We start from the raw sequence: 72,089 nt of genomic DNA on the forward strand, positions 1-72,089 counted from the left end.
GTCTCCTGGGCAGGAAAGCAGTGCTTTTTTCATCCGAGTAATTTATACAGTCTATTTAGCAATAGCCCCTTAGAATTTCACTTCCTGATGAAAGTAAACTCCAATCTGGGAAATGGTCCCCTGCCGCAGCTCCACAGTTCAATTAGCCCCATCCCCCTCTCTCCCTCAAGTTTAGACACCCTCATCATCCCTTCAACTCTAACAGCTTATCTCCTTAACCTGAACCCGACTCCAAATCCTGACACTAACTGCTGACCCACACCATGCTCCTGAGTCCCCCAACCTACCATCAATATCACATTTTCACACTGTAGACACACACGGTGTAAAAATGCCCACAGTGCTAAAATTTTGTTTCATTAAAAAAAAAAAAAAAAAAACTGCAGGAGAAAGAAATCCAGAGGCCACTGTTGAAAACTTTAAAGACTTGGTTATTTAAAATCCTCTAGGCCAGGACTCAGTTTGCAATACTTTAATACAACAAATAAACTAATGTGAATACTGCTTTTTCTTAAAAGAGGCTTTTCCTCACATTTTTGAAATTTTAAAATCAACAAAGTTTTAAAGTAGCCTTCCTAACCCTCTGATTTTAATGTTGTAACCTCCTGGTTTGAAGAAGAAATATAATGGTCTACAATTCAGTTCTCTTAAGTCCCATGCCAGTTTTGGCAGACACTGTTAGTTGGTTCCCCCCGCTGTTCTCACTCTCTTACCTTTCCTCAGTCTTGGTTCAAGTATCTACTCTCCTTCACAGGGCCATGTGTTTGGGGAATCAGCCCCCAAGCGATCGTTCTTGATTGGAATGGACCCACAGTGGCGGTACCATTTCCTCTGGATGCGGACTTGTTGCAGAATTATGGTCAACAAAATGGTGAGAGGAAGTCTTCTGAGTGGCACACAAGAACATGACTTCAGAAGTGTTTCCTGGCTTGTTTGTTTGTTTGTTTGTTTGTTTTGGTGACCAAAGAAGGTCAAGGAATCTTTCTCTGGATATTGTGTTTGGATGTGACACTTGGAACTATGGCATCCATCTTACAATCATGAGAGGAATTAACCTGAGGACCTCCTTGAAACGGGAAAGATGGCAAAACAGATACTGGAAAAACCTGATCCTTAAAGGTATCATTGAGTCTGTGAATTAACCAACCTTGGAAAGGTCTTTTTGGTCAGTGAAATAAAATGCTTCCTACTTTTGAAATTTCTTTGAGTTTACTTTTGTTCTACCTGCCATCAAAGGCAGTCGAAATGATACAGCAGTTTTAGAATGGAAATCTTATTCTGCCTTCCACTCATCTGTGCTTACAGATTACAGAATTAAGGATATATGTTAGTTTTCATTCAAGAATGTTTGAAATACATTATTTGAATTTTCATTTAGATAATTTCGTTTTTATTCAATAGGAGCAAGAAGAACTCGAGGTCCATAAAAAGAGGCATGATTAATAACCCTGCCTGATGTTGGACTATCTCCACAAAGCAGGCCGGGGAAATTCCCTCTGGATAGTTCAGGTTTTATCTATTCCTTTCTCAGTAACTCACTATCAAAGACAGAATTCTTGATTAAAAAATAAAAATGGATTCTGCCTTTAACAAGATCAGAGGCACTAGCTAAAAATGATGCCAGGAACATCCAAAGCAAATGAACACTATTTAGATGTATGGTTCACCAGAAAAATAGGAATAAAGAAGAGTTCGGCATGTTTATTCCCAACTTTTAAAAAACTCGTAATGGAAAATAAAACCATTAAAGTAAGATCAAATTTAGAGGCTGCAGAACGCCATCTTTTTTTCATCTCAGCTTAGAACACTAAATAAAAAATGACAATTACATTTGCCTGTGCTTATCTCAGAGACAGCCAAGTAATGTGACTGGATGCAAGCTTATTCACTCTCATGAATGTAAATCTAAGATTTAGAGATATTGTACTGTCTTGGGCATTTGTCTCCTCTTACGGTGGTAGTCTATTCAATTTAACCGACTCATACCTAATATCTGCTGCAGTCAAGTCTAGGTACTAAGATTTTGAGAGGCAGCGTGGAGGATAGAAATGAGACAGGGACAAACAAGGCAACTGATGGGTGAGAAAAATAGTTCAAAGTTGTCTGCAATTGAATCAGAATGTTAGTTTGTGATGCTCTTTAATGCTGTCTCTAAACAAGACATCAAAGGGCAAAGAGAAAAGAGAACAAGTGGTTGTCTTCAGCAGGGCAAGGAAGAAAAATTTCCGAGAAAAGGTAACATTTGAACCTGGGGAAAATATGCAGGGTTCTAATATGTAAAACCTGGGGTGGGGTCTTTTCTTGCATGAAGAAACAGGTGAAAGCCTATAATTGGGAAAAATATTCACCAGTGAGAAATATTTTTTAAGTTTATTTATTTTTTGAGAGAGAGAGAGAGAAAAAGAGAACAAGCAGGGGAGGGGCAGAGAGAGAGGGAGGGAGAGAGAGTCTTGAGCAGGCACAGACCCCAATGCAGGGCTCAAACTCACAAACCACAAGATCATGAGCTGAACTGAAACCAAGAGTCAGATGTTTGACTGAGCCACCCAGGCGCCCCTCCAACAAGAAATATTTTAAAACCCAACACCCAATCTGTACTCCAAACCAGAAACTCTCCCTACAGAGTTCTCCCTAGGGATCAAGGCAACAGGATTTTATAAAACCCTAGGTGACTGCAAAGTACAACCAAGACCAAGAGTCTTCAGAATATAAAAACCTCCCTGATCGATTCTCTACTGTCTTCTCAGCACTCATCACCTAGTACTCACTGTGCTCTGCACAGATGGGCTTGCTTTCTGCTCCACACTAAGCTTTTATGTCCCTTCCTCACAGCTTCACATGCCCTACTCCTTGGGCCTAGAATGTTTTCCCTCCCCAACACTCCTTCCCCGGCTCATTCTACTAGTCTATACTTTTGTGAATGTATTCTTAACTCCTGAATCAAATTTAGATCCTGCTGTCAAGTACCCATAGTTTCCCATTCAGTACCTTCTTAGTTCTTATCACATGTTATAATTATAAATATATCTGTGTGATCATTGGTTCAAATCTTTCTTGCGCATAACTCTAAGAACTGTGAGAGTGGGGAGTAGGTGAGTTTCATTCACTCTTTTGTCAACAATTTCTAAAACCATGTCTAGGGGGTAGTCAGTGTTGAAGTAAAATTTATGGTGTGAGATAATACATTAATGAACCCATGAAAAAATGAACTGGATATTTTAGGGCACATGAGGAGACACGCAAACTATTAACCATGGAATGATGTAGACGTTTGGTCAGAACTTCCCTCCTCCCCTGGGAAGATACATTACTCAGCCCCTTCTTCACTCTCCCTTGCTTTTTCTTCTTCACAGCAGTTATCACCATTGACATATTTATATCTTTTGCATATCATCTATCTCTTTGTATTAGAATTTTTAAGCCTGTAAGAAAAGACCTTGCCTTGTTGTTTACTGCTGCATCTCCGGTATCCCAGAACAGTGCCTAGCACATACTAGGTGTTCAATAAATATTCATTAAATAAATTATGTGGTGCGTGTGTGTCTGAACAAGTGAGGGAGAGTATGTTAGAGTGAACAATCACTCAGGTTTGTCTGGAACTGATGTGAGACTTTCGCAACTAAACCCTGGAGAGTCCAGGCAAAGTAGAATGAGCTGGTCACCTTTGACTGGATGTTGGTATGGGTTGGGAGATTAGACTGGGAAAAAAGGAAGGGTCCAGAATAAATCCAGGGTATGCAGAACGTAGAAGGTCTTGGACTCGCATGTGTATACGTGTTTTGTGGGAGGATATTGATTAGACTATGAGAATACACACGATGCATTAGATTAGATGAGTAGACGGAGGAGACAGGTTCTTTTGAGGAAATTCTTTCAACGGCCCAGGAAATGGTAATGAGAATCCAGGCAAGAAAAAGGGGGTAGAAGGCAGAGGAGATACACCAGGAAATGAAATAAGCAATGGCTGAAGGTCACGGCTGAAGGAGGGAAAATTCTTTGATGAGTGACTTCTGCCTTCTGCGATTGGGCTGGGGAGGACAACGAGATCTAGTAACTTTGCAGATACACTGTAATGCTCAGCTCTGGGAGGTTTGGTGATTTATCTGAGTCGTGAAAAACTGGAAGTGTCACACTGGCAGTGTTCAAGAGTGACTCAGGTACCTGAGCAGGGCTAGGTTGAGATTTCCTTAGAGGCAATTACTGATCTATCTCTTGGCAATACACAGGATGCTGAGAAAGATATGCCTACTGAGTGTGTGGGCTTTTTTCCCTCTATGTTGCTGATTTATTCAAGGCAATTTCCCATTGCCAGCTCTACAACAAATGAAATTCATTTTATACTTTTTTTTTTTGGAAACAAGAAATGCAGATTATGTGATTGATAACATTCAAAGAAAGTACTGACAATTGCCCTATCCAACAAGGTTACCTGGTTACTTGAATACTTTCAAATATCCTCTTCTTATGCAGTACAACTTCAAAAAAGCAGAATCCACCGATCCTAAAAATTGCTTCAGGTTGCCTTTACCTCTCACCAATAGGTTTCCTCTCGATGTTGTATTTCTGTAAGAAAAATGAAATTTCTCTTTAAGAAAACACTACTATGTAATCAAAGAGTTGTGTACATATTATATACATGTATCATTATACACACACATACAGTGTGTATACATTTGTGTGTAAATATGTATGCATGTACACCTGAAAAGAGAAATGAAGAAATGTCATATTTGGGTTTCCAAAATATGTTAGATTACATTAATGGCTCCAATTCCTTTTTCCTCTTTGATCCCAGGCCATTTTCCATGTGACTTTGTAGTTCCCTCTGTGAAAGACTTGAAGTCTATTCCCCCACCTTTGATTTCACATTAGATGATAGGATTTGCCTTTGGCTAGTAGAACGATAGCACAATTTATGTGTGCAAAGTTTAAAAGTGTGAAAATTATAAAAGCTCTTTTATAACTGGCCTTACTCTCTGGCACTTCTGCCACTATCATGAGAAAACATGCCCAGATTAGCCTATTGACCTCAGGAGGGGAATGACCGACAAATGAAAAATGATTTCATCTTTTGGATGAAAGATGGAGATGAGCTATCCCAGCAAAATCACAGAAGTGAACCTACAGCCTACCTATCCACAGACATGTGGGAAATAAATTCTTATTATTATATGTCACTAAGACATTGGTGGTTGATCATTACGGTGCATACTGTTGTAACAGGTGACCACTCAAGGAAACTAAATACAGTGGTTTTAAGAGTGAGCTATTAATTTGTACCAACCAAATAACTATGCCTAACTCTAGATATTTAAAATTCATATGAAAGAAAAGAATAAGCAGTAGTTTACTTTTATTTTCATGTATCAACTATATTTTATAGAAACACAAGTAAGTTCCTAAATGTATTTCTTGACAGCTTAGAGTATTACAACGCATGACAAATTCAATTTATTTGGAGGAAAACATTATAGAAAAGGTTTTTGTGAAGGATTTTATTTTTAAAAAAATAGGATGTTTGATAACAAAATGCCTAAGAGCCAGTTCCCTCTACATAATTAATTTGATTACCAGGTATGTGTCAACAAAACCCCTTATTTCTGTGTCAGGAGTTTCCTTTTACTCCTTCCCCTTTACTCCTTTCTCAGCTGATCTCAATCAAGTATGAGTCCCAACAGGGTTGTAAATCCCCACTTCAATTACTAAAGTATGGTATGTGTCAACAAGACCCCATAGTGGCAAGGATAGTGATGGCTGAAGGAAAAGACCAAGTGGTAAAAAAAATAAAGAGAAACCTCCACGTGATTACCCTGTCAGTTCTTCTCATAAATCAGGACTCCTAAGTCTCCCCATTCGTTTCAACTTCATATTCTTTACCTTATTTCACTCTTCCTTCTCTAACCCCTGTTGCTCCTATTTTGGCCCCTTATTTTTCTTCACCTCGTGCTTCTTTAGTCCTTATCTGTGTCAGGGAAACTATCGTCTGAGGCTTACAACTGGGGAGAAGATGAGTGTGCTCTCCTGTAGTGGATACTGATGCATTTTTAAAATGGCACTCAAATTTACTTTCCCATAGATAACCACAGATTCCTAACTATTATCCAGATACTAATTAGCTATTTTCTCATTAAGTCAGAAATCCAAAAGGTATAAAAGTAACACTTTCAGATATGTAGGTATAAAAGTAACACACTCAGATATGTTGTTTCCGATATGCTATGAAAATGGTGCCCAGAATATTGCAAAGTCAAAGGCTAAGAAATGAAAAGAAATAATAGCTCTTTGTGAAAATCCAGGTGACTCACATTCCTAGCACAGACAGGGAGGTGCCCAGAGGTTCAATATGTACCCCAGCCCCAAGTGTACATGAAACTTCTTGATCATACTTGAAGGTTGAACAAAATTAAATGTTGAGATTTTTTGTGTGTGAGGACAATCTTTACCCCTCTTAGCAGACACCATTCAGCGATTACTAGACTGGTTAGGGTTGTAAGCTATATAATACAGACAACAGGAAATATATCGGCTTCTATTTAAATATAAGTGTTATAAGAGAATGTTAAATGAAATCTAAAAAGGGACAAAATATTCTTCTGTTACAAATTCTTACATCCCTACACATCCTATTAGAGATCAGGCAAAACACCAAGTTCAAAAAATTCATCGGTTCCAATTAAATTTGCATTAGTGACATCCACATTTATCAAAGTGAATTCTTCTTACTACAGCTATCATCTCCTACTCTCTTCTTCCTCATTATATTAAGCTGAATATCAGTATGCAGCCAATATGCCCTGTCTACTGTCAAATGTGCATTTCAATGAAAGCCTTACAAACTATGAGAAATAGACAAAAGAAACCACTTTTGTAGGTCCATGACATATCCATCCTTGTATAATCCCCTATTCTCAGACTTAACTGGGATCTAAAATATGGGTTGGAATTCAAGATTACATAACCGGTTAGTCCACATGTAAGATTTAGGAGTTTCCAATTTTAAGTTGGTTTTTGTGAAAAACTGTTCTTCTTTCTTACTGTGACCTCTATTGATAGGCCAATCCAAAATCAAATCTCCTTATGCATGAGGAAAGCTACAAATACATGTTTTGATGCCAGAGAAAATCAGAGACCTTGAGTTCCCTAAGTTCAAAAGTCATTTGAGGGGGCTTTTGTCATTAATCTCTCTGGTGAGTCACATTTTCCAAGACCTTTCAGACACGGGAAACTCCTAACATAGGGAGTCCCCATATGCCACTCTTGAAGAGAGCTCTAAAATGTTCCTCCATGAATTGTGGAGACTGTCATGCTTCCTAGAATAGCTCCACATTCCTAGGTAGCTGATTTGCCTGGTACTTCTCCCTTGGCGCTACTTCTTAGGAACAGCTCCTGGGAGAGCACTCACTGAGATGGCAGTTGCAGTCACCATGTTGGGACTGCCTTCCAAGCAACTCTTCAAAATCCTGTATCGTTGCAGTTGGAAGTCTTGGGTGATACCATACAGTATCATCACATCATTTACTCTTGGCTTCTCTCCTCTCTTTCTCTGATTTTTGATGTGGCAAAGGTCCATTTTCTCAAGCTCAGGATGGGATGAAGACTTCAGGTATACTTGGCAAAGGTTAGAATTCCTAGAGACTAAAATTATATTCCCTTATTCATCTGGGTAAAAATACAAACTTGGGTAGATGGGGAACATGGATGCCACTTCCACTGTCCTAAGGGACCCAGATCCCTTAGGTTACATCTCTGATGTAACCACCAGAATCCTATAGTCATCAAGACAGAAAGGTAACCAGATTGATCCTCAGCTATACTGACAGTTTTTGGGAAAAGGCTGAATTGCATGTTACTTTTCAAATGTTATGAAAATTTTAAAGCCTGAGGCTTTTAAAAAAAAAATTCTTCAGTTTAAGTCCAGATCTTTGCAACCCCATACCAAATCTGACTTTAGAATATTAATCTGAGTTGGCAGGGAAATAGGGAAGTAGGGAGGGGGATTTATCACCTCGGGGAAGAATGAATATTATGTGTACAAAGTTTGATGCATAAGGCACTGCATACGGATAAGGAATTTTTAATAAGTTCTGAAGCTGATCGTAAGATCAAAAACCATCATACTACTTTAGTTGCCTTATCACCCTGCCCTTTCAAGCATTTACCTATCACCCTTAATGCTGTCAATTTTCATTTGAGATGGGATAGGTGTTAGCAATGGGACTGAAGTTTAAACTTAGTTGCCATGATCTTCAATATTAAGTTTCCTTATTTTGCAGTACTCTCAACCCAAACCTACTTAATTTAGACAGATTGTGATCCAAGAGACCCTGTGTTCCACCTGGGTAATATTATTTATATCTCTAAATAATCAAAATGTTCCTGGCTTTAAGGAGAACAAGAGATGGCTCTATGTAATTGAGGTCAAATAAACTCTAAAATTAAAAACAGAAGGCAATAGGAACCTCACTACATATTGGAGGTGCACTGTGTCCCTAGGGAGAAAGATTCAATATTGTTTAGATGTCAGTTATCCACAAATTGATCTATAGAAAAAGAGTGAAACAGAAGAATTCATTCTCCAGGCAAGACTATATTGCAGGCAATAATGTTGAAGGATCCTGGTTTACTTTGATATATCATCAAGGTGATTCAGTAGGGCACTATGCTCTCACAATCATACGTCACCAACAGGCATCTTAGAATTTGTGTTCAAAACTCGAGATCCCCATGCAGTAGATTACATCATTAGCTCCAAAGCTTCACTCTTCCTGGGATCCAAAACCCATGCCATGTGACTTTGCAGTTCCTTTCCCGCAGGTGTATGAGTCAGCAGAGCAGATCCATGAGAATAAATGATTGCTGTTCTAAACCCGTGAACTTCAGGATGGTGTGTTATGCAACACCATTACAGCTCTGTTTAGCTAACTGATATACCCCCACAGAGAATGCCTACATAGGACAACTTCTGCTTATATTAAAAGGAGTGGGTTTCTTTTAAACACATTTGTGTCTAACATTGTGAACAAAGATGTTATGTGGAATAAAAGACAAATTCCTGTCCTTGATGGACCTTTAATCTGCAGGTAAACATCTTTCCTAACCTAATCAATACCTACACCGAGGAGGCAGTTTTCTGTGCTAGTTCATTGTGATGGCTCATGAATACTGCTGTCTGGTTGTTTCAAATATTTCAATTAGTTATCCACTTTACTGTACTTCTGCCCCGAGGCTTAAAGCTAACAGCATAATTTAAAGAGAACGAAAAAAAGACACTAAAACATTACTCTTGCTGAAGCAATGATGGAGATCATCATAACCGTGTCAAGGACATTTCTGTCTGGTAGTGTGAATTCTAACCATACAGCCTCAAGGCAGTTGGAACAACCCTGGAGAGGAAAGCAATTCTCATGCAATGTTTATCAGTGAGCACTTTTCTTTCACAAACTTTCTCTGCCAATGTCCTGTGTCTAAAAAAGTAGCTCTTTTTTCAAAAGCATCACTTGCCCTCTATAACTTACATAACCAAAGTTGAGGAGGTTTTTAAATACCCAAAATACTGGGGAGCCTGGGTGGCTCAGTCAGTTAAGTGGCCGACTTTGGCTCAGGTCATGATCTCACGGCTCAAGGGTTCAAGCCACGTGTCGGGCACTGTGCTGACAGCTCAGAGCCTGGAGCCTGCTTCAGAATCTGTGTCTCCCTCTCTCTCTGCCCCTCCCCTGCTCATGCTCTGTCTCTCTCTCAAAAATAAATTTAAAAACATTTAAAAAATTGCTTTCATAAGTTCCCAAGATATTTTTTCTTCAGAATTCAAAACTTGTGAGGCCAATGAATTGGTCAATAACCTGGGCAACATTAATTTGTTGAAGTGTAATTAACATAAAACAAAGAGATCCTAACTATTCAGTTTGATGAGTTTTTACCATTGCATACGTCCATATCATGAACATTTGAAACAAAATATACAATGTTTCTATTATCCCAGAAAATCCTCCTCTGTCCCTTTAAAGACCATCATCCCATGATTTCAATCAACATAGCTTACTTTTGCCTGCTCTTGGACTTCATATAAATGAAATAATAGAGTGCGTGTTCTTTTGTCTCTGGCTTTATTTTGCTCAACTTAATGTTTTTGTTTTAGATTCATCCATGTTTTTGTCTTTCAGTAATTTCCTCCTTTTATACTGCTGAACCAGTATGCCATTATAGAAATTTACTATAATATGCTTATCCATTCTCCTGGAGAGATGTACTTGAGTTCTTCCAGACTCTATCATGAAAAAGCTGCTATTAACGTTCTTTTTTCAAATCATTCTGTGCATATAATTTTCATTGTGTGTGTATGTGTGTGCACATACATAGATATCTAAAAGTCAAATTTTGATTGAGAATGTGTTGAATTTATAAATTTAGAGAGAAAAGACATTTCAAAACTATTCATTCTCTAAGCCTATTTTTTGTTCCACTTTCATTTCTCTCAACCTGTGCAAGACATACATGTCTAATCACTAAATATAACCTGCAATTTTATTGTTTATGACCTTGTGGATTTTTTAAAATTTAATTTTCCAAATGTTTATTTATAGTACATAAAAATACAATGGCTATATATAATGAGCTTATATACTGTTTCTTTACTAAATTAACATATCAGTTCTATGAATTCTCTTGAAGATTCTGTAGTGTTTTCCTATGTATACAATTTCATCATCTGTAAACAATGACAGTTTTTCTTTATTTTTAATTATTATGCCTTGTGATTTCTTTTTATCATCTCATTATGGTGGGTAAGATGTCTAACACAATGCTAAATAGAAATAGGGAAAGCAGATACCCATGCTTTGCTCCCTATCCGAGGGAGAAAATATTTCATCTTTCATCATTAAGTGTTATGCTACTTGTGGGCTTTTCATAGCTGCCCTTTATCAGGTTAAGGACATTTCCTTCTATTTCTAGTTACCAGAGGGTGTTTTAATCATAAATGTCTATTGAATTTTATCATGTTTTTTGGCATCTTTTTTCTGATGATTATATGGGCTGTCTCCTTTATTTGGCAATATGGTGCCTATACTGATTTATTTCTAAATGTCAAACCAACTATGCACTCTTAGGATCAGAACAATGAATATTATTAGGCATAAGAAGGACATTAGCTATTAACAAAGAAGGCAATCCATCCAGAATTATGAATTCCAAACTGGCATGTACCTAACAACAGAACCTTAAAATTATCAACCAACCTGAATTGATATTTTTAAAACTCTCCACCCCAAAACAGTAAAATATACATTCTATTTGTGTTATTATTTTGTATATTTAATGCATTTTACTTTTTTCTATCAAGAACAAGAAAACATGAATCCAATGATAGATTTTGTCTCATATATTTTATGTGAATAATGAACATTTTATGGAACCAATCTGAAAATTAAAAATATACCTAAGCAAGCTAAAGATTATATGAAATCTCCCTGTATTATTTTGTACAACTCATGCATATACACAGCTATTCCAAAATTGAGAGTTCAGTTAGAAAGCTTAGAAAACTCTACACCATTCTAAAGTGGCTAGAGCATGTCATATTGCAACCACCAGTGTATTAACTTCTCCACATCTTTGCCAGCATTTGGTGCTGTGACATTTTTCTGTAATTTTAGCCATTCTGCAAGGTGTGTAATGATATATTATTGTGGTTTAATTTACATTTCTCTAGTGACTAAAGATGTTGAACATCTCTTCCTGTCCTTTATTTGCTATCGACATTATATTCTTCACTGAAATGTCTCATCATGTCTTTCGCTCATATTCTGACCAAACTGTTTGCTTTTTAACCATTGAGTTCTAAGTTCTTTATATATTCTAGGTACTAGACCTTTTTCAGAAAAGTGATTGGCAAATGTTCTCTCCAACTCCAAAGCTTATCTTTTAATCATATTAACAGGGTCTTTCACAAACCAAAAGTTTTTAGTTTTAATTAAGTACAACTTACTGATCTAATTGTCCTTTCATGGATCATACCTTTGGTATCAAATCTAAAAATGCTTTGCCTAGTCTTAAATCCTAAAGGTTTTCTATGATTTCTTCTCCTAGAAGTTTTATAGTTTTATATTTTATATTAGGTCTATGATTCATTTTTTGTTAAGTTTTGTTTAAGACTTAGATCCTCCCCCTCCCGCCCCCCACTCATGGAAGCCCAATTTAGTTGGGTATATTTGTGTTGGTTTATTTATGGATTCTCTATTTTGTTCCATTAATTATGTGACCTATAGCCTTGATCACTGTACTTACATATAGTAAGTTTCAAAATAGGCTGATTTCTCCCAAGTTTTTTTTTTTTTTCTGAGTGGTCTTAGATATTCTAGTACTTTTACCTTTCCATATACATTTTAGAATCTTCCTGGGATTTTGATAGGAATTGCCTTAAACCTGTATATCAATTTGGGGAGAATGGACTTCTTTGCTATTCTGAGCCTTCCAATCTCTGGATATGGTATGTCTCTCCTTTTATTTACATCCTTGAGTTCTTTCACAAACAATGTGTTGGCGTAAGCATACGAGTCCTGGATAGGTTTTATTCAGTTTTCAACTAAGTATTTCTTTTTTTTTTTTTTGAGCACTCACAAATGGGATTCTATTTTTTAATTTCAAGGTTTAAATGTTCATTTCTAGTATAAAGAAATGGGATTGATTTTTCTGTGTTTATCTTGTATCTCATGAACTTGTTGAACTCATTTATTAGTTCTAGGAAGATTCTCTTTTAGTAACTTTAGATATAGACAATCATATCATCTGCAAATATAGTTTTATTTCTTCATTTCTTATCTCTATGCCTTTTATTTCACTTCTTGTCTTGTTGCACTAGCCAGAACTTCCATCACCCTGTTGAATAAGAGTGGGGAGAATGGACATCCTTGCTTTTTTACCAATGCTTAACAGGAAAGCATTTAATATTTTGCCATTAAGTATGTTAGCTGTCAGTTTTTACTACATACTCTACCAAGTTGAGAAAGCACTCCTCTATTCCTAGTTTGCTAAGAGCGTTTATCATAAATGAGCAATGATTTTTGTCAAATGCTTCTTCTGCACTGACTTATATAATTGTCATTTTTCTTTAGCCTGAATTTCATTAGTTCATTTTTTTAAATAGATTTTAAGTCTATTAAATCTATTTGAGCCCCACCCAAAGTGGGGCTCAAACTCACAAACCCAAGATCAAGAGTCACATGCTCTAGTGACTGAGCCAGCCAGGCACCTCTACACTGATTTAAAAAAAAAATGTTTATTTATTTTGAGAGAGACACAGGGGATGCGGAGAGAGAGGGAGGACACGTGTAGGGTAAGGGCAGAGAGAGGGAAACAGGGAGAAAAAGAGACAGAGAGGCGGCGGGGGGCAGGGAGCAGAGAATCCTCAGTGGGCTCCATGCTGACAGCAGGGAGCCTGATGTAGGGCTTCAACTCACAAACCATGAGATCATGACCTGAGCCAAAGTCGGATGTTTAACTGACTGAGCCACCCAGGCACCCCCTTCTTTTCTGATATACACATTTAGTACTAGAAGATTCCCCCTGAGCATTGCTTTTGCTGTGTCCCACAAATTTTCAAGTGCTGCATTTTCATTTGTGTTCGGTTTATCCATTTTTTACCACCCATGATAGATACTTTGACCTATGGATAATTTAGAAGTGTGCTGCTCAGTTTTCATGTATTTAGAGACTTTCCTGTTATCTTTCTGTTATTCTTTTTTAATGGCACTGTGGTCAAAGAACACATGATTTCAATTCTTTTAAATTTCCTGATGTTTGTTTTGTGGTCCCAAATATAATCTATAGAGATATATGCTCCATGAAGACTTGAAAAGAATATATATATTTTGCCATTGTGTTCAGTTTTATATAAATGTCAATCAGATCCTGTTTGTTTCTGGTATTATTGAACTCTTTTATATCCTTGTTGATTTTATGTGTAGTCATTTTACACATTTTTGAGAAAAAGAAGTCTCCAATTATAAATGTGTTTTGTTTCTTTCTCCTTTCAGTTCTATCACTTACTGCTTCAAATGTATACTAATTTCCTATATTTTCTTATAACTCTGCATGTCAGAACTCCAAAATCTGTCTTCCTGGTCTGATCAAGATGTCAGCAGGATTGAGTTCCTTCAAGGCTCTAAAAGATGATCCATTTCCTTGCCCTTTCCAGCTTCTAGAGGCTTCCCTGATTACTTGGCTTGTGGTCTCCGTCAGCAATCACATCACTCTGACTGCTGGCTCCAGTATGACATCTCTGTATCTAACTTTGACTCTTCTGCCACCATTTTTCCCTTATAAGGATCCACTGTGATTACATTGAGCCCACCCGGAAAACCAGAATAATCTCATTTAAAAGTTCCTAATTTCTCAATGTTTATACTAGCACTATCAACAATAGCCAAATTATGGAAAGAGCCCAAATGTCCATTGACTGATGAAAGGATAAAGAAGATGTGTATGTGTATATACACACATACATACACACACACACACACACATACATACAATGGAGTATCACTCAGTGATCAAAAAGAATGAAATCTTACCATTTGCAACAACCTGCATGGAACTAGAATGTATTACGCTAAGCGAAAAAGATGAGTATCATACGATTTCACTCATATGCGGAATTTAAGAAAAAAACAGATGAACACAGGGGGACGGAAGGAAAAATAAGATCAAAACAAAGAGGGAGACAAACCATAAGAGACTCTTAAAGGCAGAGAACAAACTGAGAGTTGCTGGAGGAGAGGTAGGCGATGGAATGGGCTAAATGGGTAATAGGTATTAAGGAGGCCACTTGTTGGGATGAGCATTGGGTATTATAGGTAAGTGATGAATCACTGGGTTCTATTCCTGAAACCATTACTACACTATACATTAAATAACTTGGACTTAAATTAAATAAATAAATACTCCTGGAGAAGAGAATGATAAGAAAAACAGTTCTTAATTTAACTGCCTTTGTAAAGTCCTTTTGGCCACATAAGGTAAGATGTTACCAGGTTATAGGCACTAGGACTTGGACCTCTTTGGGGGGCAATTATTCTGTCTATACAGTCCACCTTTTGACAAAGATACATGCCCATCCCACACAAAATACATTCACCCTAGCCCAAGGTCCCCAAAAGTATCAACCCATTACAGCATCAACTTAACTCCAAACTGTCCTCTAAGTCTTGCCAGCTTAAAGGTCCAAATTCTCAACATCTAAATCATCGAAATTAGTTATGGGTGAGACTGTGATTATAATTCACCCTGTGATATTTTTTATCTGCACCCATTAGCGTTTCCAGGTTACCACCTTTTCAGCTTCAACTGTGGGATGTATAAGGCAAAAAGAGAACCCGAAGTACCCACCACCCTGCCTTTCATCAGGTCCTGAGGTCCCTAGCAGATCTGCCTTCTTACTTCATTCTTCTAGAGTCTTCCTATGTTTATTTATACATACAAGCTGGAGTTTTTTAGTTGAATTTAGTAGGAATAATAGGACAAGTAGATCTACTCCATATACTTGGAATTTTAAGTCCAGAAAGCATATTCATAAAAGTTACCCAAGATACTTTACATAGAACTATCTATTCTCGTGATTTTCCTGTCAAAGTCTATATAGCTATTTTTCTTCCCAACAAGGAGTTCTGGTTTGTTCCATTAGTCATCAGTATCTAAGTATATATTAAATTTTTGATCGATAGGATAAAAAACACTTTATCTCATCATAAGTACACTTCAGAGCATTTTGAAAAGGTAGATGGCAGGGAAATCATATTTAATTCATCCAGGTCTTTAATTTAAAGCATCTTGGTTAAGGGAGATCAAATTAATTTTTGAGAAATTTCTGTTATCTTTTGAATTTATCTAGAATTTATTCTGCAGATTAAGTTTTTAAAAATTATGGCCAATGCCAACTTACAGCTCCTCTAATCATTCATCATTAAATGAAAAAATGTAATAAAAATAGAATTACTGATAAAAGTAAGTGTCCCAATTTAGAGAGAAATGCCTTTTTTTCTTTTTTTTTAAGGTTTGGCACAAGTTAGGCACATAGGCTAGAGGAATAACCCTTATTTGGGCTCACATTCTAAGAACGGATGCGTGAGTCACAAAATTTAGCCAATTAGAGTATACTGGGCACAAATTATTCTTCTAGTTCTTTAGATACCGAGCATGTGCCAATTATTACAGAATATATTAAGGCTCAGGCATAGTGTCCTGTTGTGTGTCAAAAAGCAGTGAGAGAATTTATGAAAAACACATTTTAAATGTTAAAATTACAGATAAATATATTACCTAAAGCATTTTCCTTTAATTGTTTCGTTTTATTTTGAACAAGTCTTTAAACCTGCATAAATGTTGCATGAGTAATAAAATGAATTCCCAGATACTCTTCACCTAGACTCAGTGTTAACACTTTGCCACATCTGCTCTCCTCATACATGATAACAAATATTATATCTCATATTCAAAAGAATACGTTTATAGATTGTGCTATTATGGTACAATAAATTTGATTATTGTTATTTAGTAGTTGTGCCGAGTTATAGAATTCAGTCATTTGTCAGCACCATGATGCTTTACCCGTTAGTACTTTCCCACACATAGCCTTAAGAAACAGCAGTACTAGCATCAAATTCAGGACTTTAATACTAATGCAATATTGTCATCTAATATATTGTGCATATGTACAGAGTCAAACTTTGCCATTTGTACTAATGACGTTCTTTATATCATTATTCCCTCATGGTACTGGACATTGTCCTAGATCACCACCACATTTAGGTGTCATGTCTCTGCAGTCTCTTTTTATATAAAAAAGTTCCCCAGTACTACAGAATAGAACATAGACCAATTATTTTGTTGAACGACCCTCAATTTATGTTTACCTAATGCCGTGTCATGTGGAGATCCAGGTTATGCATTTATGTCAGGGACATTACACATATTTTGTCTTGTTTCCAGTGCTTCATATCAGGAGCTGCTTGAGGTCTGTTTTTCTCATTATTAGTGATGCTAACTTTGATTACTTGGAATGCATGTACCCCTCAAGTCTTTTCACTGTAAATTTCCTTTGTAATTAATGAGAAATTGGGGGGAAGATATTATTAGCCCAGGCAAATATGCCGTTACCCAAACTTTTAGCTAACAGCATTAACATCCATTGATGATCTTATCTGAAATGACCATCGTCTGTGTCAATTCCTCTATATTTATTAAGTTGGCATTTGTGTGTGTGTGTCTTAGTACGGACTAATGAACTCTCATTTTAAACAACAGGTTATATTTAATTTCTGTCATTCATTTTATGACTCATTTTTCCTAAATTTGGCTTAGCCTCAGCTCCTTCAGGCTGGCTTGTACATTTTGTTGAAATGTCATTATGTTTTTTTAAGTGCTTCCTTAATTTATGGCACAAGAAGATGGCCCAGATGCATCTTGCATTTTCCTTCCTCCAGCCCTGGAACCAGCCATTTCCCTTTTTAACATGGAATGGTACTTAGAAACGAGTATATCAATACTAATTACCACATTGGAATTTCTCACTCAATTCAGCGCCATGTATTTTTTTGCCTTGCCTTCTCCCAATTCATGTTATATTTCTTTCATTCTAAAAATGAGAGATATTGGCTTCCTGAAACATCAATATTTTATTTTTTCATTACTGAAATACATATAAAATTGTTTCAGAATTGCTATACCCCTGTCACTATGGAAAACAAATTTACATCAAAGAGTTCAAGATTTCTTTCCAGTTCTTTTTTGTATTTAGATTGAAGGCATATCATCAAAGTACTGTGTTCCAAATTATTTTGGTTAGTTTTATTTTCCTTCACTGTAACTTATGTTATTCACATTAAAAACAGTTATATTTATTTGTTTCAATTTACTTTTAGTGTTTAATCTATCCTTGTTTTTTTTTTTGTTTTTTTTTTGTTTTTTTTTTAAATGTTTATTTATTTTTGGGACAGAGAGAGACAGAGCATGAACGGGGGAGGGGCAGAGAGAGAGGGAGACACAGAATCGGAAACAGGCTCCAGGCTCTGAGCCATCAGCCCAGAGCCTGACGCGGGGCTCGAACTCACGGACCGCAAGATCGTGACCTGGCTGAAGTCGGACGCTTAACCGACTGCGCCACCCAGGCGCCCCTATCCTTGTTGATTCAATTTTATTTTCCAATATGTAATACATTAACAAACTCCCAAAAGTAAAAGCTGTACAAAAATATACTCAGAAAGCTGTCACTCCCTCTTGTATCCATTCCACCCTGATATTACCCACCCTCATAAATAACTAATCTCATGAGGTTTTGTTCCACATTCCCGTGATTCTTCTTGCAAAAATAAGCAGATACATTCTTACCCTCACCTCTATCTTACACGAAGGTATCATGTACTAAATGCTTTTTTGAACGTCAGGTTTTTTTCATGTAACAACATATCCTGAAAACCACACCATATCAATTCCTGGAGATATTCCTCATTCTTTTCTACAACCCCGTAATATTCCATTGTGTAGATGTACTATAAATAGTTTATTCAGTCATCTCCTGTGGATGGGAATTTAGTTGTTTCCAATATTTTACAATGGCAAATAATGCTGGGATCAATAACTTAATATATATTTATTTTTGTAGCGTTAGAGGTGTAAAATACTTTAAAATTTGGTTTACTTACAAGGTCTATAAGAGAAATATATCTTGGGTTGCTACTATTACAATTTTAAGAATTCCAAACCAAATAACCACGACAGTAACACTGCTCACGCATCTGCAATCCTAAATCTATCCAAAAATAGACAAGGAGGGGGCACCTGGGTGGTTCAGTCAGTTAAGCGTCCAACTCTTGGTTTCCGCTCAGGTCAGGCTCTCTGCTGTCAGCGTGAAGCCTGTTTCGGATCCTCTGTGTCCCTCTATGTCCCTTCCCCACTCATGTGCATGCTTGCATGCTCTCTCAGAAAAGAAATAAACATTATAAAAAAACACAGACAAGGAGGAGTGAGGTATACGGAGACCAAAATATCAGCTTTATCACTAATGAGTCTGAAGTGAAGAAGCTGCTTGTGACAGAGGGTTTTGGTGCCTCAGGCCAAACCTCTTTGCCTCTAACTTCAGCTGCACCTCTTTTAAGTACCCTTTGTATCTTAACATCCCACCTCAATTACCCACGGTGTCTGCAAAGCCATTACTTACTTACTCAGCAATCCAGTACAGCAGCCAGGAGGTGTGAAAGTCCCTAGGGGTAAACCCTCAATGAACTAAGACAGGAATTGGTGGATAAAGGCTGCATGCTAGAGGGACAATTCTAAGTATACTCTACACAGTTTCTCAGAGGGCCACCGAAGAGATTGAACACATCATTTAACCAGTTCAATAACACGTTTCTTATTGATTTTTCTTCCTCCACTGTCCCATTATACTCATTCCTTCACTCCTGTTCCTGGAGTCCACTCCCAAATACGTTACCTGCACCCGAGTCCTTGTCTGAGACTCTGCTTTGGAAGAGAAACTGAATTAAGACACTTGCTTGGACACACAGTAATTAAATGCAATACCAATGTTAGACTGATTTACGGGCCCAAGCAGGCCGTGCAGACCACTGTGATACCTATGATGCGGATTCCTATCCCAGTAAAATGTTTGGCATGGATGAGAACACAATGAGCGAAGCGCCTCACTTAGCCTAAAAGACACAAGACTGCTTTGCTCACGCACTGTTGTTTTCCCCCAATTCTGCCATCACAGAGTTTTTATCATAATGGATACTGTACTTTGTCAAATGATTTTTCTGCATCTATTGAAATGATCATATGGTTCTTATCCTTTCTCTTACTGATGTGATATATCACATTGATTGATTTGTAAATACTGAACCACGCTTGCAACCCAGGAATAAATCCCAGTTGATCACAGTGAACGATGTCCAACAGACACATGGAAAGATGCTCATCATCACTCATCATCAGGAAAATGCAAATCAAAACTACAATGAGATATCGCCTGGCAGCAGAGTGGCTAAAATCAACAACACAAGAAACAACAGGCGTTGGTGAGGATAGAGATTAAAAATAACACTCATGCACTGCTGGTGGGAATACAAACTGGTACAGCCACTGTGGAAGATAGTATGGAGGTTCTTCAAAAAGGTAAAAATAAAACTACTTTGTGGTCCATCAATCACGCTACGGGGTATTTATTTACCAAAGAATACAAGAACACTAATTCAAAGGGATACATGCACCCCTATGTTTATAGCAGCATTATTTATAATAGCCAAGATATGGAAGCAGCCTGAGTGACCATCAGTTAATGAATGGATAAAGAAATGTAATATACATACAATGGAATATTATTCAGTCATAAGAATGAAAAAAAAGAAAGTTTGCCATTTGCAATGACATGGGTGGAGCTAGAGAGTATAATCCTAAATGAAGTCAATCAGAGAAAGACAAATACCATATGATTTCACTCACTCATATGTGGAACTTAAGAAACAAAACAAAGGAACAAAGGGGAAAAATAGAGACAGATCAAGAAACAAACTTTTTTTTAATGTTTACCTATTTTTGAGACACAGAGAGAGACAGAGCATGAGCAGGGGAAGGGCAGAGGGAGATACACACACAGAATGTGAAGCAGGCTCCAGGCTTTGAGCTGTCAGCACAGAGCCTGACGCGGGGCTTGAACTCACAAGCTGTGAGATCATGACCCGAGCTGAAGTTGGACACTTAACCAAATGAGCCACCCAGGAGCCCCGACAAACTGTGAATTATAGAGAACAAATTGATGGTTACCATAGAGGTGGGAGGGGCAGGATGGGTTAAATAGGTGATGGGGATTAAGGAGGGCACTTGTAATGAGCACCGGGTGATACATGGAATTGCTGAATCACTATATCATACACCTGAAACAAATATAATGCTGTGTGCTAACTGTACTGGAATTGAAATAAAAACTTAAAAAAGACCTGACAAACATGAACAAAATACTTAATGGTCTTAATTAATATAACTGAAGAAATCCTAAAAGGGTACTTGCAAATTGAATCCAGCAACACGTTAACAAACACAATCACATGTGATATGCTTTCTTAAAATAATGTAATGTGGTTCAGTATTAGAAAGGCTATGGATTATATCATTATGCCATAGAAAAATTATGGTTATTCAGTCGGAGGTTGAAGGGGCAATTGATGAAATTCCCATTCATGTTTTGAAAATTCAGAAAGCCGGAAGGTTATAAACATGATGGCTCACAGATTTCTCATTTATACAGATTTATGTATTTATGTTTATCTATACATATTTTAATATATATTTTATGTCATGTATCTTTCATATATATTTCTTATGCTAAGTGGTAAAGCAATAAATGCCTTCCCTCTAGAGTCAAGAATATGAGAAATATGATCATTTTTATTACCTTTATTTAACACTACTTAAGTTTTAAGACCAGATATGGGTTATAAATCCAGAAAAAGAACAGACAACATCATCATTTTTTGAAAAATAGAACACTACCAGTCTTAGAAGTACAACAAAAATTGAATGAAACATATTTAAATTATGAAAACAGCGATAAGAGACTGAGTTACATAATAAGTATACAAACTGCAAGCATGGCAGAAAAAAAACTAGTTAGAAGGTATAATGGAAAATCTATTGTCTTCAGATTTAAACAATAAAATATAAAGTGTCTAAGAGTAAACTAGATAAAATGAGCAGGACCTATGAGCAGAAAACTATAAAACTTGACTAAATACCATAACGAACACTTACATACATTGAAGAGAGACACCATGTTGTCGGTTACGAAGACTAAATATTTTAAAATTGCCAACTCTCTCCGAAGTATTTTCTAAATCAAATCTAACAGCAAGAAGCTAGGCATTTTTAGTTCAAATTTTGCAGAATGTTCGCTTAGATCAATCAGGAAGCAAGAATAAATAAGAAATATTTTTAAAGCAAGACTTGTGTAATCAGATACCACAGTGTGTTAAGTAGAGTAGTTAAACTCAGTGGTACTATTTTGGGAAAAGACAAATGAAACAACAAGGTAAAAATTCTAAGGGAAATGTGTATTTAATAACTCATGACGTTAATGTAAACCGAACCAATAAAGAAACAAAAGGCACTCTAATAAATAACGCTGAGGAAGCACTAATACGGCAAAATAGGTTGATCTCTACTTAACTGCAAGATAAATTACAAGCAAATGAATGATCTGCGATTTTGAATACAACCTTATAATTTCTAGAAAACTAGCATATTTCTCAGATCCAGTGGATCTTTTGCAGCTAAAGACAAAGAGAGAAACCAGTTTTTCTTTAAACATAAATACTTTTTTTTAGCTCCAGGACATTTTATTGTATTTTTATTTTAAAAGGACAGAGAACTAGAGATCAGCAGAAATGCTGTTAAAACTGCTGTTTGCTTAAAGTCGTTCATATTAATAAACAAGAGATTAAGTCTCTGAGTTGAATTTGACAAAATGAAATCACTGCCTTCTGATTTAACTTTCAGGGGTAAGACAGCAAAACCCAAGCAACAGACTTTCTTTTTCTGTCCATCAACACAAATAACAGTATCAATACAAATGATAGTATAAAGAAATAGACACATAGTTATGTCTCAGGTCTCACAACATGAGATACTATATTTAACTCCTAAAGTAAATTCCCATTTTTTTCCTGGGATAGCAGATTAAGAGAAATGTTAACTCCCCCAACTTCAGGTAATTTAGTAACTGATTTTGATTTGCCACCAGATCCAGATACTATGGTGTGAAAAACTAAAACACCCAAATGTTTTCCATGTCATTTAGCAAAGATAGGAGGAAGGAGAATCCTCTGCCAAAACTCACCTGCTACTCCACCTTGACCCCTTTTCTGATTATTCCCTCAGTTCCAGTGTTTCTAAATTGTCAATCCACCCCACTGAGCCTCACCCCAACTTTTAACTCCTTTTGCAACAAGAGACTAGTTTCCTTTGTCAACTAATTCCTAATTTTCCAGGAAACTCTTATTTTTCTGATCTCACATTAATCATAAACCATTTTAAATGGAAGAAATTGCTATAATGCTTAAAATAATTCAAGTCAAACTGAAAACTAGATTCCTTTGGTGTTATGGAAGATACGTTTCAAGCGTTCTGCAAATATATGGGAAAGTAGCAGGAGAACTTACCCTGCCTGGATTCCTAACTACTTGGTATAGTATTATAATCTTGCTTTGATTACTAGCTAGGATAAAAAGGGAAAGAAGCAAAGGCCAAAAAGCATGCATTTTTTGGAAAGAAAATGGCACTTGAAGATTTCTCGGGAGTTCGCCAAGGCATTTCTATATTCATAAGGATTGTCAAACTTAGTACATCACAGTTATTTAAAAGGAAAAGATTGGGACTCCTGATTACCACTGAGTTTGGCAGAAACGCATGTGTATATTCCTCCCTCATAACCACACAGTCCTTTTTTTTTTTTTTAATTTTTTTTAACGTTATTTATTTTTGAGACAGAGAGAGACAGAGCATGAACGGGGGAGGGTCAGAGAGAGGGAGACACAGAATCTGAAACAGGCTCCAGGCTCTGAGCTGTCAGCACAGAGCCCGACGCGGGGCTCGAACTCACGGACCGCGAGATCATGACCTGAGCCGAAGTCGGCCGCTTAACCGACTGAGCCACCCAGGCGCCCCAACACAGTCCTTTTATTAAGGACAGGGAATGTGACCACAGAGCAGAATTAATGAAACAATTTATAAAGACTCTCCGACCAAAAAGAGATGATCACAATCCAGCTTTACTAGATTACAAAAGACTCCCTTTACTCACACATTACTTTCCATACCTCTGACACATCTGAAAAATACTTGTCTGTAACTTACTAGATGGTAGGGAATGAGCCCTTTTAGATACATTACAATTATCTGTAGAAGGATTTGGTATCTTTCTCCTGTTAACATTAACTGAATGTTTCAACTGGATCTTAAGAGATGGCTGTCAGTTTTCATTTTCTGAGCCTCTCCGAGATTTTAAATGCTCTCTATCAGTCTGTTTTTTGAACTTCTGGTCTTTGGAATACTTCCTCTGCCCACTTCGCAATTTGTCTGGAAGTGAAGATACAGGACGTAGCTGATATTCATCTGGGGACCCTTTTTGCCGGTTGGGTTTCATTTGTTCTTTGTCTATTTTTTGCTGAAGCTGATATGCAAAAAACCAGTCCTGCTCTTCCTGTTTATTTCTCTCAGAAGGCAAGCATTCCAAATCTATGACATTCTCGGTAACGTTGATTTCTGTTTCCTCTGGAGCTGAGGAAGCTTTGGGGAACATTTTCTTTCTTTTTGCAGAAATGCATGGATCCGTGACTGCTTCAAACAAAGATTCCTGGTTTTTTCCTTCGGAAATATCTTCACTGATCAGTAGGCAATCGTCTTCATTTTCTGTGTCAACTTTGTTGCTTTCAATTATCTGTGTCATACCTGATACAGTGCATGCACTCTCTGTTTCTCCAAAGCAGGGAACTCTGGCTTCAGGTCCCTTGTTATTTAGGACACGTAATTCTTTATCACGATTGCTTCGTGTCATTTTAATTTTTTGTTGAAGGCACCATTCTCTACCGTTGTCATGCAACTGAGGTACAGGTGACTCTACTGAAGACTGTGCAGCCTGTTCTTGAATGTCCATGGATAGTTGTGGAAAAACTGTTGGCATATCTTCTTCACTTACTGTATCTTGCCACACAGGGCTTTTTACCACAGTATTGTCAGTTTCCTTGGTCATGGAGATATTCCTGCTTTCTTGGGCAACTTCAGACCGTGATGTTGACCCAAAATGAAATTTAGGTGAGAAGTATGTCTGAATATCTCCAGTGATGGTGTTTCTCTTCTTACTTTTCTTTGGAGACTTGGCTGTGACCGTACCAGGTTTTGTGGAATTCAAAGGAGAAGCCAAGTCCTTTCTGTCACAGTAATTAAGATTAAAGCTTAGCTTTCTTGCTAGTTCTTCATCACTTTTCAGTTGTTCCTCCAGCTCTCTTTGCCTTTTTCGTGACTGCCGTCTTTCCTCCTCTTCTTCTTCTGCCAATAATCTCTGTATGTATTCTTTACTCAATTTTTCTTCATTTTCTTCAATGGCTCGTCGCTCTGCCTCCATCTTGCGTACCTCCTCTTCATATTCTTTTCTCAATTCCCCGGGCTTACTTAATAAGCGAACTGGCTTAAAGTCATCAACCATCTCCTCTGATTTCTGCCCAGACATTCTAAGCCTGCATTCTTCTGGATAGTGTTTTTGAATTATCTGCCACAGTTCCAGGTTGACAAGAGAATTTCTTCGGGCATGGTACCGGGTCCACGAAGAGATCCGGCGGCGACAGAAAGGACAGCATAAACTTGCCTTTTCGATAGTTGACTGGAAACATTGATTACAGATTGTGTGGTTACAAGGCAGAGTTACGGGCTCGATTAAGATTTCCACACAGATGAGGCACTGGCATTCCGACAAGGAAGGGATGGCGTTTTGGGGCGCGGCCATTTTAATACGCTAAAAAGTCACATTCGGCATCAATACCAGCTGAGGAGGCTTCCTTATCTCAGCGTGGCCAGGTCCAAGACTGCCCACGCACAAAGCTTCGGGACCCCAACTCCATAAAAAACACTGTTTTCCCCCCGGGGGGCCAGAGCACGGCTCCCGTTTGACCGTTAGCGTGCGGCCAACACGCAGAGGAGCATGGGATGACGCAAGCGTCCGGCCTCTGTGCGCCTGAGCCCACGCCCCCCTTTCTTGCGTCAGCCGTGAAGCCTAATGTTTGCGACAGTGCCATAGCAACCCAACGAGGGCTAGTGACCAAAAAACATTTAGCTTCATAATATTAGTTTTTTAAATTTAGAAGAAAAAATGAACAAAAATAACAAAATGGATGCCAGGGAAATCTTTGAAAAATGACAAGGGATAAATATTTTCACATATAAATAATTCTTAAAATGATAAATATCCCCCAATTGAAAAAAAAAGGGCACATAACATTAATGGTCAATCAACAAAGGAAAAACTATAATGGCCAATTAAAAAAAATGTTTTTCCATCTCACTAATACTTGAGTCAATTAAGCTATTTTATCTTCATTCATTCATTCATTCATTCATTCAAAATACATTCATCTGGGGGGCCTGGGGGGCTCAGTCGGTTAAACATTCGACTGGTATTTTCAGCTCAGGTCATGATCTCACAGCTCGTGGGTTCAAGCCCTGCCTCAGGCTCTGTGCTGACAGCACCGACCCTGCTTGGGATTCATTCTCTCTTTCTTTCTCTCTCTCTCTCTCACTCTCTCTGACCCTCTCCAATTTACATGCTCTCTGTCTCTCTCAAAATAAGTAAATAAACTAAAAAAAACCCACAAAATACATTAATCTAGGACCCATTTTATGCCAAGTACTTTTGTGGGTCACTAAGAACAGAGAACTGTATGAGACATTACCCCTGACTTTATGAAAAAGAGACAGGGGTGCCTGGGTGGCTGAGCCGGTCAGGCATCTGACTCTTGGTTTTGGCTCAGGTCATAATTTCATGGTTTGTGGCATCGAGCCTCACGTTGGGCTCTGTGATGATAGCATGAAGCCTACTTGGGATTCTCTCTCTCCTTCTCTCTCTGCACCTCCTCATGCTCTCTCTCTCTCTCAAAACAAGGAAACTTTGAAAAAAACAGAAAAACAGAAACTAATCAAATAAGAAAACAACAGCATGACTTCAGATATTGATAAATACATAACAAATACCAAGTATGCTAAATTTATAGAGAGCCGCTGGGAATACTATTAGCATGCAAGAAAAATAGATATGATCTTTTCAAAGACTAATTTGGCAATCTGTATTAATAGTTTTGAAATTTTTATACCTTTTTAAAACCTTTTACCTGGAAATAATTTAAGAACCCCAAGAACTGAAAAACATAGTAAAGTATTCCTATGATAGTTTCTCCTACCTTTCCCCAATGATAACATCTTACATAGTCATACTAAAATATCAAAACCAGGAAATTGACATTGGTATAATACTATTAACTCAATTATAGGCCTTATTTAAATATCTTTAGTTTTTACATGTATTCATCTGTGTTTTTGGTGCGTAGTACTATGAAAGTTTTTCACCTGTATAGATTCACGTAACCACTACCACAATCAGGATACAGAAATGTTCCATCACCACAAAAACTCCCCAATCATATCCCCCTTATAGTTTCATGTCTTCCCATTCTAACCCGGACCACCAATGATCAATTCTCCATCACTATCATTTTGTTATTCTGAGAGTATTATATAAATGGAATCATACACTATATAATCTCGTGAGATTGGCTTTTTTCTTGACTCAGCATAATGCCCTAAAGATCCATCCAAGTTTTTGTGGGTATCAAAAATTGGTCTCTCTTCATGGCTGAGTTATATCCTCGTTATATGGGTGAACAAGTTTCTTCACCCATTCACCCATCAAAGGGCATCTGGGTTATTTCCAGTATGGGGCTATTACAAATAAAGCTGCCATGAATATTCGTGTGCACAATTTCACAATTGTGATTACTGGGTCCTATGACATGTAAATAGCATAACTTTATAAGAAACTGCTGCACTGTTTTCAGAGGGTTGTGGCATTCTACATTTCCATCAACAATCTATGTCAGATCCAGTTTTTTCACATCCTGCCAGCATTTGGTGTTGTCACTATCTTCTGTTTTAGTCTTTCTGATTAATGTGCACTGATATCATGCCTTTTATTTGCATTTACCTAATGCCTAATGTCCCTGAACATATTTTTATGTGCTCATTTACCCTCTGTATATCCTCTCTGGTTAAATGTCTGGTCACCTTTTTTGCATATTTTCCAATGGGAATATGATCTTATTATTGAGTTTAAAGCGATTCATATATATGGTGGATATAAGTCCTATGTCAAATACGTTACTTGTGAAATTTCTTAGTCAGTAGCTTGTCTTTTCATCCTCTTAATACATTCCCTTACAGAGTAAAAGTTTAAAACTTTTGATAAAGACCAATTTGTCTTTTTTATTTTCTCTTATGGATTGCACTTTTGGTGTCATGCCTAAAAATTCTGCTAAACCAAAATTATAAATATTTCCTCCTGCATTTTCCTATGAAAATTTAAAAGTTTTATACTTTACATTTATTTTTTTAAGTTTTATAGTTAACATTTAGATCTATGATCCATTCTGAGTTAATTCTGGTGCAAGGTGTGAGGCTTAGGTTGAGGTTTATTTTCTGATCTATGGATAGATCCAAATGTACAACATGATTTACTAAAAAGATCATCATTCCTCCAGTGAATTGCTTTTTTCATTAACAAAAATCAGTTGGATATACTTGTGTGAGTCACTTTCTGGACTCTCTACTCTGTTCCCCTAATCTATGTGTCTGTTCATTTCTCTATAAGACATTGCCTTGTGTTTATTTCTTTTGATTCAACAATTTTATTTCTATGAATTTATCTCTAAGACAAAAATATAAGAATTCTCCATAAGACACAGACATACATTGAAAAATGTGCATGTAAGAATGCCCTTAGCAGCATTTTTTACATATTGAATAACTGAACAATCTAAAGTCTATCAAAGAACAAAGGTTAAAGAAATTATGATTTCAGATTCCAGCAAAATGACTTTACTTGGCTAATACAGGAACTCTTCCTATAAAACCCAATGATGTTGGATAAACCTAATACATTTTAATATAGAGTTGACTTCAAAAAATGTGAACTCTTCAGGAGCCAGAATTGAAGAGCTTCCTGAAAGCCAGAATTCTAGAAGTACATGCTGATTTTTGTAGAGCTCTGGACACAGTACTAGCCCAATGATAGGAGGATCTTGATTTTAATGCACACATACGTAAGGCTGATAACAGATTTGTTCACTCAAGGTGGAACACTAGAACTGAGAACTGGGATTATGATTGAGACACTAGAAAGACTAATCCTAGTGAATGAGAAATAAAAATTCTCCACCTATCTACCCAGTGAAATGACAATAAATCTTTAGAGTGAAATTAAATTCCTATGATGGAGCCCCACATAGGTAGAATCTACTAACCCCAAACTTAGCCTAGGAACCTCCAAGACAGTAAATTAACATAAACAATTGTACCTGGCTATCGACACCCTACACAGCCTAGAAAGCCTAGCAGGAAAAAAATACAAACCATCTGCAAAAATAACCCAGGCCACAAGATTCCTCCTAAACAACAACAACAACAACAACAACAACAACAACAACAACCTCCGCTTAAAATGAACTAACAAGTTTAAAAATATAGGTGTGGGGTGCCTGGGTGGCTCAGTCAGTTAAGCCTCCAACTCTTGATTTCAGTTTGGGTCATGATCTCATGGTTCGGGCTGACAGTGCAGGGCCTGCTTGAGATATTCTCTCTCTCTCTCTCTCTCTCTCTCTCTCTCTCTCTCTCTCCCTCTAGCTCTCTCTCTCTGCCCCTCCCCCAATCATGCACACTCTCTTTCCCCCCTCAGAATAAATAGACTTAAAAAAATAAAAAGAAACTAAAAATAGAGATGAAATCTGCAACTATATCAAGACCAGCAGATACTATAAACAAGAGGATTAACACACAAAGAACTTAGAGAAAAACCTATAGATGGCCTGTTATGAGTTTACAACCACACTGTCCAATATAAACATGATGTAAACCATGAGTATGAGTCACCTATATAATTTTAAAGGTAATTAAATGTTCACATCAAAAAGGAAAAGAAATAGGTGAAATTAATTTCAGTAGTTTAATATTTTACTTTAATTTTTAAAAATCCTTTTTTTCTATAAATTGTTTGAAATCCCGTGTATATTTCATATTTAAAGCACATCTTAATTTGGACTAACCACATTTGAAGTGTTCAAGAGTCATATGGAAGCTGGTAGCTATCATATTGGACATTGCCTGTAGGTTATAAAGTAAGCAGATATAAAATGAGTTATAGGACTCATTCATTCAATGATGATTCACTGAGTTCCTACTGTGTACCAAACACTAAGAAAGCCACAGTGCACTCAAATAGATAAAGTTCCTATATTCATGTGGCTTAAGTTACCAATGTGTGTGGAGGAGGGGGCATAGAGAAATACAATTAACAAGAAAATATATATTATGCTAGATGGTGATATGTGTTGCAGGAGAAAAAATTAATCAGGGCAGCACAGATAAGGAGGACCCTTGTGTGTGCACATGTGAAGTGTAGGGGTTATAGGGGTATTACCTTATGCCACTTATTAATGAACATCTCATAAATAAGGTGATATTTGAGCAGGGACTTATAAACAAAGAAGCAAATACTGTCGATTATCAACAAAAAATACATAGTCACTGATTTTTTTTTTAAAAGCTCTGCATAAATTAAACAGAAGATTAGACATAGCTGAAGAAAGGATTAGGACTCAATTCAGAAAATGTAGTGTAGTAAATATTTTCAAAGGTTTTCCAGCTGAATACATGAATTCAGCAAAGTCGCAGGGTACAAAATCAATGTACAGAAACTGGTTGCATTTCTGTACACCAATAATGAAGCAACAGAAAGAGAAATCAAGAAATCAATCCCACTTACAATTGCTCCAAGAACCATAAAAATATCTAGGAATAAACCTAACCAAAGATATAAAAGATCTGTATGCTGCAAACTATAGAAAACTTACAAAGGAAATTGAAGAAGACACAAAGAAATGGAAAAACATTCCATGCTCATGGAATGGAAGAATAAATATGGTTAAAATGTCAATACTGGGGCGCCTGAATGGCTCAGTCGGTTGAGCGTCCGACTTTGGCTCAGGTCATGATCTCATGGCTCGTGAGTTTGAGCCCCTTGTCGGGCTCTGGGCTGACAGCTCAGAGCCTGGATCCCGCTTCAGATTCTGTGTCTCCCTCTGTCTGCCCCTCCACTGCTTGCACTCTGTCTCTCGCATTGTCTCAGGGATGGATAAACATTAAAAAAAAATTTTAAATGTCAATACTACCCAAAGCAATCTACACATTCAATGCAATACCAATCAAAACTGCACCAGCATTCTTCTCGAAGCTAGAACAAGCAATCCTAAAATTTGTATGAAACCACAAAAGATCCCGAAGACCCAAAGTAATATTGAAGAAGACCAAAGTGGGAGGCATCACAATCCCAGACTTCAGCCTCTACTACAAAGCTGTAATCATCAAGCGGCATGGTAATAGCACAAAAACAGACACATAGACCAATGGAAGAGAAAAAAGACTCCAGAATTGGACCCACAAAAGTGTGGCCAGCTAATCTTTGACAAAGCAGCAAAGAGTATCCAGTGGAAAAAAGACAGTCTCTTTAGCAAATGGTGCTGGGAGAACAGGACAGCAACATGCAGAAGGATGAAACTAGACCACTTTCTTACACCATTCACAAAAACAAACTCAAAATGGATAAAGGACCTGAACGTGAGACAGGAAACCATCAAAACCCTAGAGGAGAAAGCAGGCAACAACCTCTTTGACCTCAGCCATAGCAATTTCTTGCTCGATGCATCTCCAAAGGCAAGGGAATTAAAAGCAAAAATGAACTAATGGGACCCCAATATCAAGATAAAAAGCTTCTACACTGCAAAGGAAACAATCAACACAACTAAAAGGCAACCGAGGGAATGGGAAAAGATATTTGCAAATGACATATCTGATAAAGGGTTAGTATCCAAAATCCATCAAGAACTTACCAAACTCAACACCCGAAAAACAAATAATCCAGTGAAGAAATGGGCAGAAGACATGAATAGACACTTTTCCAAAGAAGACAACCAGATGGGCAACAGACACATAAAAGATGATCAACGTCACTCATCATCAGGGAAATACAAATCAAAACCATACTGAGATACCACCTCACACCAGTCAGAGTGGTTAAAATCAACAAATCAGGAAACTACAGATGCTGGCACAGATATGGAGAAATGGGAACCCTCTTACACTGTTGGTGGGAATGCAAGCTGGTACAGCTTCTCTGGAAAACAGTATGGAGGTTCCTCAAAAAATTAAAAACAGAACTACCCTACAATCCAGCACTTGTACTACTACTTATCCAACAGATACAGGTGTGCTGTTTTGAAGGGGCACATTCACCCCAATGTCTATAGCAGCACTACCAACAATAGCCAACATATGGAAAGAGCCCAAATGTCCATTCATGGATGAACGGACAAAGAAGATATGGTATATATGCATAAAATGGAGTGTTACTCGGCAATCAAAAAGAATGAAATCTTTCCATTTGCAACTACGTGGATGGAACTAGCCGGCATTATGCTAAGCGAAATTAGTCAGAGAAAGACAAATATCATAGGACTTCACTCTTATGAGGACTTTAAGAGATAAAACAGATGAACATAAGGGAAGGGAAGCAAAAAGAATATAAAGACAGGGAGGGGGACAAAACATAAGAGACTCTTAAATACAGAGAACAGAGGGTTGCTGGAGGGGTTGTGGGAGGGGGGATGGGCTCAATGGGTAAGGGGCATTAAGAAATCTACTCCTGAAATTATTGTTGCACTATATGCTAACTAACCTGGATGTAAATTAAAAAACAACAACCTTAAATCAGCACTGTCCAATTTAAATAAAATAGGAAAAAGACAAATATTACATGGTATCACTTATATCTGGAATCTAAAACCAAAAAAAAACCCAAAACAAAACAAAACAAAAAACCCCCAAAAAACAAACAAACCAGCTCATAAAAACAGAGTAGAAAAGTGGCTGCCAAGGACAAGAGAAAATAGGGAGAGGTTGGTAAAAGGGTACAAATTTTCAGCTATAAGAGGACTAAGGTCTGAGAATCAAATGTATGACAGGGTAGCTACAGTTGATAACACTGTAATTTTAAAAATAATAAAAACTAAAGTACCTGGGTAGCTAGGTTCGTTAATCAACCTCTTGATTTTGGCTCAGGTCATAATCTCACATTTCATGAAACTGAACCTGGCGTCGGGCTCTCTGCTGACAGCACAGAGCCTGCTTGGGATTCTTTCTCTTCTCCCTCTCTCTCTCTGCCCCTCCCCTGCTTGAGCATGCACGCTCGCACTCTCTCACTCTCCCTCTCTCAGAATAAATAAATAAACATTTAAAAGAGTAATAAAAATAAATATTAGCCACATATACAATTTTATCTTTTGTAGCAGCCACATTACAAAAGTAAAAATAAATAGGTGAAATTACTTTTAATACTATACTTTATTAGTGATTGAATATTTTTAATACAATATAGCCAAAATATTATTTCGATATGCAGCACTGGCCACAATTCACATGCTAAATAGCCACAATTACTTAGGAGCTATCATATCAAACAGCACAGCCTGGATCCCTACATACATTACTACAGACAGCCTTTTACATGCTGTGCTGTTTGACCCTGAGACAACCCAAAAAATGAGTGAATTACCATGTCTATCCTGAAGAGAGACATCCAGGGAGAGATCCCAAGGGAGACGGAGACGGACACACACACACATACACATACACACACACACACACACACACACACACACACACAGGACAAAAGAGAAAGAGTATGCATACGTGTGTGCATGCACACGCACGAGGAAAAACAAGGGAGTTGGGAGACAGACAGCAGAGGCTTTTTCATTGAGTACAGATTAGAAACTGAAACTCCCTTGCAGCAGTAGGGTCCTCCAAATCAAGTTGTGCCTCCCTGAGCACCATTCCATGGTAAAGGACACCAGTGGCTGCAGTGACCAGGGCATAATACTCATGAACCTTCCATGAGTAATACAATGAACTCATCCATTTAAACCTTCAGTCAAAGGTTCTACATCTCCAGAGACAGCAGGCTTGAAATCAGTGACTTCAGAGAATAAATGGAGGAGCTGAATTCCACAGAGGCATGAAGGTGGTAGCAAAGGTATTCCCTATCAGGCCTTAAAGATGGAGTATGATTAACTGTTTTTGCCTGAGGCCTCTCTAAAAAGACAAGACAGATCTTATATCCTGGGTTTCTCAGCTAGGAAATGCATACTATATATACACTAATATATTTGCCAACATTTACCTCTTTGACAGAATTCAAAAGTGTAATATAGGTCCTTTTGGTAATCCTAAGAAGCTGCGACTCAAAGCAAGGACCTCATCTGAAGAGGCCAAGTATCACTGTAATAAGAGCCCCATGGACTGAGAACCTCAAGTTTGTATCCTGGGTTTGGTTCTATTGTTAGATAGTGACAGGACCCTATCAACCAATTATCCTTACATACAAAACCCTCCTTGGTTTCCTTATATGTAAAATTATCACCTTGGATTGTAGACTTACTCTCATCACACAACCTATGATTTTACACTGATAGAGAAAAAATGATGAAACAAAATGCTGTAGTTTTATTTTACAAGAATGGAATGGAATGAGAATGTTTTGACTCATAGGACTTTCTACATCCATCCAGGCCTGTCTTCTGCAAGGCAACAAAAATTTCACAAGAACCGAACTCTCGAGAAATTAAATGCACTCCAACTCCCCTACTTTAATCTATCAGTATCCCTTATGAGTGTGAGAGTTTATGTAAGTCTTTGTATGTCGGCATTTGAGAGAAGGGAAGTTCTTAAATCACGTATACAGCTTTATAATAATTTAGTTTGAAACATCAGTGGTCAAGTCACTCCATAATGAATCTTGAAAAAATGAAAATATCTGTAGGTACAGCATTAGGTTTCCCTCTCAGTTTCCCAACATCATCCATAGTAGCCATGTTCCTTCATTTCAAGTGACACCTGTTCTGAAACCATTTGCCACCAGGTCATGTCTTGCAGCTAAGTTATCCTCAGCTTCTTCCTTACATCTGACAAAGTTTGCCCCCCAAAAGTCACTAACACATAGTGATGGATACCTGATCATAGAGTGGCTTTGTTTGCCTCCTTCCTATGGGACAAAGGCTGGGATACACATTTCACTTACATTATTTTGTTCTTGCAGCTGCTCAGTAGCAAATACAAGGACATATAGAATTTGGTGACTTGTTTCAATTCACAGACTTCACAGAAACCTCTGCCCAGAACCAGCCATCCGTAGGACCAGGCACACCACTGCCAAAGATTTTACAAAGGAAATTCAAACAACCCTATAATTTAACTTTTTTTTAATTTAATAATGTTTGTGTACTGTTTCACAACGTTATTAGTTTAGAGACTTATTACACAGTTTTTTGGGTAAGCATCACTGATTTTACAAAGACAGGCAAAGGCCACCTAATATTGTCCACTACAATTAGTGTCCCGATTGACAGTTAAATCCTCCCATTTGCTCAGGTTGACACTTTCATATGTCAAGCTAAAATCCTGTTATTGTCTGGAACGTTGAAATTAGAAAAGAATACTTGAAGGTTACCTACTTTATTCCCAATAGTCACAAACTCATTAAGTTTGGTTCAAATGAAGCTCCTGGTAATGGGTAATAATATATGGGTAATAATACCATATAATTCTACACTGTCGTAAAGCAGTGAGATATCTATGGATTTTGGAGTTAAGCAAGAGAGTTTGAATCCTGGATTCAACCCTACTCTGCATGATGCCTCATATAGAGTAAATGCTCAATAAATATTACTTTTCTTCCCTCAATGCTTTTCCCTAAAGTCCATGGGAGAATGAGTTTGGACTTGATTTCATGGGCAATGAGGAGCTACTGAAATGCTGTTTTAAATTGAGGAAATTAATATGATGTTTTAGATAGGTGATAGAGTAGAGGCAAGGACATTGGATATGAGGCTGTTTCACCAGGCTAGACAGATACATCCTAACTGACTGATTGAAAGAAGCAGTACCATGGGAGGGACAGGAAGAAGTACTGCAAATTCTCTCCCTCTCTACCTATCTGTTCATTTATATATCATCATTTCCTAGTTCAAAGAGAACATTCACATCACCAACAAGAAGTCCATGAAATAGGTATTAGTATTCAATTTTCACAGATTAAAAATAAAAAGTATGCTCAAAGAGGTCATGCATTTTCCCAAGGACCGTATAACTTCTAAGTGTTGGACTCAGAGCTTGCAGACAAAGGAATCATCTGTGCTCATTCCTATAACACATGCCATCTCATGAAAACATCAAAAAGTATAATTGCTTACTGGATATGGATTGGGGGCCGATGGAGGGATCAAATAATATTGAAAGTTCAGCAGTGATAACATGAAGAGCAACAGTAAAGACAGAGAAGGAATTTATATAGTGTGAGGAATGTGACAAGGAGACTTACGGCATTTAGCTTGGGATATACTGATTTTAGAATGGGAATGAACATCTAAATCGAGCTCCTACTAAGTATGTGGGAATATGGGGTCAGTAGAATATCTGGCGTGGCTTTGTAGAGATGTAGAGTGAGACAGGAATGAATACAAACTCTGATAGAGACATTTTCAACTAGAAGGCCACCAAAAGTACCCATGGACACCTTGCCATTCTTAGGCTAAGAGAGGATGTAAACTAGTCAACCAGAAGAATAGAGATGAAGGAGAGGTGTAAGAAAAAAATGTGCAGCTCAGACAATACGAGGAGAAAATTTTCATCTTTTGAGCATCCACCAAGTGCCAGACACTTCACCTATGTGTTAATGCTCAATTCTAATAAAACTCATTTGATTCATGTGGTATGTTATTTCTGTTTTCTTGCATGCAGAAATGAAGGTCAAAGCGGAAATGGAACTTGTTCAAGAACACACAAAAAGAAATGACAAAATTAGGCTTCTAAATTAGTTCTATGAGACTCCAAATCCCTGTTATTTCTGTGTTAAGGAAGAAGGACTAGTCACTAGTAATTAAGCGTTGCTCTATTATCAGAAACAATGTCTATTGTAGATAATGATGCTATAAACATCGGGGTGCACCTGAAGTTAATATTATACTGTAGATTAACTGGAATTTAAATAAACACTTAAAAAAACAAACAGTGTCAGAATTTGGCAATTAGAAGGTTTTCAGAGAATATTTGGGATAGGGCTAAGATTTCAAGTAGATAGGGTTGAACAAGAGATAAGAAAGTTGAAAATGTGTTGGAGGCTACTTTCTGGAGAAGTTAGGTACTGAATGCAAGGGAAAAGAAGAGATAGTAAATGCATAGGAAAACTGACTTGAAGATTCCACATCTCACTTTTGCTTTCTACGGTGGGTATTCGAGTCCTTTTGTAATTTCATGACAATAAAAGGTTAGAGTTGGAAAGTCCTTGCCGATCATTTGACCCCTGTAAGTGGTAAACAGTTCTAGAGAAGTTAAACGGTAGGCCCAGGCAGCCCACTCTCCTGAAGAACTGAGTCAACAAACTCCAGTCTCTTGACACCTGGTTTAATGCTCTTTTGGAAGGTACTGACTTTAGCATTATACTTGATCCATTCCAACTCACACTTGGTTAACAGGCACTTTGCATGAAAGTCCTCTAACCTGTATCTACATCTATCTGTAGTCCACCTAGAAACTGGAAGAGCTCCTAAAAGTAGTAGCAGGGAAAAGTGATTTAAACTACATACCTTTGGGAATGCATAAAATATCCTTCATCCTTCAGTTAACTTGCAGAATTACCCAACTCTTGCCTGAACCTCAATATTAATAGAATCCACTGTTTTTAGCACAGAGCTAAATAATTTTTGTATTATGTGCCAATTGTTTTACTCATGTTCTTTTTTCTTCTCCTTTAGAATCTGAACTTCTTTCCAAGTAGAGACCATTTCATAGGGGTGTGTGTGTGTGTGTGTGTGTGTGTGTGTGTGTTTACAGGAGACAGCACAATGTAGAGTACATGGTGGACAAAGAATACATAGTTTTTGAAAGACTACTCTGTACTAATACACAGATTTAAGAACTCTTTGGAACAAATTTTCCAAAGGCATGTTTTTAAGCAGTCATGATTCAATTGCCCCATGGAAAATGCTGTGTGAAATCCAATTACTTTCACATTTGGGCACCTGCTACTTATTTGATGAGTCAAATGGCCAATTGTGGACGCATTGAGACAAGGTTAAAGAGGAATTCAGGTAGAATTTTTTGTATATTATCTATTTCTTTAGTTTATCATTTTCTACTACTAAAAATAAAACATATACAGTACAGATAATATGAGCAATGCAAGATTAAAACAAAGAAGAAAATAAAAATCACTACAAACCCACTATTCATTGATAACTGTAGCTGGTATTTTATTTCCTTTTATTTTTCTTTACAGCCATAAGCATGTATGTATGTATGTATATATATATATATATATATATATATATATATATATATATAGTTAAATAACAAGGGTGAAATGGATGTGAATCTTGCTTATATTTTAATATTACATAGTATTTTTCCATGTCATTAAATATCCTTCACTAGCATCATTTTAAAACATGAATAATCTCTTATAGTATAAATGATGTCATTTAAACCATTCTGCTATTGTTGGTTATTTAGATCGCTAAAATTTTCACTGTTCCAAATACTTTTGTGAATAAAATCTTTGTGAAGAATTCTCTTGCTGAAATTTCTGGCCATTTCCTTAAACCCAATTCTGCGAAGTTGAATTACTAGGTCACTGAAGCTTAATTCTATTTGCTATTTGTAGAACTATAAAAAAATGGATTTTCCTTTCCAAACACTTTATATACACAGATAAGGAGTCAAACACAACTATATGAATGGTTTCTCCAACTGATGTAGCAAACCTGATCAATTTTTGGCACCTAAAACATAGGATAGTATTTTTAAATTCATTTTTGTTTTAATTATCATGTAGTTATGATAATAATGAATGAGTAATCAATCCTTTTTTGAGTTATTTTGCTATTAGCAGTGGGAAGAGTATGTGTAGGTACTGGATTTGGATTCATTCACTCTCCTCATATGTGTATTATACAACTATGATGTGAGAGAGGTAGACTGTGGCTATGAAACTGTCTTCCATATGCTCTGTGCCAGATTCCACAAACATCACTGCTCTAGCCTTTTCCAGTCATTCTTAATAATTTATCACTGTCTTCAGTGCTCACAGTACTGAGAAGATGATGTTACCATAAGAAATAGCATATGCTGCATACAAACAGGTCAATAACCAGCTCATTTCGATATATGTCAGAAGCCTATTTTATCCAGGGACACAGTTTATCTGCCTTCAGAAATCCATTTTCAGGGGAATCCTACAGGCTAAATCACAACATCATTCCAGTTAGGCAGAGAAAATAACTTTAGCTACAATCTGCCTTATTGCATTCAAGGCACATATGTGTTTGCAATCAAGTTCTCCCAAAGATTATACATATTTCTACCCTAAGAAACAGAATGTAAGATGCTTTTGTGTATAACTGCTAGAGTTGGAATCTAACTTGCAATTATATGTAAAGAAGCAATAGAATTTTAGGTTTGAAAGCATCAATATTTAAAAAAAATAATTTTTCTTTAAAATTACACTTAATGATCTTTCTGATTATAAAAATAAGGTCTATTGCAAAAAAATTAGAAAAGCATTAATAAGGAAATTTAAATTACCTCTAACCCTACAATCAAGTGATAACCACTGTTAATTATTTTGTGTAATACATCAGCCATTTTTTCTTGCCTATGCATGTGTATATGTGTGTGTGTGTGTGTATGTAATTGGGTTTTTGCTATATATAATCTTCTACAACATGTTTTATGCTTAATAGTTATGAATATTCTACACACATTATATATATATTATACACAGATTTAATTATTCATAATCATGTTTTCTATTAATGGCATATTATATAATGAGAAGATCTGGAATTTAACCAATTCTCTATTTTTGGAATTCAGTTGTTCTTTATTGTCTACCATTACAAATAATATTACATTTAGCATTTTGCCTATCTCTATTTCCTTAAATTTCCAAAAACACAGTAGTAAGGTTAAAATTACATAATTTGCTTAAAGGATTTTGATACATATTCCTATATTGCTATTTAACTATATATTTAGGCTGACACTCAAACTATGTGTAGATCAGCTCTGGCAAATGGTGTCAGTACCCTACTCATAACCTCTAGCCTATACCAGAGACAGCTTTCATTTCCAGGTTTCCACATCTCTCTTCCCAAGGCTTTTTCCTGCCTCGGAATCCTTCTCAGTCCACTGGTAGGGTAGGCCCAAGTGTATAGAGCATACCATCTCAAGAAGTACTCTCAACCACTGAAGGGCAGAAGTTTGTACAAAACTACCCTAGATTTCTTACCTCTGTGTGGGACAACTCTTGAGTTATGTTCCACGCATTCTATTGAAGGTCCCAAGCAGGACTGAGCCCCAGGTGCCCACAAAAAACTACTCATTGGCATTCCCTATATGGGCTTTATTCCCTTCCCTGTCTCACTTTCTCATTCCCTCGTAGTCCTTCCCAAGACCACCTCCCAAATACACTACTTGTATCTAAATCCCTAACTCAGAGACTGCTTTTAAGGAAATCCAAACAACACTAACCTATTTTCTCTTACTTGTAGTTTCAGGATAATTTTGAGACTGGACAAAGATTAAGGTAAGATTGGAAACACCTTTAAAATAAATGGAGACTTAACAGTAACACTTGAGAGACCTATGTGGTGGTAGGTAGGGAAAGGAGAGGGACTTAGGACAATAAACAGGATAATTACAAAATAATGTTAATCAACCTGAACTAGAACAAAAATTAGCAATTGCTTTCATTGCAAAAATTAAAGTCAGATGTTTATATCATAATTTCTATTGAGTAGAAAATGCAACATCTAACAACTTGACAATATAATGAAAAGTCTCAACACTCTTTCCTTGCTTGGGGGAGGGGTTGGGCATCCAATTCAAAAGGGAGGCATTTCAGGTATGTGCAACAAACCTACTTCTTTATAATGTGAGTAATTCCTAGCTGAGTAACACACCATGTAAGGAAGAAGAGTTGCAGGGGAGGAAAGTGGGAAGGACCAAAAATTCACTTTGACCCAAGCAGATTCATATGACAACCTGGATAGAAATGAGTGGCACTGCTGGCTGTTTAGGAGGCATCAGAATCTGACCATGAGCTATGTCTGAAGAGCCTTCTGCAATGACAGAAATATTCTATGCATGTGCAGCCCAATGCAGTAGTCGCGTACTACGTGTGGCTACCAAGCACATAAAACATTGCTAGTGTTACTACTGCAACTAAGGAACCAGAAGTTTAATTTTAGTTAATTTAAATGAAAATAACCATGTTTGGCTGGCAGTTACTCTACTGGACAGTGCAAAAAGAGGCTGTATGCTGACTGTATTACACTATAGATATTTTCCCAAGGTTAAAGTTCAGTTGTGAACTTAATTACAATAGACTACTAGAAAGGAAAAAAAAATAGTCTTGTTTTGTAAGTCTTAACCTACAAAGCGTTAAATTATTATACTGTTTAGGAAGGGGGGGGCTAATATGTGGAGTCCACCAAAGAAAGACATTAAGAATATGAACTATTCACATGGTGATAACTATAAGCAAGTTTTCTAAGCACCTGATATATTTTAACTAGTTTAAAATTCATCAAAACATCATCAAGAAAAGACACAAATAAACTTAACCCAAGAGGTGAAAGATCTGTACATTGAAAATTGCAAGACATTGATGAAAGAAACGGAAGACAAAAATAAACAGAAAGATATCTGTATTCATGAATCTGAAGAATACTGCTAAAGTGTCCATACTACTCAAAGCCATCTAGAAATTTAAGGTAATCACTATCAAAATTCCACTGACATTTTTCACAGAAATTGAAACAACAATCTTAAAATCTGTAGGAAACTACAAAAGAGCCCAAAGAGCCAAAGCAATCCTGAGAAAGAAAAACAAGGCTGGAGGCATCAAAATTCACGATTTCAAACTCTATTACAAAGCTACAGTAATCAGGAGCACCTGGGTGGATCAGTTGGCTAAGTGTCCAGCTTGTGATCTCAGCTCAGGTTATGATCTCACGGAGCTGGGATTGAGCCCCACATGGGGCTCTGCGCTGACATCATGGAGCTTGCTTAGGATTCTCTCTCTTCCTCTCTTTCTGACCCTCCCCTGCTCGCTCGCTCTCTCTCTCTCTCAAAATAAACATTAAAAAAATCCAATGCTACAGTAATCAAAACAGTATGATACTGGCATAAAAATGGACACACGAACCAAGGGAACAGAATCGAGAACAGAATCGAGAGTCCAGAAATAAACCCACACATAATACGGTCAACTAATATTTGACAAGGCAGCCAAGGAGACTCAATGGGGAAAAGAAAGTTTATTTAATAAATGATGCCTCCAAAACTTGATAACTACATGCAAAAGAAGGAAACTGGATCCCTATCTTAACTCACAAAAATTAACTTGAAATGGATTTAAGACTTAAATTTAAGACCTGAAACTGTAAAATACTAGAAGAAAATATAGGGGAAAAAACTTCTTGACACTGGTCTTGGCAACAACTTTTTGGACACTCAACGTTCAAGCTACAAAAGCAAAAATAAAATGGGATTACATAAAACTAAAAGCTTCTGCACAGCAAAAGAAACAATCAGCAAAATAAAAGGCAAACTACCGAATGGGAGAAAATATTTCCAATCTCTCTGATGAGGAGTTAATATCTAAAATATATAAAGAACTTGGAGCACCTGGATGGCTCAGTTGGTTGAGCAGCTAACTCTTGATTTGGGCTCAGGTCATGATCCCAGAGTTGTGGGATTGAGCCCTGCATCAGGCTCCACCCTGAGTGTGGAATCTGCTTAAAATTCTCTCTTTCTCTCTATCCTTCTGCCCTTCTCCCTTGCTTGTGCTCTGTCTAAAAAAAAAAAAAAAAAAAAAAAAAAGGAAAATATATGAGGAACTCATACAATTTTTAGCAAAAAAAAAAATTTGATCATTTTTCCACATGCAAATGGCCAAGAGGTATGTGAAAATCTGCATCACATCACTAATCATCAGAAAAATGTAAATCAAAACCACAATGAGATATCACCCCATACCTGTCAAAAAAGACAAGGGATTACAAGCATTTGTAAGATTGTAGAGTAAAGGGAACCATGGTGCACTGTTGGTGGGAATATAAATTGGTACATCAACTATGGAAAACAGTATGGACATTTCTCAAAATATTAAAAGTAGTACTATGTAATTCAGTAGTTCCACTTCTAGATATATAATTGAAGGTAATGAAAACAAGATCTCAAAGAGATAACTGCACTCCCATGTTTACAGCAGCATTATTCATGATAGGCAAGATGTAAAAACAACCTAAGTGTTTCTCAACAGAAAAATGGAAAAAGAATATGTGAAATACACACACACACACACACACACACACACACACACACACACACACACACAGAGTTGAATATTACTAAGCCATAAAAAAGAAGGAAATCCTGCCTTTTGTTACAACATGGATGGACTTCGAGAATATCATGCTAAATGAACTAAGACAGAGAAAGACACATGGTGTATGTTCTCACTTATATGCAGAATTCATAGAAAAGAGCCAAACTCATAGAAATAGAGAGTAGAATGGTGGTTGCCAGGGGCTGTGGGTTGGGTGAAATGGGGAGATGTTGGTCAAAAGATATAAACTCCTAACCATAAGACAAATAAGTTCTGGGGATCTAATGGGCAGCATGGTATATAAGTAACAATAATGTATTATATACTTTCAAGTTATTAGGCAAGTGGATCTTAATATTATTCTCCCACCAAAAAAATGTTAATTATGTAAGGGGATGGAGGTATTAACCAACCTATTTGTGGTAATAATTTTATAATATATAAGTGTATCAAATAAAGTGCACATTTTGTTTTTTCATTTAAAAAATTTTAATGTTTATTTTTCAAAGAGAGAGAGAGAGAGAACAGGGCAGGGACAGAGAGAGAGGGAGACACAGATCCAAAAGCGGCTCCAGGCTCCAAGCTGTCAGCACAGGGCCCAACTCGGGGCTCGAACCCACCAGCCATGAGATCACGACCTGAGCCAAAGTCAGATGCTAATGAGCCACCCAGGTGCCCCCCAAATAAAGTGTACACATGAAATTTATATGTTATATATCAATAATAGCTCAATAAAGCTAGAAAAAAACAAAAGCTTACCACAACCTTGCAAAATTTATACCATTATCTCCATCTCATAAAGAAACTGAGGCATAGAGAAGTTAAGTGATTTGCCTAGGAAATTGTAGAGCTGGGAATTAAAGCAGAATCTGTACTTTCAAAAATAATACTACACTGGCTCTTAAGATTTCAGTTATTAGAGAGAACTTAGTTCCACTCATCCAACATTTACTAAAAAAGCAATGCAAAGTCATATGTCTTGTGACAAGAAAATGAAGTCTTTATGAGTCTTTTCCAGCAAAAAAAAAATCTGGGGAATACTGGGTACTCTGCTAAATAGACCAGTTCTGCTTAAAATTATTCTCTAGCATCCTAAGTGATGTGTTCCTGGATGAATGCTATCTATTTTTAGTACTATAGCTAGAAAAAGACAACTGAAACACGAAGTTCTCTCTCTCTCTGATCTCTGTTCTGTTCCTGTATCACACACTTTTTTGCTTGAATTTCATTGAACAAGTGCAGAATTAGCAATGGAAATCCACAGAGATTCACAAAAAAGAAAACATTACATTTCTTGTGAGGAGACAGGGTGAGTGGATGGTGAGAAAAGGATATTCCAATTTACAAGACAATATAGTGAAAGATGAAATACTATGTGAGCAAAATTGAGATACATTAGTAAAATATGGATGTCTCACTGGTGAGGAAATTATGAATTTTAATGTTTGGACTCTGGCTATATTTGGCAAAACTAAGAGGGAGGAAAGTCCTTTCACTAAGTGTAATGGACTAGTTAGAGATAGTCAAGGAATTCTACTGACTAGTTGTATTTTCTTTCTTTCTTTCTTTTTAATTTACGTCCAAGTTAGTTAGCATATAGGGCAATAATGATTTCAAGAGTAGATTCCAGCGATTCATCCCCCTATGTATAACACCCAGTGCTCATCCCAACAAGTGTCTTCCTTAATGCCCCTTATCCATTTAGCTCATCCCCCACCTCCAGCAACCCTCAGTTTGTTCTTTGTATTTAAGCATCTCTTCTGTGTTGTCCCCCTCCCTGTTTTTATATTATTTTTGTTTCCCTTCCCTATGTCCATATGTTTTGCATCTTAAATTCCACCTATGAGTGAAGTCATATATTTGTCTTTCTCTAATTTCACTTACCATAATACCCTCTAGTTCCATCCACCTTGTTGCAAACGGCAAAATTTCATTCTTTTTGACTGCTGAGCAATACTCCATTGTATATATATACCACATCTTTATCCATTCATCCATCGATGGACATTTGGACTCTTAACATACTTTGGCTATTGTCAATATGACTTGCTGTATTTTCAAGCTGTAGGTAGGGTTATACAGTAATTATGCACATAATGGTTCTACTTCAAAATATTAATTTTTTTAGAATTCACATTTATAAAACATTGAAAATAAGCATAGCATGACATGATAGATTTTCAAGTAGTCACTGGGCTTAACACTAGCAGAAGAAGATGGACTTGAACCTAGACTTTAATCTGTAGACCAGGCTTTCCAAAAATAATGAGAGTACCTACTCTTTGGAATATAACATTAGACTTGTTTTCAAGGTTGAGCATGTGTTGGTCATGGGGAGACAAATCATAGGACTACTGAGACCAGAGATTTTCTCCAGGGTCTCAGTGTTTGAAATTATGTACCAATACATACCAATGTCATTACTGAAAAAAATATATATGGCAAGCCAATTTCCAGATTTTTTTTTTAATCAAGAAAGATGTTTGACTGGAGGAAAGAGTAAGCAGAGGAAAGGATATAAAATATTATGTCTGGAGTTTAGAGTTTGAGTGGAGAGGCGTGCCTACAGTTGATATTGGAGAAATAGGCAGAGGCCGTATCATGAAAGTCTTTGTGGTCCATATTAGAAAGTCTTATCTGGGAAATCAAGCTGGTGCAGCCACTCTGGAAAACAGTAAGGAGGTTCCTCAAATAATTAAAAATAGAACTACCCTACAACCCAGAAATTGAACTACTAGGTATTTATCCAAGGGATACAGGTGTGTTATTTCGAAGGGACACATGCACCCCAATGTTTATAGCAGGACTATCCACAATAGCCAAAGTATGGAAAGAGCCCAAATGTCCACTGATGGATGAATGGATAAAGAAGATGTGGTATATATATATACAATGGAGTATTGCTCAGCAGTCAAAAAGAATGAAATCTTGCCATTTGCAACTACGCGGATGGAAGTGGAGGGTATTATTCTATGTGAAATTAGTCAGTCAGAGAAAGACAAATATCATACAACTTCACTCACATGAGGACTTTAAGAGACAAAACAGATGAACATAAGGGAAGGGAAACAAAAATAATATAAAAACAGGGAGGGGGACAAAACAGACGAGACTCATAAATATGGAGAACAAACAGAGGATTACTGGAGAGAGTGTGGGAGGGGGGATGGGCTAAATGGGTAAGGGGCACCAAGGAATTTACTCCTGAAATCACTGTTGCACTATATGCTAACTAATTTGGATGTAAATTAAAAAAAAAATCCTTATCACTTGTTCAGAACCTGGAGCAAACTCATCAAAGAATTTAAACAGGATTCAACTTATTTAGACTAGCAGTTTAAAATATAATTCTAGTAGAACTGTGGAGAGAAAGATTTGAGAGGTTAAAGATCTGATTCACGGAAATGGATTAAGAAAGGTTTGCAAATGAGATTTGTTTAAATACCATTATGCTACTAAACTACTAAAATTGAAAATTACTTTCTTAAACAAATGTGTTTGGGTCCAGATGATATACTTGAGCAATACTTCTAAACAGTCTTTACTATCAAACTTGGTTTTGACGTGCAAAAATCACTTTTTGTAAGTTAATGCAATACACAGAATTTTGATCTAATATAATTTATACATTAAGGGATTCCTTTTGAAAAAGCTAAAAACTGTCAAACATAATAAATATTTAAATCTGGATGACCGGTGTTTGATGCATCAACCATGAAAGCAGCAATGTCTTCCAAGTCTATAAGACAGTGACAAATGTGCAGTGTTGAAAGGCCCTGCCATTTTCCCTCAGCCTTTTCATTTATGGTTACATGAGGAGTATGCGTGCGTACAAAGCTGCCTGCCACCATAAATAGGGATTAAGAAAGTGATTTACGGGGGTGAAAAGAAAATAAACTCTGCATGAGATGAAGAGAATAGTAAAAAGGTTCCAAGAACAGTGTGTGGCTGATGAAAATGGAATGTGAAAAAAACTTTACAAAAATATTACAATATTCAGAGACAAGTTAATACAGCTCAATATATGGCAGTGAAAAAGTAGGACAAGAGAAAAAGGACTTTGGCTAGTCTCAGGAGGTGGTTCAGGATGGGGAGATTTGGTACAAAGAGTGAGCAATAAAAAGGAGGGGGAAACTTTAAAAAAATATATTATTCAAGTTGCAAACCGGTTTTTTTTTGTTTTGTTTTGGTTTTTTTTTGTCAAATTGAGGGCAGGCCATAACCCTTCCCACCTACTACAGTCCAGATAAGAACATGTAAAGCATTCAAACACAGAGAAAATGCATCAGACAGGAATATAGAGAGGTAAGAGCCCTTTCTGGGGTAACAAACAATACATGTTCTGTCTAGAACATAATAGAAGATGCAGCACTGTATGGAGGATCTGTGGATCAGGAAATTCGGAGCAGCAGCTGGAGCTACGGAACATCAGTTGAAGATTCTGTATTAAAGAGAAGCTTGGACAAAAATTGGATTTGGATATTGAGAACCTTTGCAGGTAGTACAAAAAGCTGATAAAAGGAAGTGGCAATCTGGTACAGATAGGGGGTGGGGACACTGGAATGGAAAAGAGAATTGGTATTAGCATAAGATCAGAGACATTTCACCTTTAACTACTTCTGTAAGGGATTCATCAAGAGATAACTGGGAATGATTTAAAGGGAATATCAGAAACAAAAGATGGGGTATCTATGGTTTGTAATATATTTTAATATAATCCTGATATAGTCATCATACACAAATGCACACATCCCCAGCCCCCACATACACTACTGTGGGTCAAGGGTTTCATGGACTGTCTCATTTAAATTCCCTACTGTGGACAATGTCATTTTTGACTGATCTTCTCTGATCCTACATTAAAAGAATAGGACTAGGGACGGTCAAAAGTAAATATTCAAATGAAATGACTTCATTGATCATTGCCTTCAAGATTCTGTTGTCCAGAAAGGACACTGAAGTTGAGCAGCAAATCTTCAGTTCACTGATAATTCCCCAGTGCCACCACAGGGTAAGTTCTCAAGATAACTTGTGAATGAGTAAACAAATCTGTTAATAAATGGTGTAACAAAGCTTATTCTTGGCCAACTGGGCCATATATGTTATTTATGCATGGCATATTACAACCAGTCCATAGAGAGAGTCGCCAAGAATATTTTACTCTTTGTTTAAACAAAAATTCATTATTTTGATCTAATTGGCATAAGGGACATGCCAGCATTCAATTCCTAGAAGACACCTAAACCTGATTGAATGTTTGATCTGAATTTGTGCCATAATGCTATTTGATCTGAAAAGTGGATTTTCTTCTGCTTATCATGAGACCTCACAAGAGTCAGGACCCTTGAAAACTCCTCCAGCCTTAATTCCTCATCAGGGCTGTGGGATCTTCTAGGGACAACAGAATGTCAGAGTGAGAAATAGCTTCCACAAAGAATAATGATGCTTCAAACTCTATCGATAAACATAGTGTGTTAAAATTAAAGGGGGTGTAGTCCTACTCTGTATTAATACTGTGTTGCTTTCTGGACAACAAACTTTTTTTAAAAAGCTTATTTTGAGAGAGAGAGAGAGAGAGAGAGAGAGAGTGAGTGAGTCACATGCACAAGCAGGAGAGGGTCACAGAGAAAGAGGGAGAGAGTATCTCAAGCAGGCTCTGTGCTGTCAGCACAGAGCCGGATGCGGGGCTCGATCCCACGGAGTGTGAGATCATGACCTGAGCCAAAATCAAGAGTCAGATGCTTAATCGACTGAACCAGCCAGGAGCCCCTGGACAACAAACTTTAGATGGGAAAATGACAAATGAGTTTGTGGTAAAAATGTGACCAAGATATCAATAAGATTTTATATAACCATATATGGAAAACTTAAAAGGAACTTATGATATGCTCTCCCCTCCCCTTCCATCAAAATGTTTTCCTATCAGTATTCCAAATATCTGTAAATGATGCCCCTGTTCACTCAAATGCTAAAAGGATGAGTCAATTAGGGTCTTCCTCCTTCTTTCAACTCTGAATTAAAAATCCATACTAATACCAAGTACAGTATTAACGCATATACAATTACTGCTAATAGTAGCTAACATTTACTGAGTATTTATGCTCCATCAGGCACTGTGCTCAAAGCTTTACATGTGTTCTTTTGTTTAATTTTTGTGACAATTGTATCTCCCATCTTTTAGATGACGAATTTGAGTCTTAGAGCTTTGAATACAGTTGCAACTAGTCATACATAGTAGAGTAGTAGTTTGTCACATTTCACAACCTGAACCAAGTCCACATCAGTCTCCAAAAGTAATTCAGCTTTGCCCATCTCTATCTGTCTCCACTACTACTAATCTAGTCAAAACCAGCATCATCTCTTACCTATACCACTTCGGTAGTATCCTAATTGACGTTGCGTTAAGTGTTTACATGTTATATCAATGAATCCTGCCTACAGGACTATGAGATAAGTGTTATGTCAAAGGTAAATAAACTGGAACCAGAGAATTTAAGATGGCCAAAGTAACACAACTAGTAAACAGAAGACCGAATCTGTCATATATAACAGTCAATGATGTAAATTTACTTTGGAGAGAGTCACCTGGATTAGCAGAGTGGAGTAAAAAATCACAGACTCTTTCTCCCTCAAATATTAATTAAAATAGTAAAATAATTGATTAAAATATTAATAGTTATTAAGTAAAATAATAGTAATAGTAACCAGACCAAAAAATAGTTATTATCTCCAGTCAAAAAAAGAAAGGAATAGGACTTAAAGCAATGAGCTTTAAAAACTGATAGCCAAGGGGAAAAAGCAGAATCTTTCAGATTCTGAAGTTTCGTGACCAGAAGTCTGCTCCTGAGCTAGATGAATGAAATGGCAAAGTCACAGAAACTCACAACCACCCCTGATCTGGGAGAGAAGTGAACTCAGTAGAGATTATCTTCTTCCTCTTCTGAGGATGAGCGATAAAATGAAGGAAGTGTAAAATAGAATTTATAACTCTTTCTAAAAGAAGTAAAGCTTCTAGGATTTACACAATTGGGGAATTGAATTGAAGCCTAACTATATATCTCCATGGCAACATGACACAACCCCAAATGGAGAATACTAACCCTGACTTAGGAAGAAGGAATTCTCAAGAGACAGAGTCAAAACCGTATTTTCTAACTAAGACTGCACAGAGCCTCATCTGAATTTTCCTGTCTTCCAAAACACCATACACACGCAATATCTCATCCTCAAACCAATGATCAGATATTATGAAAAGACCCAGGAAGAGAAAAAAATATCAGTCTGCACTGAATGCCTAAACATGGTCAAGATGAATAAAAAGACAAAAGAAAAATTTCTTTTGTAATATGTAAACATATAGCAATATGTAAACATGCAGCAATAAACTTACTACTAAGTGAATGAAGCCAATGTGAAAAGGCGGCATACTGAATAATTCCATATATATGACATTCTGGAAAAGGCGAAACTATGAAAACAGTGAAAAGATCAGTGGTTGCCAAGGGTTAGAAGAGAAGGAAGGAGGAACAGGCAGAGTATAGAGAATTTTTAGGGCAGTAAAACTACACTGCATATAAAACTACTATAATGGCAGACGCATGTCACTATACATTTATCAAAACCCGTAAAATATACCACTCCAAGAGTGAACTCTAATGTAAATTGGATTTGGCGTGATAATGGTATATCAATGTATGATCATGGATTGTAACGTGTGTGTGTGTGTGTGTGCGCGCACGCATAGGGTATATGGGAAATCTTTCTGCTTTCTGCTCAGTTTTGTTGTGAACCTCAAACTTCTCCAAAAAATAAAGTCCACTTAAAAATGAGATAAAGCTTGACAAATGCAGTAAGTATGACTATTAATAAAAGAATATTTCAATGAATTATAGAAACAATTGACTCTAGATTAAAGGTGCAAGAAATATTTTAGGCACAGAGTGTGATGCGAGGCTCAATCCCATGAACCCTGGGATCATGACCTGAGCCAAAATCAACAGTCAGACACTCACCTGACTGAGCCTCCCCAGCACCCCTCAGAGCCACAATAATTTTTAGTGCCAAAAGACAATGGAGTGGGGTCATGGACACACACATTTTTAGAGAAAGAAATTATGTCCCAAGAACATTGTAAGTCAAGAAGTTTTACAAATATAAAGGCAACAAGCATTAATTCTCAAATAGTAAAAATCTAGGGAAGACAGTACTCCAAGACCTTGTTGAAAGAACCAGCTGACAACAAAATAAAGACAATTAAGAGATTACTCAGAAAAAAGATTCAGTAATGGTCACGGCAAAAGTCCAAGTGATGAGCACTGAGCTCATTTAAGTATCAAGTAAGTAGGTGCCAAAATTAATGGTACTGAACAGAATAAGATTGGTATAAAATGGAACAAAATAAAAAATTAAAATTTCACTAAAAACAAATCAGAACATGGGAGAGGGGTAGGAGGAAATGTGAGAAAGCATATTATCTTTTTTTCGTGCTATAAATTCAATCACTCTAAAGTTTAACATATGTGTGTGTATAATATGTGCGTGTTTACAACACATACTTAAATGAAGAATCATAGCTCCAATCCCTTAGTAGTATTCAAAACTTATTTAACTTCTAAAGAGATCATTTAGAAAATGAGTAATATTGTACTGAAAACACATTCATCTGAATTCCTTCAGTTCCTTTTTCTTCTGAGCAAGAAGAAAATCTTTATTTTAAAATCACATTTGTAGTTTAATTCTGTTTTATAAAATACTTTTTGGTCATTTGGTGTCAAGTTGACTAAACTGGACATGCATCTCCCAGAATTCCCTTCTACAGACAGTCTGAACTCTAGCTGTCCAAACAATGAATTTGCACAAGATTTAGAAAACAGAAGTGATACAGAATCCATTCTTCTCTGAAGGCCACTGTGATTAGATGTAGTGATGGAGACAAGGGTGCTGGCTGGTTCTCCGTTTGTCCTTGACATCCTCTGTTCTGCCTCCATGGTGATCAACAGCGACTCTGAACTCACAACCGGGTACTTGGGGGTGGACCACTGACGCAGAAGCTACACTGAGACACAGTTTCTCAGTTAGCTGGACCTGTTTGGCTTTTCAGATTGAGTCATGATTGATTTATTTCCTACTCTTCTCCTGTACCCTCACATCCACAGCTGCTCCCACAACAACGTAAGGTCTAATTCCTATAATAAAACCTTTATTCCATAACTCAGAGAACCTGACTCTTTGACTGAACCCTGCCTGATACAAATACTTTGTTCCTGCTGTGTGTGTACCAAGATACCTAGAATGATATTCTCCTAATACTAATGACAGTTATTTCTAAATAGCTTAATTTTTGTGATTTTCAACTATTTTTGTTATTTTATGTGGTTTTGGGTTTTTTTGTTTTTGTTTTTTTTGTTTTGTTTTGTTTTGTTTTTTTTTTTTTTTTTTTTTTTTTGGCTTTGCTCTCAGAGAACGCCACCTAAGCCTGGCTCTTTCTGGGAAGAGCACTGCTCAACAGAAAATGTGTGGAATCTCTTCTTCTCATCAAATAATAATTGTCTCCCTTCTATTTTCTCAGGATTTTTTTTTCAGGGATCAGGTAGCTAATTCCCACACTAAGATGTAATCATTACAGGGCCCAACATGTTATTCCTCCCGGATAACACCGTTGCAATGAGCATAAACTAACTTGCAGCAGGTTAACCCCAAGAAAAACTGCATAGGATTCCAGATAAGCTAGTCGGCAAGCCTTTCACTTATGAAAGTCCTTGCTTATAAATTAAAAACAAGTCAGGTCCTCCCTAAATTGTGAGGAGGATACATGGTCGTTAACAACCTACTGTCATAAATTTTTAGTTGAGAATTGAACTAAGTCTAACAAGGTAATGGGTTTTCAGGATGTAAAGACTTTAGCATTTTGCTTTGATGATTTTGAAAGGCAGAGGAAAGAATATGAACAATGACCACTTTCTAGAAAAGTGTTTGTCACAGTAGGCATTCGACAAGTACTTATGGATGTCATACACGAAATGAGTTAGAAGTCAAGCATTCGAAATGCATTAATGCTGCTCACCTCAGAGTTAGCATTTCCTAAACCATAAGCATAAAAGCGGAGCTTTAAGCCAAACAAGAAAAAGCATTAAGTTAAAAAATATTTATGAAACACCCAATTAAATACGATTTAACAGATAGTTTTAGTTGCAGGGATGCTCAGTATTTCCAAGGTAGAGCTCTCCGCATCTGGCGACAAAAATAGAGAGGGCCTGTTTCTGCATTTGTTCATGTTATTTTCCTAAGAACTTATAAAATCTGAAAGTAGCAGTACTTCACAGGGCAAAATTTGGCAAAGGAGTACTATGCTCCTCTGTTTTTCTTTGTAGGTGGCTATGTGTGTGGGTATTTTAGTTATGGGGTAGATGCTGCAAGCTGGAGTGGCTGTGTTTCAAATATTACAGAGTACACTTCCGTCCACGGGGATAAAATCAATTAACATTCAATTATTTATTGCTTTCCTTTTTTTTCTATTCGCATTACAGTTTCTTCATCTAAGTTTTAGACGTTAAAGGATATTTCGCAAACATAACACTGGAAGAAACCAAAGAACCCGCAGAGCACCTGTTTTATCTCTAGGGGAAACTGTGTTGCACATTTTGTCTGCAAACTAACACTAATCATAGATACCATTTTAAATAGAAGCTAGAAGTATTTTCTACCTGCTCAGGAGGTATGAAAGCAAGAAAGTTATACACTAGTCTTAGAATAAACTTGATATTTTAATAAAAGCCTCTTGATTCTTAGTTTTCAATAAAGGTATTTGCTGTGAGAGCAAAGATCATTTCACTAGAATACAAGCACATATCGGCTGCATTCCTATTTGCTCAACACAAACATATTTATACTCTCAATATACGAATAGCTAGGTTCGTTCCTTTTCCTGTACAAAATGTATCATGGAAATGGTAACATCATGATATTAAGCAATAAATGGCAAATGAAAGGATTTATCTTACAATCCATTTTATAAAATTATATGACAGCACTTGACCACATCACACCATTGAACCATTTGCTTTGGAAACTAGCTGTGAAGTTGACATTCTTTGTGTCTTAAAATAAATTCAGTTTTTCTCTCTTTGCATATAATCATTAATATTAGTTATATCGCAGAGATATGTTACTCCTTAGGGAAAAATAAAATGGCATTAATGATTAACTTGCATATGAATTCTTTTCCATTTTTTTATATTTTTAGAGTAAAGCCAAAGTTGAAATATTATAAGAGATTTTATTCTGTAATCATTTCAAATGTCTAATTTTTACAACTTTGTCACAGAGATTATCTCTAATATTCCATTCAATTGTAATATGATGGGTTCTCTTAATGTATGCTTTTTAAAACAGCAAAATGATGTTGTACATTCTATAGGTTTGGTCAAATGTATAATGACCAAAATGTATATGACCAATAATATATAATCCATCATCATAATATCATATAGAGTCTTTTTTCTGCCCTAAAAAAAGGCTTCTATGCTTTGCCTATTCATCTCTCTCGCTAAGCTTAAATCTCTGGCAGCCAATGATCTTTTAATTTTTTCCAAAGTTTTGTCTTTTCCAGAATGTCATAGTGAAGGACATTTTGATTCCTTCCAAGTTTTGGCAACTATGAATAAAGTGGCCATAAACATCCATTTACAAGTTTTTGTATAGACATAAGTTTTCAACTTAAATATCAAGAACAATTGCTGGACCATGGTAAGAGCACGTATAGTTTCATAAATTGTACAGCTATAAGAAACCATACAACTATCTTCCAGAGAGACTACACCTTTTGGCATTCCCACCAGGAATGAGTGAGAATTCCTCTTGCTACACATCCTCCCAGCATCTGGTGTTGTCAGTGTTTTGGACTTTGACCATCTAATAGTTTGTAGTGAGATCTCACCTTTGTCTTAATTGGCAATTCCTTAATGACATATGATTTGAATATTTTTTCATATGCTTATTTGCCATCTGTATGTCTTCTTTGTTGAGATGTCTGTTCAGGTTTTTGGCCCATTTTTTAACTGAGTTGTGTATTTTCTTATCGTTGAGCTTTACGAATTCTCTGTATATTTCAGTCAGCAGTCATTTATTGGGTCTGTCGTTTGGAAGTATTTTCTCCCAGTCTATGGCTTTTCTTCTCATTCTCTTGATATTGTCTTTTGCAGAGCAGAAGTTTGTAATTTTAATGGAGTCTGGCTTATCAATTCCTTCTTTCATGGATCATGCCTTTGATATTGCATATAAAAAGTCATTATAATATCCAAGATCATCTAAGCTTTCTCTTATACTATCTTCGAGGAGTTTTATAGTTTTACATTTCACTTGTAGGCCTGTGATAAGTTTTTTTTTTTTTTTTATTTTCAAGAGAAAGAGAGAGAAATGGGGTGGGGGGAGGGAAGAGAATCTTAAGCAGGCTCCACCCTCAGCATAGAGCCCCATGCAGGGCTCGATCCCACGACCTTGGAATCATGACCTAAGGCAAAATCAAGAGTCATAGGCTCAAACAACTAAGCCACCCAGGCACCCCTGCCTGTGATACATTTTGAATTAACTTTTGTGAAGGATGTAATGTGTATGTCTAGACTTTTTTTTATTTTTGCATGTGGATATCCAGTTGTCCCATCACCATTTGTTGAAAAGACTATATTTTCTCCATTGTACTGCTCCTGTGTCTTTGTCAAAGATTAGTTGACTATATTAGTGTGGATCTATTTCTAGGCTCTCTATTCTGTTCTACTGATATATTTCTCTATTTTTCCACAAACACAGTGCTGTCTTAATTACCATATCTTTATAATAAGTCTTAAATTGACTAGTGTTAGTCTTGTTAGTGTTGTTCATTTCCTTCAATACTGAGTGGACAATTCTAGGTATTTTTCCTCTCCACATTCACTTTAGAATCAGTTTTCCTATATTCACAAAATAACTTGCTGGGATTTTGATTAGGAATGCATTCACTCTATAGATTTAGGAAAATCTACCATCTAGATAACATTGACTCTTCCTACCATGAACACGAAATATCTATTTATTTAGTTCTTTGCTACGTTTCATCAGAGTTTTGTAGTTTTCCTCATATAGATATTGTACATATTTTGTTAGATTATACTTTTTGTATTTTGAGTACTAATACAAATGGTCATAGGTTCTTAATTTGTAGTTTCACTTGTTCATTACTGGTATACAGATAAGCAATTGACTTTTGTATATTAATGCTGTATCTTATAATCTTGCTATAATTGCTTATTAGTTCCAGAAGCTTTTTTTTCCAATAATTTCAGATTTTCTACATGTTGATCATATCATCTGTGAACATCTTTGCCCATTTTTAAAATGCATTATGTTTTGTCTTTTTATTGATTAGTTCTAAGAGTTACTTACATACTATGATTATTAAACATTTATTAGATATGATTTGCAAATATATTCACCCATTGTGCGGGCTCTTTATACTTTCTTGATAATGTCTGTTGGAGCACAAAATATTTATTTTTGATTAAGTCCAATTTAGTATTTTTTTCCTCCCTTTTCTTGTTTATGATTTTGCTGTTACAGCTAAGAAATCATTGCCTAATCCAAGGTCACAAGATTTTATAACTATTTTTTTCCAAAAATTCTACAGTTTGAGCCCATATTTTATTTTTTAATGTTTTATTTTTTTATTAAGTATAATTTATTGTCAAATTGGTTTCCATACAACACCCAGTGCTCATCCCAATAGGCGCCCTCCTCAATGCCCATCACCCACATTCCTCTCTCCCCCACACCGATCAACCCTCAGTTTGTTCTCAGTATTTAAGAGTCTCTTATGGTTTGCCTCCCTCCCTCTCTGTAACTTTTTTTCCCTCTTTCGCTCCCCCATGGTCTTCTGTTAAGTTTCTCAGGATCGACATATGAGTAAAAACAGATGGTATCTGTCTTCCTCTGCCTGATTTATTTCACTTAGCATAATATCCTCCAGTTCCATCCACATTGCTGCAAATAGCCAGATTTCATTCTTTCTCATTGCCAAGTAGTATTCCATTATATATATAAACCACATCTTCTTTATCCATTCCTCAGTTGATGGACATTTAGGCTCTTTCCCTAATTTGGATGTTGTTGGAAGTGCTCACACCAGTGGCTAAAATGAACAAATCAGGAAACTACAGATTCTGGCACAGATGTGGAGAAACAGGAACCCTCTTGCACTATTGGTGGGAATGCACACTGGTGCAGCCGCTCTGGAAAACAGTGTGGAGGTTCCTCAAAAAATTAAAGATAGAACTACCCTATGACCCAGCAATAGCACTGCTAGGAATTTACCCAAGGGATACAGGAGTGCTCATGCATAGAGGCACATGTACCCCAATGTTTTATTTATTTTTGAGAGACGGAGAGAGATAGAGCATGAGCAAGGGAGTGGAGGAGAGAGAGAGGGAGACATAGAATCTGAAACAGGCTCCAGGCTCCTAACTGTCAGCACAGGGCCCAGGGCAGGCCTCGAACCCACGAACCGTGAGATCATGACCTGAGCCGAAGTCAGACACTTAACCAACTGAGCCATCCAGGCACCCTGAACTCATATTTTGTGTATAGTGTAAAACAGGCATGCATTCTTGTGCATGCTACTATTTGGTGTAACGGCACCATTTGTTGAAAAAGACCATTTGTTCCCACATTGAACTGACCTGACCTTCGTTCAAAAATCAATTGACCATAATTATATGGGTTTATTTACTTACTCTCAGTTCTATTCCTTTGATCTGTATGTCTAACCTGATTTCAGTACCACACACTCTTGATTATCATAGATTTGTAGGTTTTAAAATGGAGAAATATGAGTCCTCCAATTGTGTTATTTTATTTTACTTTGATTAATTAATTAATTAATTAATTTAAATTCAAGTTAGTTAACATACAGTGTACTCTTGCCTTCAGGAATAGAACCCCATGATTCATCACTTACATATAACACCCAGTGCTCATCCCAACAAGTGCCCTCATTAATGCCTATCACCCATATAGCCCATCCCCCTACCCGCCTCCCCTCCAACAACCCTCAGTTTATTCTATTTAATAGTCTCTTATGGTTTGCCTCCCTCTCTGTTTTTATCTTATTTTCCCTTCCCTTTTTAAAGATTGTTTTGACTATTCTGCATCTCTTGTATGTACCTAAGAATTATAGGATGGGTTTGCCAATTCCTGAAAATGCAGATGGGCTTTTGATCAGGATTGTGTTGAATCCTCAGGTCAATTTTGGGAGTACTGCCACTGTGAAAATACTCTGTCTTCCAATACATGAACACTGGAGGCTTTTTCATTTTCTTAGATTTTTATAATTTATTTCAACTACATTTTGTAGTTTTAAGCTAACGAATTTTGTATTTATTTCAGTAAATTTTTCCCCAAGTATTTAAAGTTTATTGATTCATTTTGAGAGAGAGAGAGAGACAGAGCATGTGAGCAGGAGAGGACATAGAAGAGAGAGTCAGAATCTCAGGCAGGCTCTGCACTGTCAGCATGGAGCCTGACATGGGGCTCGAACTCACGAACCATGAGATCATGACCTGAGCCAAAACCAAGACTTGGGCGCTTAACAGGCTGAGCCACCCAGGCACCCCTATGCCCAATTTGACTTTGGATTATTCATTTTAAGTGTATGGAAATACAATAGTTTTTTTTTTTTTGTGATTGATCTTATATCCTAAGGCCATGCTAAATTTATTAGCTTTACTAGTTTTTGATTACTTAGAATTTTCTACATACAAGATAATATCTTTGGCAAATAGGGTTAGTTTTACTTCTTTTCTAATTCAATGTCTTTTTTTTCCCCCTAATTGCATTCATGAGAACAGCTTTCAGTATCATGTTGAACAGAAGTGGCAAGAGTGAACATCCTGGTCTTGCTCATGATCTTGGCTACTTTTGCCATTAAAAATGTGAGCTGTGAGGTTTTCATAGATGCCTTTTATCAGATTGAGGGAATTACCTTCTGTTTCTACTTTGTTGAGTACTTATATCAGGAAAGGGTAGTAGATTATGTCAGTGCTCTTTCCGCATCTATTGGGATGGTAATGTGGTTTCTGTCTTTTATTGTATTAGTATATATATCATATTGATTGGTTTTCATATGTTCAAACAAACTTGCATTCCTGGGATAAATCCCACTTGTTTGTGGTGTACAGTTTTGTGTATATATATATATATATATATATATATATATATATATAATATATAGCCGGAATCAGGTTTTTAGTATTCAGTTGCAAATTTTTGAACCTACATTAATGAGGCATATATTTCTATAGTTTTCTTCTCAAATGATTTCATAAAAAGAGTTGGCAAGTGTTCTCCCCTCTTCCATCTTTTTTAAAGTGTGTCAAGGACTGGAACTAACTCTTTAGATATTTGGTACAATTCTAGTCATGGGCATTTCCTTGAGGGAAATTCTTGATTACTAACTCAATTTCTTAGAGATCGTCTATTCAGATTTTCCATTTCTTCTTGAGTCAGATTCAGAAGGTTTTCTCTGTCCAGGAATTCTTCCATCTCCTCTAGGTTATCTAACTTTTTGCAGAGGTGTTCACAGTATTCCCTTATAATACCTTTTATTTCTATAAGGCTGGGAATCACATCTTCCATGTCATTCCTGATTTTAGAATTTAAATTTTCTGTTTTTCTTAGTCCAGCTTAAGGTTTGCCGATTTTGTTGATATCTCAAAGAATCAACTTAGTTTTGTTGATTTTCTCCATTGGTTTTCTATTCTCTATTTGTACTCTCATCTGCTTTGTCCTCACTTTGTCTTTCTTTTTCTACTTTCTTAAGGTGGAAGTTTATGTTATTGATTTGAAATCTTTCTTCCTTTTTTACTAGATGCATTTATACCATATATTTTCTTTTAAGTACTACTTGAGCAACAGCCCACATGTTGTGGTATGTTGTGCTTTTATTTCCAATCATCTCAAATTATATCCTAATCTCCCTTGTGAGTTCTTCTTTTTCCTTTTCTTTAGGATTGTGTTTAATGTTTACATATTTGTGAATTTCTCCAAAGATTATTCTCGATAACAACAACAACAACAAAACTGGTCTTATTATGATTGGCTGAACTTTCTATGTAGGTGCAACAAGAGTAATAATTAACTGTAAGTTTCCTTGAGCATACAGTATTTAGTGAATTAAGTCCAAAGGACTTGGGTCAAGAAATTTTCCTAAGGAATCTGGGATTGGACTGGTAAACGTATCGATTACTTGCAATTATATCCCAGGGCTAGGAAACTGTCTCTTGTCTGACAGAAATTGACCTTTTCTAGCCCCTATGAGACTAAGACCCTATTTATTATAAGCAAGTTACCAAACTGCTTTTCTGGAAAGGACTTAGGAAGCATTGATTCTACATATGAAATCAATCCTTGTTACTTAACATGAAATTTTCATACCTGATCAAATTAGTATCATTTTAAAATGAGACGCTCAAGTGCTGAATCAGAAAAATATGCAGCCAAGAATTCTTTATCCAGCAAGGCAGTCATTCAAAATAGAAGGAGAAATTTAAAGTTTCCCAGACAAACAAAAATTAAAGGACTTTGTGACCACTAAACCAGCGCTGAAAGAAATTTTAAGGGAGACTCTCTGAGGGGCGAAAAGATGAAAATATATATCAAAAGCAACAAAAGATTAGAAAGGACCAGGGGACACCACCAGAAACTCCAACTCTACAAGCATCATAATGGCAATAAATTCATATCTTTCAGTATTCACTCTAAACGTCAATGGACTCAATGCTCCAATCAAAAGACATAGGGTAACAGAATGGATAAGATAACAAGATCCATCTATATGCTGTTTACAAGAGACCCACGTTATACCTAAAGACACCTACAGATTGAAAATAAGGGGATGGAGAACCATCTATTATGCTAATGGTCAATAAAAGAAAGCCGAAGTACCCATACTTCTATCAGACAATCTAGACTTTAAAATAAAGACTGTATCAAGAGATGCAGAAGGGCATATATTATAATCAAGGGGTCTATAGACCAAGAAGACCTAACAATTGTAAACATTTATGTGCCAAATGTGAGAGCACCCAAATATATAAGTCAATTAATCACAAACATAAAGAAACTCATCAATAGTAATACCATAATAGTAGGAGATTTCAACACCCCACTCACAGCAACGGACAGATCATCTAATCAAAAAATCAACAAGGAAAGAATGGCTTTGAATAATACATTGGACCAGATAGACTTAACAGATATATTCAGAACATTTCATCCTAAAGCAGCAGAATATAAATTCTTCTCCAATGCACAAGGAACGTTCTCCAGAATAGACCATATACTGGGACACAAATCAGCCCTAAGTAAGTACAAAAAGATCAAGATCACACCGTGCATATTTTCTGACCACAATGCTACAAAACTTGAAATCAACCACAAGAAAAAATTTGGAAAGGTAACAAATACCTGGAGACTGAAGAACATCCTACTAAAGAATGAATGGGCTAACCAAGCAGTTAAAGAGGAAATTAAAAAGTATATAGAAGATGGGGCGCCTGGGTGGCGCAGTCGGTTAAGCGTCCGACTTCAGCCAGGTCACGATCTCGCGGTCCGTGAGTTCGAGCCCCGCGTCAGGCTCTGGGCTGATGGCTCGGAGCCTGGAGCCTGTTTCCGATTCTGTGTCTCCCTCTCTCTCTGCCCCTCCTCCATTCATGCTCTGTCTCTCTCTGTCCCAAAAATAAATAAAAACGTTGAAAAAAAAAAAGTATATAGAAGTCAATGAACATGATAGCACCACAACCCAAAACCTCTGGGACACAGCAAAGGCAGTCATAAGAGGAAAGTATATAGCAACCCAGGCCTTCCTAAAGAAGGAAGAAAGATCTCAGATACACAACCTAACCTTACGCCTTAAGGAGCTGGAAAAAGAACAGCAAATAAAACCCAAAACCAGCAGAAGACAGGAAATAATAAAGATTAGAGCAGAAATTAATGCTATGGAAACCAAAAAAAAAAACCCCAAAAAACAGTAGAAGAGATCAATGAAACCAGAAGCTGTTTCCTTGAAAGAATTAACAAAATTGATAAACCACTAGCCAGTTCGATCAAGAAGAAAAAGGAAAGGACCCAAATAAATAAAATCAAGAATGAAAGAGGAGAGATCACAACCAACACAACAGAAACAAAAACAATAATAAGAAAATATTATGAGCAATTATATGCCAACAAAATAGGCAATCTGGAAGAAATGGACAAATCCTAGAAACATATACACCACCAAAACTCAACCACGAACAAATATAAAATTTGAACAGACGCATAACCAGTAAGGAAATTGAATTAGTAATCAAAAATCTGCCAAAAAATAAGAGTCCAGGGCCAGATGACTTTCCAGGGGAATTCTACCAAACATTTAAGGAAGAGTTAACACCTATTCTCTTGAAACTGTTCCAAAAAAAAAAAAAAAAAGGAATGGAAGGAAAACTTCCAAACTCTTTCTATGAAGCCAGAATTACCTTGATTCCAAAAGCAGACAGAGACCCCACTAAAAAGGAGAACTATAGGCCAATTTCCCTGATGAACATAGATGCAAAAATCCTCAACAAGATATTAGCCAACCAGATCCAACAATACATTAAAAAAATTATTCACCACAACCAAGTGGGATTTACACCTGGGATGCAGGGCTGGTTCAATATCCGCAATACAATTAATGTGATTCATCACATCAATAAAAGAAAGGACAAGAACTATATGATCCTCTCAATAGATGCGGAGAAAGCATTTGACAAAATACAGCATCCTTTCTTGATAAAAATCCTGAAGAAAGTAGGGATAGAAGGAGCATGCCTCGAGATCATAAAAGCCATATATGAACAACCCAACACTAATATCATGCTGAATGGGGAAAAACTGAGAGCTTTCCCCCTAAGGTCAGGAACAAGACAGGGCTGTCCACTCTTGCCACTGTTATTCAACACAGTATTGGAAGTCTTAGCCTCTGCAATCAGACAACACAAAGAAATAAAAGGCATCCGAATCGGCCAGGAGAAAGTCAAACTTTCACTCTTCACAGATGACATGATACTCTGTATGGAAAACCCAAAAGATTCCACCAAAAAACTGCTAGAACTGATTCATGAATTCAGCAAACTTGCAGGATATAAAATCAATGTACAGAAATCGGTGGCATTCCTATACACCAACAATGAAGCCACAGAAAGAGAAATCAAGGAATCGATCCCATTTACAGTTGCACCAAAAACCGTAAAATACCTAGGAATAAATTTAACCAAAGAGGTGAAAAATCTATACACTGAAAACTACAGAAAGCTGATGAAAGAAATTGAAGAAGACACAAAGAAATGGAAAAAGATTCCATGCTCCTGGATAGGAAGAACAAATATTGTTAAACTGTCGATACTACCCAAAACAATCTACATATTCAATGCAATCCGTATCAAAGTAACACCAGCATTCTTCACAGACCTGGAACAAATAATCCTAAAATTTGTATGGAACCAGAAAAGACCCCAAATGGCCAAAGCAATCTGGAAAAAGAAAACCAAAGCAGGAGGCATCACAACCCCGGACTTCAAGCTATACTACAAAGCTGTAACCATCAAGACAGAATGGTACTGGAACAAAAACAGACACTCAAATCAATGGAATAGAATAGAGAACCCAGAAATGGACCCACAAATGTATGGCCAACTAATCTTTGACAAAGCAGGAAAGAATAGCCAATGGAATAAAGACAGTCTCTTCAGCAAGTGGTGCTTGGAAAACTGGACAGCGACATGCAGAAAAATGAACCTGGACCACTTTCTTACACCATACACAAAAATAAACTCAAAATGGATGAAAGACCTCAATGTAAGACAGGAAGCCATCAAAATCCTCAAGGAGAAAGCAGGCAAAAACTTCTTTGATCTTGCCCACAGCAACTTCTTACTCAACACATCCCCGGAGGCAAGGGAAACAAAAGCAAAAATGAACTACTGGGACCTCATCAAAATAAAAAGCTTCTGCACAGCGAAGGAAACAATCGGCAAAAAAGGCAACCGACAGAATGGAAGACAATATTTGCAAATGACATATCAGATAAAGGGTTAGTATCCAAAATCTATAAAGAACTTATTAAACTCAACACCCAAAAAACAAATAATCCAGTGAAGAAATGGGCAAAAGACATGAATAGACACTTCTCCAAAGAAGACATCCAGACGGCCAACTGATACATGAAAAAATGCTCAACATTACTCATCAGCAGGGAAATACAAATCAAAACCACAATGAGATACCACCTCCCACCTGTCAGAATGGCTAACATGAACAACTCAGGCAATAACAGATGTTGGCAAGGATGCGGAGAAAGAGGATCTCTTTTGCATTGTTGGTGGGAATGCAAGCTGGTGCAGCTTCTCTGGAAAACAGTATGGAGGTTCCTCAAAAAACTAAAAATAGAACTACCCTACGACCAAGCAATGGCACTACTAGGCATTTATCCACAGGATACAGGTGTGCTGTTTCGAAGGGACACATGCACCCCCATGTTTATAGCAGCACTATCCACAATAACCAAAGTATGGAAAGAGCCCAAATGTCCATCGATGGATGAATGGATAAAGAAGATGTGGTATGTATATACAATGGAATATTACTTGGCAATCAAAAAGAATGAAATCTTGCCATTTGCGACTATGTGGTTGGAACTGGAGGGTATTATGCTAAGTGAAATTAGAGAAAGACAAAAATCATATGACTTCACTCATAGGAGGACTCTAAAAGACAAAACAGATGAACATAAGGGAAGGGAAACAAAAATAATATACAAACAGGGAGGGGGACAAAACAGAAGAGACTCATAAATATGGAGAACAAAGTGAGGGTTACTGGAGGAGTTGTGGGAGGGGGGATGGGCTCAATGGGTAAGGGGCATTAAGGAATCTACTCCTGAAATCATTGCTTCACTATATGCTAACTAATTTGGATGTAAATTTTAAAAAATAAAAAAGAAAGAAAGAAAATAATAGTGCATATGGTGTGGGAAGAGAAAGCATATTCTTATTAAAATCTATCAAATACTTTTTATTTACCAAAAGCATACCTTTTTAGTGTTTTCTGTAAAACAATGAGGATGTAACTACATTTTTTCTTTTCTATAAAATTCTTTAGTTTCCTATAACTTAAATAAATTATAGTTAATATTTTTAAACTGCAGCAAAATTCACTAATATAATTTTTAAAATTATTTTAATATTTATTTATTTTTGAGAGAAAGACAAGAGTGCAAGCAAGGATTGGGCAGAGAGAGACACAGAATCTGAAGCAGGCTCCAGGCTCTGAGCTGTCAGCACAGAACCTGACACAGGATTTGAACCCACAAACTAGACATCATGACCTGAGCTGAAGTTGGATGCTTAATTGACTGAGCCACCCAGGCGCCCCAAATATCATAATTTTCTATTAGAGGAAGGTACAAAAATACCCCAAAGATCCTTAAAGAATGATTTTATTTTTTTATTGGTCAAGAGGTATTATAAAATGTGTCCATTTTCTTTGTTGTTACCATACTCATCCATAGTCTCATTAAATATTTGAATTGCAAAAAAAAAAAATGAGACACTCAAGGTATGGTATGACCTTGGTTGGACAATTAATATATTCTATTACATCCTGCTAAAAATGATAACAGATTCTCTTTGAGCCTATGTAAATAATTATATCTCCATGAAAAGTAAGACGTCTCAGTAGAAATGTTCTGTGAATTGAGAAGGGGCTTCAATTAAACCCAATTTCCACTAAAAATGTTTACAGTTTACAAAATCATCATCTACTAAATTTTGAGTTAAGAACAGCTTATTTTACTTTCTTAAAGTTTATTTATTTTTGAGAGAGAGAGAGAGAGAGAGAGAGAGAGAGACAGGGCATGAGACTTTTTTCTTAATTTCTTTGTTTTTTCAAATTGTATACTGAAGCTTCTATCAGAGCCTTCTTGAAAACATCATGGGGAAGGATCAAACTATTTGATAATAAGACTGCATGGTTGTGGTTAATTTATCACAGTAATCAATAGTAAAAGTATGTGGAAGAATAAAATTCCCTACTGGAGTGTAGGAAATAACCATTTCATAAAGGTTTGATCAAGGATTCTCCTAAAGGTAATACTGTATTGTTGACTAAGAAGCCACTGACAAATATCCAGAGCCCTGCCGTAAAACTTACAATCTCTGAAATATAAATTTATTTATACAAACTTAACCTTGGGAAGGCTGAGCATCTCTTCTTATTTGGGAATTCTTGCCATGAAACTTATACAATAATGTCAAACTAATTAAAGATATATGGAGCTACAAAAAAAAAAACCCTAATTGTTTCTGGCATCCCTTTTTGATAAAATGAAATAACAAAATTTTGTGCTTTTTCATGGGTCATCTGGGAAATCTCAAAGATAGTTTTAGGTATTAAGGTATCATAAGATATCTGATTTACTTTATAAGATGCGTTTTGGTCCTGGGAAGTCATAACTGAAAGAGTTTTCAGAGGATAACTAATCGTTTTACTAAGATAGAATCATGGGTTTCTGAAAAACAATGCCTATTAATAAAACACACAAAATAATAATTAACTGAATACAGAAAAAGCTAATACAATTGTAAGGAAGCTTAGCTCTTTTATAAGTGAGGAAGCTTTGTTTTTTGTTTAAAACATAATAATTGTTCCCAGTGTCACAAACCATACCTCTGAGCCAAGCAATCCACCTTGACTGTTTCTACAGTTAACATAGGGAAGCCGAGTTTCAGTAAGGAGGGAATAGTTACTGTCAGTCTGTCTGTTCCTCCTCCCTCTCTCCCTCTCCTTCTTTCATTAAAAAAATATTGTGCAAATAATGATAAGGAACATAGTCAAGTCAACAATAATTAGAAAGTATAATTCAGGTGCAATTTGGAAACTCTGCTATCTGGGAAGATTATAAAAAGGTAAAGAACAACATCTAATAACATCCTTGTTAAAAGTTCTAAGGCAAAGTCATCATTTTAACAGAGAAAAAGCCAAATTCTAGCCATTCTAGAAAGCTCCATTTCTATTAAGATTTCATTTGACAGTAAAGGTTTCACAAGCTTTTTTCATTATGATTAAACTTACCAAAACTAAGCCAACTTAGTCAAAATTTAAATACATTTTGTTGCTTCCTTTCAGAGTCAGCATTTTGTAGCTATTATAAACAAGGACAAATAAAAATTACCATTTTACAAACTTTTCCAATGTCCTATATACATTTGACATCCATTCAGAATACAATAAAGCTGCTCTTACAGAAAACCTTTTACAGCTGCAAACAAGCACTTGCATTTCTCTGTCACAAATGCTCCTTGTGTACGCTGAACCACACAGAACCAAAGTAACTAACTTGTATTTTTACAGAAGAATAAAAAATGGATAGCCATTGGAAGACTTTGTCATATGTAGCATTTAGGCAACTATGAAAGCTCATAAATACAAACAACACAACTCCCTACAGCCAACACAGCATTTTTATATCTAGTTAAAATGGCAAAAAGGAATACGTTCTTTTTTTTTTAATGTTTATTTACTTTTGAGAGAAAGGAGAGAGACAGAGTGCCAGCGGGGGAGAGGCAGAGAGAGAGGGAGACACAGAACGTGAAGAAGGCTCCAGGCTCTGAGGTGTCAGCACAGAGCCTGAGGCAGGGTTTGAACTCACAAACCACAAGATCATGACCTGAGCCGAAGCTGGACGCTTAACCGACTGAGCCACCCAGGCGCTCCAGAAACACATTCTTTTTTTATTAAAAAAAATTGTTTTCATGTTTATTTATTTGTGAGAGAGAGAGCACGATCACAAGCAAGCAGGGGGAGGGACAGAGAGAGACAAAGAATCCGAAGCAGGCTCCAAGATCTGAGCTGTCAGCACAGAGCCCAACGTGGGGCTCAAACTCACAAGCTGTGAGATCATAACCTGAGCCAAAGTTGGACCCTCAACCGACTGAGCCACTCAGGTGCCCCTCCAGGAACACATTGTTTAACATAGTTCAAACATCTAGGCACTGCGGAGCATAGTAGAAGGAAACATTTCTAAATAAAAGTATATAATCTTTGTAAATAATTTTTTGGCATTCAATTGCTCTTAAAAACTGTCCTATTATTTATTTAATAATTACCCATAAATTAACTCAATTTAAGATTAGTCCAAATTTTAGGGGCTCCTGGGTGGTTCAGTCAGTTGAGCATCCGACTTCAGCTCAGGTCGTGATCTCATGGTCCATGGGCTCAAGCCCCACTTCAGGCTCTGTGCTGACAGCTCAGAGCCTGGAGCCTGCTTGGGATTCTGTGTCTCCCTCTCTCTCTGCCCCTCCCCCGTTCATGCTCTGTGTCTCTCTGTCTCAAAAATAAATAAACATTAAAAAAAAGATTAGTCCAAATTTTTAAATTAACTAAGGATGTTTAAAATTATGTTTAAGCTTTAAAACTTCAAAACATAATTACTGTTAATATAAAAAGTTTGTTGGAGTAATGAAACAATTTAGTTGAACACAAATTTATATTTTTCATAATTTTAAATATCGTGCAGGAGTAATATAAGCTTATTTCATTATTTCATTATTAAGCCAATATTAGAAGTTTTTAAAGTTCATAGTGAGTATTCTCTTTATGAGTAAAAACAAATCAAAATCTTATTACAAATATAAAATGTACTTTATACCACATTTTTAAAAACTCAAGGAAAAGATCTATACTACTTATTTTTAAACTAAAATTATTAATTTAGAGTAATACGTCAGAAGATTAATCTTTATTATGTAAACTTGGATTTTAAAAATGTTTCTAAACAGTTATTTCTAAAATGTTATCAGTTCAATTTATTTCCTGTGCATTTCCAAGATTTCTATTTATATAAGTACTTACTTCCAAAAGAAAATAGTTATCTGCTATTCATCACACAAAGATCACCAAATGATGAGATGATAAAACCCCAGTCCCAATTAGTGCTGCCACCAATGAGAATAATTTCCTGGCCATACAATTAATCAGAAACAAAAATTAAAAATCCATAGGGAAAATAAAGAAAGCAAAACCAAAAATAAACAAAATTAGAGAATAAAGAAATTCAAAGCCCTCTTGCTGTTTGGGATTTATTTTGAAAGCCAAGAAAAGACCTAACTCATCTGAAAACTATCCATGGATATACATCCCCACGAATGCCATTTCCTTGTCTCCATGGGGTGAGAATATGTGAGTATCTCAGTGGATGACCTACAAAACTGATGAATTATAATTTTCTGGAAGATCAAGTCAGGACTCTTATGCGTATATAAAATGGATATATGTCAAGTACTTCCTATCACTCATAAATTAATTAGGGAACCAATAAGATGATAAAACTGGTCCAAAGAACATTTGAGAAACTCTTATTAGGCAATGTTACAATGAGATTACTTAGATACAAAACTGGCTAATGACCTACATGGCCATAAACTTCCACTTCAGCATCACCAGATAAAATATAGGATGCAAAGTTCAATGGGAATTTTGGATGAATAGTCAATAATTGTTTTAGTATCAGTATGTCCCAAATATTGCATGCATTTTTTTATTTCCTAAGCTGGGAACTGTTGTATTGGACAGAAATTATTTGCATTTCTTCTGGATAAAAATTTATGAAATAACCTCTGCACCTCTAGAGATTTAAGACACCCTGACAATAAAAAGTGAAGCCCAGAACTACAATGAAAGAATACCGATTAATTTAACAAGATGTGGTAAACTTAAGGTTTCCAAATCTTGGATAACTTTCCCAATGAAGCACAAGCCAAAAATGTAAAGTGAAACATTGTATTTATTGCAAAATAACACTGGGAATTAAGATATAAACAACAAGCACATAGATAATTCCTTAAGTCTCTTTATATTCAATTTCAGGATGCATTAGTCACTTTTTTTCTAGAGTACTAATTCGTGCAGGAGGTATTCTGATATTTAAAATTGCCTATCAGGGGTACCTGGCTGGTTCAGTCAGTAGAGCATGTGACTCCTAACCTCGGGATTGTTAGTTTGAGCCCCACATGGGGCAAAGAGTTTACTTATTCAAGAAAGAAGTAAAGAAATTGATCAAAAACTTGCATATCATCATCACAAATGCAGGTTGGAAAGGTTATTCTAAGCCTTATGGCTTTTTCAGTTGCAGAAAAGAAATCAGAAAATCAAAGAAAATATTTGATTCCAGAAAAGAAAACATAACAAACCTCACAATCAGACAAGACAAAAATTCTTCACAACTTTTACTTGAATAAGATCAGTAGCGGTATTCCCCCGCTGTGTTCACCTCTCTCTACAGCAGACCAAGACATGCCACTCTACATTTCTGAAATGAGTCTATCCTTTAAGGAATCATTCTAGCTACCAGGAAACTATGTAATAACTGTATAAATTTGATTTTGAAAGCAGAGTTAATGAGTAAATGATCTTAGTTACAGAGCTCAGCAAAAAAGAAATCTTCCCAAGAGCGAGACAGATAATATTCATATGATAACTACATATAAGAATCTCTCACCATTAGAATGTAGCTAATGGAGTTCCTGGGTGGCTCAGTCGGTTAAGCATCCAACTTCGGCTCAGGTCATGATCTCACAGTTTGTGGGTTCAAGCCCCGCGTCAGGCTCTGTGCTGACAGCTCAGGGCCTGGAGCCTGTTTCAGAGTCTGTGTCTCCCTCTCTCTCTGCCCCTCCCCTGTTCACACTCTGTCTCTGTCTCAAGAATAAATAAACATTAAAAAAAATTTTTTTTTTTTAATTTTTTTTTTTCAACGTTTATTTATTTTTGGGACAGAGAGAGACAGAGCATGAACGGGGGAGGGGCAGAGAGAGAGGGAGACACAGAATCCGAAACAGGCTCCAGGCTCTGAGCCATCAGCCCAGAGCCTGACGCGGGGCTCGAACTCACGGACCGCGAGATCGTGACCTGGCTGAAGTCGGACGCTTAACCGACTGCGCCACCCAGGCGCCCCAAAAAAAATTTTTTTAATAAAAAAAAAGAATGTAGCTAATGTCATGTACTCATCAAAGATTTACTGAGCTCTACATCTGTACCGGACTCAGGTGATAACAATACAAACACGTTGGATCCCTACTTTGTGAGCTCATGTCTCCTCAGTATTTGTATGAAGGGAGAGAAAAACAATCAAAATGGTAAACTGAAGCTAAGTAACCAAACTTTAATAAATTGTCTCTACATAACTTAAAGGTTAAATTTATCTTCTGAAATACGGGCAGTTTAATGAAAAGCCAATCTTAGCCTGACAAGGAAAGTGTGATTTCTCTTGGTTTAAACTTTTCATTTCAGAAAGCAGTGTCGAAAACAGTAACATCAGACAAAGGGCCGCTTGGGAGAGACAAAGAAGAAAATTCTGAATTTAAAAAGAAGAAAAATTTTAAATGTTAAAAAGGCACCAACATCTGTACTCACAATTAGAAAAGTAAAAGTAATCACTAATACTAAAGGGTCTCACAAAACAGAACCTCAGCAGGTAAGAATGGTCTTTGCTCAGACACCACTATTCAAGCAATGGCCAATTTGCTGAGGTAAAGACATAACAGAATCATTGGGCAAAGTTTTTCAGAACATATAGAAGCACCTCGTCCTCCAGATTCAAACATTCTTTTGGTGGTTGTAACAGCAGCTAGTTGCCTATTCA

The 72,089-nt window shown here is 36.6% G+C and overlaps 1 protein-coding gene across 1 annotated transcript; it reads right to left on the reverse strand.

The window, feature by feature from the left end:
* Positions 1-23,842: 23,842 nt before the first annotated feature.
* LOC115507780 (E3 ubiquitin-protein ligase RNF168-like) lies at positions 23,843-25,537 on the reverse strand. Its single transcript, XM_032592233.1, is given in 1 exon segment — positions 23,843-25,537. A coding segment is annotated over 1 exon segment (1,695 nt).
* Positions 25,538-72,089: the final 46,552 nt, after the last annotated feature.

Source organism: Lynx canadensis, chromosome X (assembly GCF_007474595.2).
Source record: "Lynx canadensis isolate LIC74 chromosome X, mLynCan4.pri.v2, whole genome shotgun sequence".
Taxonomy (NCBI): Eukaryota; Metazoa; Chordata; class Mammalia; order Carnivora; family Felidae; genus Lynx; species Lynx canadensis.